Raw genomic sequence first — 70,739 nt, 5'->3', positions numbered from 1 at the left:
CAGACCAGAGCACTTAGGAAGCAGTGCCAAGATCAAATGCAGTGGTTGCCATAGCTACCAGGAGTCCACTAAACAGCTCACCATGAAGAAACTGCCCATCGTAGCCTGTTTTCATCTCAAAGTAAGTTTTCTAGAAGGCAAACTCCAGTGGCTTCTGTGCATGTGCAGAAGAACATTCTGTAATGGCAGTGACTCGGTAATTCTTTAAACTCTGGGGAATCCAGCCGTAGTAAGTTGTGACTCTTTCCCGGTCTTGTGTTGCCCAGAGAGGCTTGTGGTGAACAAAGTAATTACTGTGTAATGAAAACAGGATGTGAGTTGCTCTGGTGGGGTGGGGAGGGGGGGTAAGATCTTACTTCTCCTCCTGCCCAGATTCTTCCCCCATCAACACCAGAGTTTTCTGTTTTTCTTTTACTTCTTAAAAGCAAACAAGACCCTTAGTGTTAGGATCCAATCCAGGGGTGGGTCAGCTTTTTCTGTTAAGGGTCAGACAGTAAATATTTTAGGTTTCACAGCCACACAGAATTTTTGTTTTATAATCTCTGTTTTATTTTATGACGCTTTCAAAAAACAAAAAAACCCCAAACCGTTCCTGGCTTGTGGTCGGATTGGGTGGCCCACGTCTAGTCAGAGGAATGTCTTGTCTGGAGAAGGACCAGCGTGTTCGTCTTTGCTCCCAGAGGTTACGGATGTTCTGTCTTCTCCCGCCCGGCGCCTGCCCGGGCTGGGTGTGAGATTACTCTCTTGTAGGCGTGGGGTCCTCACTTCGAACAGTCCCATCATTTTAAGGCTTCGTTTTGAACCCTATGAATTAGATTTATATGGATTAATATTGTGTTATTGAATCTGTAAGCTCTAGACGTGGCCGAAGGGCAGTTGTAAAAGGACATGAAAAGCCCACTTTTGGGAGAGCACAGAGAAACCCCGTCGGAGGAAACCCTTAGAGCTCCGTCCTCTTTCTTCTCCCGTTTCTGTAGCGATTTGAACACTCGGCCAAACTGAGGAGGAAGATCACCACGTATGTGTCCTTTCCCCTGGAGCTGGACATGACGCCCTTCATGGCGTCCAGGTATGAAAGGGCTTGTTAAGCTGTATCTGTGATTGGGGCGGGGGGGAGGGCCGTGGGGTCTGGGATCGGCTCCAGGGTCCCCGATGAGCCGGTGTAGACGTTGCTATATCCATACATGCTAAAATGGAGTTGTTATCCTGATCTTAACCCAAGACACATTTTAGTTTCCTCGGTGTGCTGCTTCCGCTGTGGGTTTTCCCTGGCAATCCCTGATCAGCTTTCAGACTTGACAGGGTGTCGAGGTGGGGTCACCATGAGAAAGCACAGTCGCTGACAGAACTGATTTTAGATGCAGATAAATATAGTGGACCTGGCAGTTGTAGATTCCATTTCTCTTGTTTTCAAAGCTGGTGTCCAAGACTACTTACAATCTATCCTATTCCTCTTGCTAATATGTCAGACATGTGTTAGTTTCCTAGACCACTGTAACACATTACCACAGACTCGGCACAGAGGTGGCAAGGTGTTGCCACGGCCGCATGTCCTTGGCAGGGCCTGGGGAAGACTAGGTTCCTTGCCTTGAGGTGTGGTCAGTTCGATCTGGGCTGGCTCTGCGCCTCATGGCAGGCGCTCTGGGCAGGCCGTTCGCCAGTCTAAGCGTCCGTCTCCTCGCCTCCACCCAGGGGTGGTCTCCTCTGGAAAGGAGAGCTGCGGAAGGCCTAGAAAGTCTGTCAGAGGTGTGCCTGGTGCCACGTCTTGTGTACAAGGCCCCGGTGGTAGTGGTGCCCATCGTTAGAGCTGCGTCTGCGTGGTGAATTATTTCAAACGATGCTGAGTCTTGCTCTTGTTTGTTACAGCAAAGAGAGCAGGATGAATGGCCAGTACCAGCAGCCAACGGATAGTCTCAATAATGACAATAAGTAAGTGGCACCTTGGGGAATTGCCCTTGGCATCTCTAAGGTGAGCGGGAGATGTGGGACTGCGGTAGGCCTCTTGGGGAGGGCCTCATGATGGCAGAGCTCTTGTTCTTTTGGCCCCTGGCCTGCCGCTTATCTTGATGCCCACCGGCCCCTGTTGAAAATGCTCAAGTCCTGTTAGGAAGGGACTTTTCACACCTGCACCTTAAGCCTCCCTGATGTGGGAGCCTCAGTTGTCCCTCCTGACTTCTGTGCATGCACGAGGGTCGTCCTGGCCCCTGCATTTCTAGAGCGAAGGCCCAGTGTCTGAATTCTGGGCCTCTTGGCCCCTATCTTCTCTGACATTGCAGCAAGGCCTCTGTTTTTTGTTTTTTTGTTTTTTTAACGTTCATTTTATTCTTGAGAGAGAGAGAGCACGCATGAATGGGGGCAGGGGGAGAGAGGGAAACAGAATCTGAAGCAGGCTCCAGGCTCTGAGCTGTCAGCGCAGAGCCCGACTTAGAGCTCAAACCCATGAACCACAAGATCGTGAGCCGAAGATGGACCTTAACTGACTCAGCCCCCCAGGCGCCCCAGAGCTTCTGTTGTTGCCTCCACCACCCTTTTCACTGGGGGTGTGGTAGAAAACACCAAGCAGAGCGTGTTCCAGTTCCCCCAGGACAGACTGCTGTCCTCACTTCCGCTAAATGTGCTTCCTGCAAAGCAGCATGAGAGCTGAGAGGGGCTGGGCACCCCGGCTCTCTTTTCCTCGGGGTCCTAGCTCTCGTTCCTGGGGTGTTACCATTTGGTGTCAGTGGGCTACTCACCATGCAGCCCCCTGACCGCTTCAGACTGACTGGTTTCTGGTGGTCCCGAGGAGCTAACCACGCCCTCTCCTTGCACCCTCTGTCCCTGCGCCCTTGCTCCCAAACTAGGTACTCTCTGTTTGCGGTCGTCAACCACCAAGGGACCTTGGAGAGCGGCCACTACACCAGCTTCATCCGGCAGCACAAGGACCAGTGGTTCAAATGTGATGACGCCATCATCACCAAGGCCAGCATCGAGGACGTGCTGGACAGCGAGGGGTACGTCTGGGTGGCAGCTGACAGCCCAGGCATATAGCCGTTGAGGGACTTTAACCTTTAGTGGCTGAAGTAATGAGGCTTGTTCTGGACAGAGAGCCAGCCTGGGTTATCACTGGCCAGGAGAAGATATACCTCTTGGTCACTGTTGATCGTACCTCAGTTCAGACCACGTGGTGGCAGTCGTTTATTTTACCCACAGCATGAGCTGACGCATCAGTTCTTGGGGAGCCCCCTTCTTTATCCGCTGTCTTCCTCCTGGGCCCATCATCATCCACCCTTTGCTTCGTTAAATCCTTCTTGGTCTCAAGACTGTCGGTGGCGTCCTCGGCCCCAGGGTGGGCTGGGCTGAGGCGCCGTGAACTCATCTGGCCTTTGTATTTACTCGCAGCAGGGTGGCCTCTTAATAGAACCTGTGTAGAATTTGTGTTTAAGATCACAGTTTATGGGGACGAGGAGGCCACCCAAAGGGCGGATTTGGACTAGAAGCTATCGTGGGTCTCACCCAGAGAAGCCGGGCTCAGGAGCTGTGCAGGAGGCAGGACTAGTGGGGCTGATGACTCCTGGAGAGCAGGTGGGAGGGTGGGCTCGGGGGTCAAGCATTAGGTGGGGGCAAGGACCCCCCCACCCTCTTGGGGACTAAGAACCAGAACCCAAGCAAGAAAGCGGTCAGACTGGCAGCGGGTGCCAGGACCGCCATTCGAGGTAGAGGGGGGATGGGTTGGTTTTGTTTACCGTCTCATGAGTTAGGTCGTGACCACGCCCTGTGTCCTTGCCCCTCAGGTACCTGCTGTTCTACCACAAACAGTTCCTGGAATATGAGTAGCCTTGTCTGTGGCTGGACAGGAGAAGCGAAGGCGAGAGCTGGCAGAGCCTCACAGAACGATCCCCGTCCTCCCCGACTTCACGACGCCACCTCCCCACGGAAGGCCCCCCAAGAGCACCGGCTTCCCCCGCGGCCTGGGCCCGTTGCTGGCCCGGGTCGGTGCCCCAGGGTCACGGTGTTGGGACGAGCGCGCGCTGTGCTCGGAGGAGGCCCTGGGGCCAGCGCCCCAGAAGGACTTCAGGCCAGGTGCTCCGCATGGGCGGGGGCAGAGTGGACGCGTCGCTCGCGTGTCTCCTGTGCTCCTTGAGAAAATGTGCGGGGCCAGGGTGGGGGGGTCCATTAAACAGGAACACAGAGGAGCCAAAGACACTGCGTGAGGACAGAGGACTTCGCGAGTACCTTTCTCTTCGTGAGCTTAGTATTAAATATATATAGTGGGGGACCCTTAGCCGCCGCCTTGTCACAGATACAAAGACCCCCCGAGCCTGTGGAACCGAAGACACTAACCGGGGTTTCCAGGCACGTCTGTTCCGCACATAACTTAGCATCAAACTGCATGTGGAAGCGTCAGCCCAGGTGTTCTCTCTCGGTTGTTGCCTTTTTTTTTTTTTTTTAGAAATAGGCATTTTCTTATCCCCCTCCCCCTTTCTCTCTTTTTCCACAGTGGTGACTTTCATAAACGTAATGGTAGTGACGTGAATGAATTACTGAATTACTGAATTTATACTGAAGTTGAGGTTGTTTTCCTTTATTCTCTCGAGAATGAACCTTGCTTCTGAGTTGGTGCCGATTTTGTTGCTTCCCCTCCGCCCTTCCCTCTGGAAGCGTCCGTGTCCTGGTCTTAACCAGTGCACGCAGCAGAGGAGCACCAGGCTGCAGCTAGGAAGTGTCTCTGTCACATTAATCGTTTGAGTAAACGAAGTGTTTTCAGTGGCTTCATCATTTCCCTTCCTCATACTTTCTGTCCCGTTGCTGCTTGGCAGCTCCCGTGTGGGGCGGAAGCGGGGGCGACCCCGGTGGGGCCTGTGTCCTTGCCCGGTGCCTCTACTTTACATCCGCTGTAGTTTGAGTTGTAGCAGGAAAACGGCTTCGAGATGGAGCTGGTAGGGAGAGGGAGAAGCCGTGTGGGGAGATGGAAACACTTTGCCTTGTTCTTTGTAAGACACCTTGCATGCATCTGTCTGTCCAAAGCCAAATTTAGATTGTCCGTTTCTGAGAACTTACCAACCCGGAGATGTGGGGGAGGAAACGCCGCTTTCGTATAGTTTGTGAAACAAGGAGTCCTGGTCCCGGGAGCCTGCTCTGCATCGAACTATGGAATGTTCTTTCCTGGAGAGGAGGAGAAGCCTGTTTCAGACTCAGCACACTTGTTTTGTAAAGAGCCAGGGAGCTAATACTTCAGGCTTTGTGGGCCGAGAGGTCTCTGCCACAGATAATCCATAAAAAGGGAAGTGTGGCTACGTTGCGATGAAAATTTGATGGTTGTCACATAGCACGCAGTTTTCTTCCTGCTGCATACAAACGTACAGACTCTTCTCGGCTGGTAGGACACGCAGAAACCGTCCCGTGGGCCACGTCTCTTCTCATTAGCTGGTCTGTTTAGGAGGTGGTAACAGCCGCGAGCGTTGAGTAGTCACTGCTCAGTGCGGAAGATGCTGGAACACATGAAGCAGCAGCATGTGCTGCAGCCGCATGATGTCCGGCGGGTCCTGAGTGACGCCGTGTTCAAAGCACCTGCTCAGCCCGTTCTCACTTGAGGAGTAAGTGTTCTAGGAGAGCAGGCGCCATCAGAGATACAGATGGTGCGGATTCCCAGAAAGGGCCCCCGTGCCGAGTTGTGGGGGAGGGGCCGTGTTGGGAGGATTTCTCTCGGGGAGCCGCTGCCTGTTAAGGAAGACGAGCTGACGGAGCCGGCAGCAGACTTCTGGGCCACGTGCTTTTTGCGGCCTCCTGGCTTGGCTTTCCTGCATCGCCCTGGGTTCCCTGGCAGGTCCCCTGTGGTCTGGCCAGCCCGCTTGCCACAACTGTCTCTGCTCAAGTTCAGGAGCTTGGCTGCTCCAAGAACAGGAGGATGGGGACCACAGTGAGGCCACATTTACCTTTGTAGACAGTAAATGTTTGTATGCAGATGAATTCTCTCTCCTCCCTTTGGCCCTGGTGAGCTCTGCCTGTGCTGCCCGCAGGACATCCTGCCGCCAGAGTTTTCGTGTGAGTTTACCTTGTTAGGAACAAAATACGCCATGACGGCCCTGGGAATTTTTCTGTTAGCTCCCAGTCCAGCTGTGAAATTCCAGAAAATGGCTTTCTTATCTCCTGGCAACCACCCCTGTATATGTGTTCAGGTCATTACCAAGTGCGTCTGACACTAAGGGATCATTGGGAGACCTTCCTCCCACCCCCCCCTCGCCCCGCACACCCACCAGTGTTTAAAACACTGTATTTCTGAGCTGTTGATCATCATTTCTGTGCTTCACGGTGAGACCGGCTCTCTGTCTTCAGAGCCTGCTGTGCGTTCTGAGCAGTGTCCGGGCCGGGAGGGCAGGCGGGCAGCCCAAGCGGCTGGGCCTCCTCTCTGGCCCTGAGGACCGTCCGAGGCCTCCTTCCTGCGGCAGCGCCCCCGCCCCCGCGACCCGTCACCCTGTGCTGTTGTAGTTTGGCTTGGTGTGTGTGCTCTTCCTGGGTAAAATTGCTGTTCTTTTGACAATTCAAGTGACTGTTTCATTTACTATAACCTTGAAAACGAAAATTGTAAGAAAAAGCTTTCAATGACCGTGCTGTGGATTTTATTACCAAGATGTTTACACCTCCCTCTTACCTGTCATTTTAAGGAACTGTCGACTCTTCTACCTTAATGGCTTGTAGTCTTTCCTATGTCATAATAAAGCTACATTTTCTTCCGAAAACTGGCCAGCTCTCCTCTTACTAACAATGGCAGCCAAAGAGGGCGCGGTCACCGGCCACACTGGGTGGACGCCTGGGCACAGCTCTGGGCGACAAGAACCTTACCAAGGTCAGCGGCCAGACCTCATGCTTGGTTGGGGCCTGTCTAGCGACTGCTCCGGCTATAAGGGAGTCTGTGCACCCCGCATTTTCTTATGTCCTGTGATGGGCTCCCTGCTCCTTGACCCACTGCTTTTGTGGGGACGCAGCCATGGACTGAGGACAGCTGTGGGCCTTCAGGAGCCGCTTGAAACACAGGAATCCCTGCCGGTGTTTGACAGCGGGACCCAGGATGTGGGGGAACGAGACGTGTGCTTTTGCAGTCAGCTCCGAAGATGAGAAAGCAGCACGTACAAGTAAGGAGAAAATGTGCCCGGTTAACGCTGCCCTTGATTCTGTAATTGGTCACAGGACTGTAGGTGACGTGTGACATCCTCCTTCCCCTCCTCCCTCCACACTTCCCTTGTCCTCAGAACCTCCCCCAGCTGGCGGTTACCCAGCTGACCCAGACCTTCGTTGCGTTTAGAGTGTCCGCGTTTAGACATTTGTAGGTTCCTTTACTTCCCGTGCATGGACCTGCCAAGAGACGCCAGAGAATCGCTCTGGGTCCTACGCACTCTTCGAATGAACGGAACCAGCGGTGTGACCCTCAGGGGAAGTTGATCCCCCTTAAGGTCTAAGACCATCAAACTAGCAATGCCCAAACTTTCCAGGCCTGGAATAAAAAGAATAAAAAGATTCTGTGATTGGGTTCTTAAGTAGAAGACTGGAAAGTGCCAACCCCACCTTATCCTCAGACCCTTGGATTCTGGCTGCCAGTGGGGGCGGGAGTCCGCACCAGATAATGGGCTCTGGTTAAAGGCCTAACGGTCATCCTGGAAGGCAGAAGCCCTTCCCCCCGCCACGGCGCGGGCTTCAGTAAGCCCAGCTCCTTCCAGGCGGTGTGTGATGTGTAAGACACCAGCCCATTGCTCGTGAATGTGCTCTGCTGTGAATGGGTTTTGTGACCGGAAGCAGTTGGGGGAACGTTGTGATGGTGGATGGTGGTGCTCAGAATACGAGTTTAGACACTAATCCGAGGAAGACAAATCTCTGCCTCCTCCATGATGCAAGAAGCCCCGTGTAGTCAACCTGCCACCAGGTGGCTAGCTGGTCCCCCCAGAAATGCCATCCTGGGGATTGGGTGCTGGTCAGGCACTCAGCAGTATTACCTTGGTGAGCCCATTCTAGTCCCCACCCCTGTCGTGATGGCCACTTACTTCATGTGTCCACCAAGCAAGCGTGGTGACGGGAAGGACGCTGACTACATCCACCAGGCAGACCATTTTGTCCCCCTGGGCATTAAGAACATCCCTATAGGGATTCTCTGGTGAGCACACATATCTTCACAGCCTGTGCCCGTTGTGGCCTGGTCCCCAACCAGACTTTGTCACTCGTCTTTGAACCCTGTTCCAGATGCTTGGCTTTCAGGCCAAGCTGTTAACTGCGAGGGACCAACCCACGCACCCCAGTCGAAAGGTCCCCAGTAGGGGGTTGGTGTCTGCACAATATCTCTAGGAAAGAAGAGAGACAAGACGGACAAGACAGACAACGTGGATGGTGGTAAAGCCACTCTTTACTTAGATGGCCAGGGTCTTATATACCATGGGTGATTGCATCATTTCTTTACTGGTTACATAGTTCAAGATTTTTGAAGTGAAGACATGCTTTGGAAAGGGTCATTCTTATCAAGGCAGTAGTAAACAACAGGAACAATCAAGTCATGCCAAGAGAGGGATTCCCTAATAATAGTCTGGCTCCAAGCGGAAGATGAGCCTGAAGAATTCTATGAGGAGGTTTACATTCCTTAAGGCCCCTCATGAGTTATGCACAGGCAAGTCGCTTATCCTTTAATAAGCAAATTTTTTGGCCGAGGTTTGTGTTCACTTCCAACACCAGACAAAGATCTAGAAAGCAAAGCAAGGGGAGGGCTGGAGCCACTGACTCACCCAAGTTGATTGAAAGCCTAAAAGTATATGTCTCTCTGCAAAGCAATGAGAAAATCATAGGATGAACAGAAGCCACATGTGCGGCCCAGGAGGCCAACTACTGTTTGAGGGTTATTTTTGCCTACTGGGCCCCAACAGTTAACAACATACCACAGTCAATGTAGATCAGTGCTTTTGGCCCTTTGTCATTCCGGACAAGGTGGGTAACCAGATGTATGGCTCAAAGTTCACTCGGACGACTTTCCTTCATCACTGTCCCTCAAGTGTCCTTCGTCATCTGGCCACAAAAAACACTTAATGTGATGCAGCAGGTGTCCGTTGAAAGTCAGAGCCACCTACTCATGCAGTTTACCTTCTGGACATGCCCAAGCTCACTCTTTCACCTGCCATTTCTGCCAGATGGTGGATGGCTGCTGCGCATGCCCAGCCTTAAGGCCAAGGTCAGATGACCTCCTCTCATTAGAGGAGGCCCAGGCTGTATAGTCAACTCATGTCCTGTGGTTACATGCTCAGTCTGCTGAGTCCAAGAAACAAGCAGAAGCTATTTCTAGAAAGCAGAATCTATGTCTGCAGAAGAGGATATAGGTTGGAGCTGCTCTGAAATCCTGGTGCTCTGTGCCTTCTCTCCTATTGGTTCTTCCTTGCTGGGGTGTCCGGAAAGCATCCTTATTTACCACGGACACTTTAAGTATCATTGGATCTTCTGGATCACAAGATGTAAGTGGTAGTACAACATGTATGACAGCCTGAACCTAGGCCCCACCTGCCATGGGGAGCCGTATGGTGCCTCTGTAGACGGATCGAATTAACACACTTAGATGTGGTGTATGCTGCCTCCAACACCCAACACCTGTCAGCCATTGTAACTCTTTTTGCCCAGTAGGTGGTGCGAGTTGAGGCAATTTTCCTTCACCTTGAAGAAGCTATCTCAATAGGCTTCAGACTGCTGAACCCCCAGAAACTTCATTGAGTTGGGGACCCCTGAGGTTTGGGGAGTGTATTTCTCAGGGTTTAGTTTTTACTACTTACTGCTTATCAGACCCGGCCAGCAAAATGTCATCAATATAGTGGACCAGAGCGATGAATTATGGAACAACAAGGAGGTCAGTGTGACCTCCCTGAGCAGACTTGCCTAGAGCAGAAAGCGGAATTAATGTGGCCCCGAGTGTATACTGTGAAGCTATACTGTTGGTCCTGGCAAGTAAAAGCAGACTGCCTTGGTGGTCCTTACAAATGGGGATGGGAGGAAAATGCATTAATCAGGTCAGCAGATGCATACTTAGTGCCAGGTGCCATGTTGATTTGCTCCAGGAAAGATGTCCCTAGATCTGTGACAGCAGCTGCAATTTGAGAGCACCAGATTAGGTTTATAGAAGTCGGCCTTGGTTCTCTCACGTCTGCAGGGGCCGTGCAGGTGAGTTAAGTGGGACTGTGATAGGTATCATCACTACTGTGTCTTTTAATTCTTTGATGGGGACATTACTCTTTGAAATCCCCCCAGGATTACATATTGCTTCTGGTTTACGATCTTGGGGGTCCCAGGGGCCCTGCGGAGTACACCACAGTCCCCACCCCGCTCAGTGACATCTCTGACTCCTGGGACTTTCAGATGCGTGCATTAGCACAGGCCCAGGGTCCCCTTCCGCAGCAGGCATCATGGCTAGTGTAATCCAGAACAGACCTGCAGCATCAACCTGGACCAGATTGATTCCTCCCTGGCTTTCTCCAGGTCCCCCGCTCTGCGCCCCCCTCCCCCGCCAGCTCTGCCAGTGAGGGAGGTGAGCTCCACCTTTCCCACGGGAAGAAATGTATCCGCCTGAAACCTTACATACTTTATCTCCATGTGGGGGTCATTTACGTTTGAGACAAATACTCTTCATGGCACAAATTTGTTTTTTTGTTTTGTGAAACATTTTAATGTTTATTTTTGAGAGAAAGAGTGCGAGCAGGGGAGGGGCAGAGGGTGAGGAGTGGGGCACACAATCTGAATCAGGCTCGAGGCTCGGAGTGGTCAGCACAGAACTCCACATGAGGCTTGAACCCACAAACCGTGAGATCATGACCTGAGCTAAAGTTGGATGCTTAACCAACTGAGCCACCCAGGCGCCCCTTCATGTCACAAATTTGTGGAGACTAACCTGGACCCAGGAGAGGTTCCTGTGACCCCCTCCATCCTGTCTCGGTCATCGGATCAGCCTGCTTCTGGAAAAACCAGTTTGGTGTAGCAGGATAGCCTTCTCTCAAGGGACAAGAGAACATTCCAGTTGGGGTCCGCGCTCTCTGGCAGTGCCTCCTGGGTTGGCGACTCCCTTGAGCCCCCGGACCCCTTATCCATAAGACAGGAAGAGGCAGAGCTTAAAACAGGTGGTTAGGAATCTCCTTCCGAGCCTGACATTTGATGGGTCTAAAGATTTTTTTCTCCCTGCTTCTGGTGGTGAAACCAATCAGTCATGAATGCATGTAAATGCGAGTCGCTAAGAGAGGAAGAGGAAATGTAAGTACGTTCGTTACCTCTTTGTAGAATGTTCAAATTAGAAATGACTTTAGCAATGATCCTGTTGGGCTCTTAAATTCATTCATTTGGCAACTGTTTGACACCCTGTATGGAGAACGGCTTGGACTGGTCTGGACACAAGGAAGTGAGAGGCCACAGTCCTGCTGTCACAGAGGTTCCAGTCTGGTGGGGGACACATATGTGTCAGGCTGTGTAGAAGAGACAGGCTGGCGGCCCAGAGCGCGACTGCAGTGGGCGAGCTGTTGGTGCAGGCGGTCACACGGCTCTCCTCGGGGCAGAGGCCTGAATGAAGTGAGGCTGAGCTCGGGCTCTCAGAGGTAGAACATTCCAGGTAAAAGGAACAGCATGTCCTCAAAGATGGGGAAACTGAGGCTCACAGGGACACAGCTTAGCGAGCTCGCTTCGGTCCCCTGTTGAATCCTGTTCACACTGGTTGTTTTCCCTCAGTTCTAAAAGCCGAGTCTCGAAGGCTTGGACCAGGCACACTGAGTGACCCCTGCGTCTCTGACCCATGTTGTGGCCTGGTTCTCACGAGGGGCCAGTGGCAAAATTCCTCCTGGTGGCCAGCCAGGATGCTTTCCACGCCAACGCGCTCCCGTGGTTTCTGGGCCCTGTCCGGGGCCTGCTGCTGCGCGCCAGCCTTGTCTGTGGGATAGTCCAGGGATTGAGAGACCGAGCACGGATCCAGCCTCCGCCTGAGCCTGAATCCTGGGCCTGGGTTCCTTCGGGTGAGCCGCCTAAATTATGGGCCTCCCCTATAAAACGGAGACACTAAGAGCATCCTCTCGCAGGATTGTTCTATGGTCAACAACGGCACAGGATCTAGGAAAACTGCTTGGCATGTAGTAAGAATTATGTAAATATTTTTCTAAAGCCCCGAACCCGAGAGCAGAGCTTGGGGCTCTTCGGGATCTACGGTGTGTCTTCCGACAACAGAGGGAGACGCCTAACAAGCCCATGCGCCCTATGTTTTGGGTTTTTCCTTTGAGTATCTATAAATGAGAGCGCGTCACCAAACATTAGGAAGGAGAAGCAAGGGATTTTGCGAGGCAGATGTGGGACTTGTCCTGTTGGAAAGAGACCGCGTGTCAGGCCGGTGGGGGATGTGGCCGTTTTCGGACCAGACCACTTGGTTCTCCACCTGGAACCTGGGAGCCTACAAAGCCTCCGGATGCCCGTCTCTTCTCCCAGCTCTTGATAATCTGACTTAATTGGTCTGAGGTGCGGCCCAGGCATTGGGATTTTTATAGATTTTGCCCCCGCCCCCCGCCCTGCCCCACACCCACCCAGGGATTCTAATGTGCAGCTAAGGCTGAGAGTCGCCGGCCCAGAAGCCCCAGTAAAATATCAGAGGGTCTCTCGCCCTCCTTCCCATGTCTCCTCTGTTCCCGAGTCCTATCTGGGAGATTTTTGAAATTTGGGAAATCAGGGAGAAAGGAAACTGGGGGGGGGAAAGGGCACTTGAGCTGAGGCTTACACGATAAGAGCACCCCCTCCAACCCGAGTGAAGATGCAGGGAAGGGCATTCCTGGGAGAGGGAACGGCAAAGCCCAAGGCCTCAGGGCAGGCCTGAGAAAGGGAAAAATCTCTCTGAGGACGAGGGCAAGTGGGGCTGAAGGCTGGTGGGTGTCATGAGTGTGAGGGGAGCGGGGTTTGAGAGGAGCCCGGGGGCCAGAGCACATGCCGCTGAATGCCCTTGTAAGAGGCTGAGCTTTGATTCTATGTTGAGAACCCACTGGAGGGGCTTAAGCCATGAAAAGACTTTCAAGAGGGAAGTGATATTTTTAAAAGATCGCCCTGGCTTCCGGTGGCACCTAGGAAGTAGAGAGCCAGAGAGAGGACCACTCCTTCCTAAGTGATAGTCAAGCTGGATAACCTCCCACCCCAAATGTCTTCTCTGAGCCCATCTGCGAGCTGCAGCCACAGGGCAGCCAAGTAGCCTGAGGTGTAAGGCAAGCTGGTGCCTCTGAGGACAGCGGGGACGTGACAGGCCGCCACAGGGAAGAAGGCAGAGCCACTATGGGAATGGGCAAGAGAGTCGAGTCCTTGCAGTGGGGTAAAGAGCTGCCGAAGGCTGAGTCTGGGTTAGCACGGGAGTACAGACTTTCTGGAAACTGCAGCACGGGAGTGGACACCCACTCACAGGATCTTGTCCACGGACTTGCGCTGGACCTCATCCAACATTCCAGGCACCGAGCAGGAGACCAGAGGAGCCCCTCCCCGCATGTGAGGTGCAGGCCCGCTGCCCCGCCCAGGCTCTTCTTCCTAACAAACCGAAGCTGAGCAAAGAGCGGCACACTCGGGATCCAGGTGAAAACCCGCTGCGGGGCAGGAAGGAGCGCGCCCTCTCCTGTGGCTGGGTCCCCGAGAGGGGTTCCACTCCGGGGGGCCAGGGGAAGGACCACCGGGATTCTCCCAGCCCAGGAACAGGGCCCGCCTGACAGATGGGACGGGACAGCAGACCGCGCCCGACGCCCCCCAGGTTGGCCAGCACCAAGAAGGCAAAGAACAGAGACAGGCCCTCTTCAGGCGGAGAATGGTCTTCAGGCCATTCTTCAGCTTTCCCCTCTGTCTGGCTTTCCCTCTTGAATGAAAGCACGAAACACAGTCCCAGCAAAAACCCCCTTCTTCCCACCCAGCACAGGTCCAGGAGCGCGGTCGTGAGCCTGGTGGGGCCGTTAGCTTGCGGGTCCTCAGAAACCAGGCGGCGGCGCTGTGCTTGAGCCTTGAGCCCCAGGGGACAGCGGGAGGCGTGGGACGTCCGGAGTCATCACAGAGTGGACACGACGAAAACCAGTGACAGGGAGGAGTGGGCAGCCGGGGAAGGTTTTATTTCTAAAGAGCGGCTCTTGGGGGCCGTGTCCGCAGGTGTGTATGACTTCACTGCAGGTGAGTAGGTGATGGCGACCTACAGTGGAGACGCGGGCGAGGTCAGTGAGGCCCCGCCTCCACCTCTCTCCCTCCGGCTCTTTTCTCCCCTGCTTCCACCTCTCCCCCACCTCCGACCACCTCTCTCGCCCCCACCCCTCTCCCCCACTTCTCCGCCCCTCTCCCCCACTTCTCCGCCCCTCTCCCCCCTCCTCCGCCCCTCTCCCCCCACCACCATCTCTCTTCCCCTTCTCACCTTCCCCCGTTTTATGAAGCCGGGCCCCCCTCCTCGGCAGGAGCGCACAGGACCTCAAGGCCGCCTTCCAGGGCACGTGTGCAGGGGTGTCCAGTGGCGGTCCTGCCAAGGCGCCCCCACCTCCCAGAGCGCGCAGCCCCGGGGGTCCCGGGCTCGCCCACACTCTCCTGGGTGGGCTGCCTGCGCTCTGGGAAGCAGAAGCTGCACGTCTCCACCGGCTCCGGCAATGCGCCCACTGCCCTTCCAGCTTCCATCCAGTGATCTGTCCGAAAGTGAGAGGGTGATGGCGTTGGCCTTGGCCCTGACCCCTCCTCTACTGCCCTGCACCAAGGGGGCACGTGGCCAGGCTGTCGCTTCCCCAGTGGGTAAACTGCCCTGCCCGCTACCGCACGGGCGGCCCCTCTCCAGGCCCCAGCGCCAGCTCGCCTTCTGCCTTGGGGAGTCTGTGCAGGAGCACAGGGGCACCGCCTCCTCTGGGTTTCAGCCCTGTCAGCCCCGCGCCCCTGCCAACCCGATGACCCTCGCCCTACCCCCGCCCTTCCTCAGGTGCCCCATCTCTTATCTGGATGTTGAACCTGATTTCACCAAGTCGGAAACGATGTTCTCCTTTTGGAAGCAGGGCCAGTGCAGGACAGAGGGACCTCCCGCAGCTGGCCCCACATGCGGCAGGAGTGCCAGGGCCTGTTTCTCGCTCACCCTTGGAGGACTTGGCCTGGGTCTGACTAGGGGCCGGCAAGGGCTGGCAGGAGAGCTGGTCCCCTCTCCTCTTCAGGAAGCAGGCGACGGCCAGGAGGAAGCAGCAGATGATGGCGCAGAGGCACAGCCCCAGCGTGCTGTAGACCAGGGCCAGCTGGTCGGCGCTCAGCTTCAGCCCTGGGGGGTGGGGGTTGCAAGACAGCCGTGAGGCCCTGCGATCAGGAGGAGGGGCCTTTCACTGCCCAGGGCCGTGCCCTGACGTGTCCCCTCCTCAGGCTAGCGGCCCCCTTGTCCCACCGCCTTTCTTTTCCCTCAGTAGACGATCCCCCTGCCCCCTTAGAGGGCCAGCCCTCGGCCCCCAACCCCCGGCATGTCGTGGACCCGTCTGGCTCCTGGAGAAGCTGGTTCCTTTCCTCACCTGGAGGCGTGGCTCCTGTGGACCCTTCTCTGGACTTTGGAAGAAATCATGCCCCCTCCACCCCAGGCTGCTGGCAACTTCTTCCAAGACCTCAGAGCTGGACGCCTCTGGAGCTGGCCCTTTTTGCGCCTGCTCTTGGTACGGGATGGAGATTGGGACACTACAGGTGGTGGATGGAGAAATGAACGGACTACAGTCCCGGGAGATGTCTCTGTCCTGCCCCGGGCCGTCCCGGGGAAGCACACTTTGGGAGGGAGCTGGGCGCAGTTGTAATGAATCTGGGCTAGCAAACCAGGGGCGTCCTGGGGAGCTGGGGGGTCACTTTTCTTCTCAGGGCCTTGAGCCTCCCATTTGGATGCCGGAGGAAGACTCGGCCCTGAGCCAAAGCTCTCCCCTCGAAATCTTTCCTGGCTCCTGGAATTGGGGCGCTCTGTAGGCCCCAGGTAGAAAAGGGCGGATGAGCCAGAGTTAATACCCGTGTGTAATGTGCGCATGGCATGGGCCACGCAGTGAGCCCTTTCTATACGCAGGCGCTTCGGGCAGCGCCTCCCGTAATCCGAAGGAGACTGATCACCCCTCCTTTCTATACTGAGATGTAACTCACAAGCCGTCAAATTCACCATCACGAAGTGTGCTGCTCAGTGGGTTTTAGTATATTCACAGAGTCGTGCGACCATTACCACTGAGTGCTCTGAAGACACTTCCATCACCGCGGACTCACTAGCAGTCAGCCCCCAGCCCTGGGCACCACTAAGCTACACTCTGACTCTGGGTGTGTCTCTCCTGGACACTTCGTACAAATGGAATCACACACTGTGTGGCCCGTTGTGTCTGGTTCTCTCACTGAGCATGTTTTCGAGGCTGATCTCATTGTCACGTGTGTTGGGACTTCCCTCCCTTTGGCGGCTCGATAATCGTACAGTCACCCCATTTTGTTTATCCGTCCACCTGCCGATGGTGTGGGTTGTCTCCACCTTTCGCTGTTGCGAATAATGCAGCTGCAAATATTTATGCACAAATGCACGTGTGGATGCACGTTTTTGGTTTTCTTGGGGGTTCACACCAAAGAGTGGAATTTCTGGGTCAGAGGATAACTCTGTGTTTAACTTTTTGAGGAACTGCCAGATGTTTTCCACCGTGACTGCACCGTTTTACACCCCACTTTGCAGGTGACAAAACTGAGATTCAAAGTCGCACTCCCCAGTCACAGCTGCCACTAGGAGCAGGTCCAGGGGCTCCGGGCCAGCGCTCCGGGCTGGCCGCACAGGCGGCGCGAAGGGCACTGCCCTCTTCCTTACACACGGTCCTCAGAGTCACGGTTTTATCCAGTAGCAGTTGGCAAGTGCCACCCTGACATTTACAGAAGGAGAATGGGAGCTCTGGGTGGGTGGTGCTGTCCTTCCTGTCCCTTGCCCAGAGCTCAGAGAAGCCACGGAGGAGGGGGAAGCAGAGACGCCCCCCAGTCCGGTGCACCCTGCGCTGGTGCTGCAGATCTGGAGACTGAGGCCCTATGAGGAAAGAGGAGCCACGGAAGGTCACAAGGCGGAGGGCAGAGCAGGCTGACATCTGCACTTCCCACCCCGCAGGTCTTTCCCCCTGCCTACCTGCTCCTGCTCGCCTCTGGAATACGGCCACCTCCCTCGTATGGCTGGCTCAACAGGGGGGAGGCCGGCAGCCTCCACATCAGGGACGGATACCGGCTACCAGACTGCCAAGTCCAAATGCAGCACCGCGTAGGTTCAAGGAGAAAGTCCAAGCATCCGCATATTTCAGATATTCCCACCACGAATTCTAACACCAGACCTGGCAGCAAGTGTACACAGATGGGCCCCAAAGAACCACCCCCCCATAGCCTGCCCTTCAAATGAGGGCCGAGCTGGGCCCCACTGAAACCTCAGACGGCAGAGGCCATCTGCACCAGCCCTGCTCTGCCCCTTCCGAGGGCCCGCAGCCCCTGCTTCTGCTCTCTTGGGAGCCCTGAGCCACCCCTCCCCTTGAGAAGGCCAGCTGGAGAGGCCACGGGGAGAGGGGGCCGTGAGGAGGAGCAAGGCCTGTCCAGCCCAGCGTCAGGACCCAGCACCTGCCTGTGGACACACAGAGACCCCAAGCAGACACCAGACCTGCCCAGCTGAGCCCGCTAACCCACGGAACCACACCAGATGATCAAGCGGTGATCTGGAGGCCACTAGGTTTTCAGTGCATTTTGGATCCTGCAGTAGACACCCAAACGGTGGCTGCGCTCCTGAGGGGCTGGTCCCATCTGCCCTTCGCCCCCCTGCCCAGACCAGCGATCCGCCATTTCCTGGAGGCCTAGTTCCTGCCAGTGGCCTGCCCCTAGTACGTGCTCTACAGGGTTCCTGGACCAGGACGAGGAGGGCAGGTTGAAAGTACAGGTGTCTCTGGGGTGCGTGAGTGCCTCAGTTGGTTAAGCATCTGACCTCAGCTCAGGTCATAATCTCGTGTTCATGGGTTCAAGTCCTGCATCAGGGCTGTGCTGAGAGCATGGAGCCTGGAGCCCACTTCAGAGTCGGTGTCTCCCTGTCTCTCTGCCCCTCTGCTGCTCATGCTCTGTCTCTCTCAAAAATGAATAAACATAAAAAAAGTACAGGCGTTCCTTCCCATCTATCTCACAAGAGCACCTGGTTGGTGGGGGCTTGAGGGCCATTTGGAACCTTCTACCAACATGGAGAACACACTTTCCCGATTTCTGTGGATTTGCCAGCTTCCCATCTGGGGCCACATCCCACCTACACGGACACAGTGTTCACTGGAGCTTGTCCATGGCAGCAGAAGCCTGGGATGGCCTAAGACGGACCCCAAGATGTCGGCAGGAGAATCGGGAGGTGGGTCCTTGGGACGCAGCAGTGTTGAGAAGCACTGAGGACCTGTGGAGGCCAGCTGTCATTGCCTCTCTGGGAGGGAAGCGGCGGGGTGGGGGGGGGGGGACGGGGGGCGGGACGGGGACTTCTCCCCACACCTTCTTCTTCTCTTAAATGATTTGTGTGTGTCAACTATTCAAAACAGAAAACGGGATCTGGCGGTCCGCATATCCAAAGAACCCTGTAGGGGGCCGACTGGGAGGATGGGGAAGTCACAGGGCCAGCAGCTGCGGGGCTACTAACAGGAAAGCCGTCCCCGCACAGCCCCAGTGGGCCCTGGCACTGGCTCCGGCAGCATTGCGCGCCCAGACTCTCCTGGGGACGGGCGCGGGGCGTGTGCACTCCTCTGCTCTCCTTTGTTTAATCACCAAGATCATTTGGGTCCACGACCTTAGAAGTTGCCTTCTGTCAGCTCTCGGTGACCAGGACCCTGCAGGACGAGAGGCCTTGCCCCTTGCTTCCTTGTCTGCTGATGACCCCCGGAGCAAAGGGGCACAATCAAAAGTTTTTGTGAGAAAAAGGGAGCCATTCTCTGTCCTTGTCTGAAAATCAAGCCCTGGGAATGCAGCCCCTGGAGATGCAGTTCTCAGAACAGCCTCCAGAGGGCACCACTCACAGCTTCTGGCTGCTGGGGAGCTAGGCGGGCCCTGGCCCAGGGACAAGCTGCTTTTTGCTTTTGTTTTGTTTCCTTTAACTGTTTTCAAAGCCATTTCTTATCTAAAAATAGAATTTCCCCCAGACTGCTGCCGTCCCCAGCTCAGACTCTGGCTGGCCAGCTGGTCAGCATTATAACTCGTCTTTTAGGGACAGAGTTAAGGAGCCTTAACATGATAACTTGTCACTTAGAGAGGGAGCAAAGGGGCCTTTGTGGCCCTCGGGGGGCTGGGCAAGAACCCAGGTGCCACTGCCTCAGCTGGATGTACCCAAGGGCAGGAAGACGTGACTTTAAGCCTGGGCCCTGCAGCCATAGCTGCTGGAGGTGCATGTGGCTGTGGACATTTTACTCTGCTTCCTCAGGCCTCAGTTTCCTCCTCTGTAAAATGGGGAATGATATAGTGATCAGCATTGTTTGGCCTCCCTGACGTAACGCAAGTAAACACACACGAGGCGGCTGGGCCTGGGAGGCCCGGCCAGCGCATCACCAGCTGTCCCCATGCCACCCAGGCTCAGCTGCCAGGGCAGTTTGCCTGTAGGGGGTGGGTGGGTTTGGGGTGGCAATTGTATGACACCAGACACACGGGTGTTTTCGCTCCCCCCCCCCCCGAAGACTCTGGTGCACACCGCGTCCACGGGGATGACTGGCCCAACACTCCGGACTCTCCGTCTCTCCCTCCTTCCCTCTGCACATGCTGGTGACACTTGGTCCAGAGTTTGCCTTGAGTAGGCATTTCCTGCAGTGAATGTGAGCCTCACTATTAGGCCAATGGGGGGCCTGCAAATGCCCCCAGATGGCCCCCCTATTTTGTGTGTCTGTGTGTGTGTGTCTCACTTGGCTGACATTTTGGGAGACAAGTTTGGGAAAGAATGGGGGGCACTGTTTCCAGAACACCACGTCTCCCACACACCCCCCCATCAGGGCCTGGGATCCCTGAGTCCCCATTCTTTCTGGGGCCCCCCTTCTGAGAGTGATCCTCCATCCTGCTGGGGGAAGGGCTCCTACGCGGCCACTGCTCGTGGTCAGCCCTCTCCCCCGCCCTGGATCAGGCCCATCCACCTCTCCCCTTGCTCAGTCTGCTCCAACGAAGGAAGCAAGCCTCCTTCCCCCCCGGTCTCCCTCCCGCTACTGCCCGTTTTCCCCAGAGGCCCCTCCGTGCCTTCACGTCTAGGTCACTTGTCCACGCTCTCTTCTCTGGTTTCTGCCCCAGTGTTTTATCAAGAGGGTTTTGGTGAGGACCTCAGCTTTGGCTGTGGGGAGAGTGGCATAAGGGGCCTCTCGCAGTGGGGGAGGTGGTGGGGGAGGCACTGTGTCCCCTGAGGGAACAAACAAAAAGCCAAGCATAAGACCAATACCCCGGCCGCCCGAACCAAAGGAAACCCTGAGCAATTCCTGGGCCGAAAGTGGTGTTTTCCCTGACCCCAAATGCCTCTATGGCTGTGACCCCCAGTGAAAAAACTCCCCACCCTGCTCCCCACCCTGCACACCTGACCTGCAAACGCATGAGTCTTACAGTTGCTGTGTCTCTTCCTTAGATGCCTGTGCTTCCCGTTTGCAAACCAGTGCTCCAGCTCTGACCGTCTTGTGCCTTTTCTCTCGAGGATGGGTGCACCCCACAGCTGGGTGCTCCCCGCCACCCTGGACACTGCTGGCCCCCGGCCCCCGCACGCCCTCCCCCTCCTCTGGCTTCAGCGCCCCCGCCTGTGATGGTCATGGCGGGCCTGAGCCCCAGGCCCGGCATCTGAAGCCGCTCAGTGAATAGAGGGGGCCCTGGAGGGCAGTCTGTACCCCTGTGTCCCCCGCTCTGCCCCTGCGCATTCCCATCTGGTGGAATTAGGTTGAAATGGACTGAAGGGGGGACATTGAAGGCCTGATACATGACCAGGTTGAGCGTGGAAAGGGAGAGGAGGAGGCCTGGCTTCTTGGCCTCATGAACGGTAAGAGAGGGGCTCCCTGCCGTGCCCACCACCATTTCCTCAGGTCAGGGCCTCTCCACCTAGGGACGCCTGAAAATGGCCCTTCAGAGGGTCCTCTGACCTCACTATAGCCAGAACTGGTGGACATTTGCAAACATCTCTGCGGTGTGACCTACTCCTTCCGGAACTTTCCTCCTTGTTTGCTTTTGTGGACATACAGTCCTCTGGGTTCTGCTCTGACCTCCCCAACTGCTCCTTTGCAGTGTGTCTGGGGGGAGACTCTGACCCCTCAGAGGCAGAACCCCCTCCCATGAGGGCTTCCTTCTCAGTCCTTTTCTCATCACACATCCTGGGTCCCCAGGGACTCTTTTCCCTTCTTGGGACCAAAACTGCCACCCCGCAATCCAAGTTCTCCCATGAGATGCTCCCCAGCCCACCGCCCCATCTTGCCATTCAATGCATGCAGGCTCATTCTGAGGTTGCAATTTGTGCAATGCTTTGGCGATATTTTGATTTAATGTTTAATTTGATTTAATACTTTGAGATACTGTATTGATAGTATCTAAATGTCATTGGTTTCTTTGTAACCCTATGTGCTTTGTTTAATGTACTTTTTAAAAATTTTTATTTTTGAGAGAAAGAGCGAGCAAGCAGAGGTGAGGCAGAGAGAGGGAGACAGAATCAGAAGCAGGCTCCGGGCTCTGAGCTGTCAGCATGGAGCCCGACACGGGGCTCAAACCCATAGAACCATGAGATCATGACCTAAGCTGAATTCAGAGGCCTAAATGATTGAGCCCCCCAGGCGCCCCTGCACTTTTTTTTAATGTTTATTTTTTTTATTTTGAGAGAGAGAAAGCCCACGCAAGTGGGGGAAGGGGCAGAGAGAGAATCCCAAGCAGGCTCCGTGCTGTCAGTGCAGAGTCTGATGCGGGGCCCAGTCTCACAAACTGGGAGATTGTGACCTGAGCCGAAATCAAGAGTGGACGCTTAACCGACTGAGCCACCCAGGAGCCCCTGTTTGATGCACTTTAAAATTAGTCCCAGAAGGGCTCCCCTGGTGCCCGGTCATCCCAGAGGCTGAGCGGCCTGCTGGGCTCCAGGCCTCCATGGCTGCCCAGCCGATCCCTTGCCAAGACACCGCCCCTCAAGGACCATTCAGGTCCTTGTCGTCTGCAACCTCCGTTGTTGCTAGAAACGGGCTCTCATGGCCCCTGCTGCCTTTGCCTGTGTCCACCCCTCAGGACTCCCTGCCGCCCAGCCCCCGCCTCTCCCACGACTTCCCTGCCCCCCGGAGCAAGTCAGTCTCCCGAGCCTGGCAGATGGGGCCTCTGTCATCTGGCACCTGATCCCTCTCAGGGCGCTGTCCGCCCGCTAGCAGGCCCCACTGTCCCGGCTTCAGCTCTCCACCCCTCCTCTGCCCCTCCTCTGGCCCAAAGCTCCTCTCAGCCCCTCACGCCACTTGACTCCTCACACTTGCACATGCTGTTCCCCTGCCTGGAACCCCCTCCCTCTCCCTGTCTCTTAGGCCCATGGTTTCTTTTTAAATGAGCAGCTACTGCAGGCGTTGCGGGAACTCACTGGCCCTAATGAGCATTCTCCTGTACTCTTCACAGCAGCCCCACGAAGATGTATGATCCCATTCCCACAGAACCAGGGCTCAGAGAGGGGAAGTAACTTGCTCAAGGTCGCACAGTGAAGGATGGAACCAGGGTCTGCCTCCAAGCATCCCCCCGGAAGAGGAGACTGCCTTGCCCCCCGTTGCACCCCTGGCTGAGTTATGTTGCCACCATGGGATTAATTTACCATTTGCATAAGTCTTGTTCATTGTCCAACTCTCCCATTAGACTATGACTTCTGTGGGGTCAGAGACAGGATTTGTCCTGCCCTTGACACCTCGTGCACAGTATTGTGTCACATGAAGGAAAGACAATCTGGGAGCGATGCATGAGAGACCTCGAGTAGGGCTGAGGTGGGGCCTGGCAGGGGTGGCAGTGGGGTGGGTGGAGCCCACAGTGGGACGGGATCACATGGCTCCAGCACTGGCTGCAGCCGGAGGCAGCCCGGTCACGTGGCATCCTGTAGTCACGCCCTCAAACAGGTTCCACAGCTGGTCCTCCCGATTTACAACCCGAGCCACGCCCAGTTCCTGCCCCCCAGCGCACCCAGGTGTCAGGACAGCGCAGAACGGACCGGACCCCCAGGCCTCTGGAGAGACTCAGGCCTGGGGCAGGGCACAAGACAGTCATTAACTCACTGAGTCCCAGGGCCAGCTCGTGGTGCTCCCTGGCTGCGGTATGCGTGGGGCCGCTAATGCTGCCGCCTCAGGTATGACCCATCATGCTGGCCCCACTAGCCCCCCTCAGGACCTCACATACCCACATCCACACATCCTGGGGGGGTCTGTCCCTGGAGCCGAAATGAGGTGCCCAGATTCTACCCAGTGCCCTGTAGGGATGGAGCTCCTGACGGGTCATCACAGACAGGAATAGCTAATCATGTTCCCTAGGCAACAGGTTACCCTCAGGAAGTGATCATCCCATGAATTCCTCTCTGGGACTTTTGCTCTAGCAGAGTGGATAAACTTTGGAACCTGAATCCCAGCTCAGCATTGCTCATGCATTCATCACTCAATTCTCAGCAAGTCACCCTAAATTCTGAGACTTTCTTTTTCCATCTGCAAAATGGGTGGGATTGGTCTGAAGGGGACTCTACTGCATCAGAAGTGGGAAAGTTCTGGGTCTGGCTGGAAGAATCCAAGTACATCACCAACTGCAGGCTAGACACACAGGTCACCAGACACTGGAGGAAAGGGGTGCCCCCCAGCCCCACTTCATGGTTCCGTACATCACTCCCTCTGTATCCATGTCCTCTGCACGTGAATCCACAGTTCTCAAGAGAGGCCATGCTAGACTAAAACCAGCCGTAAACTCAGCATGGTCACAGACTTTGTCTCTCCTCCACCAAAAAGTGGCATCTGTTCCCATCCGTGAATTGGACTGGCTTTGCAACTTGAGTAACAGGAAGGCAGCAGTCAGCGATGGTACAATGTGAGTCCCCAGCCTGGGCAACCAGAGGCCTGGTGTATTTCTACCTCTTACACCCCTGCCGTCATCATGAGAAGGACCCGCCTTGCCAGCCTGCTGTCCCCAGGAACAGGAAGAGAGACCCGTGGAGCAGACCCACGACTATCCAAGCCAGCCGGACACAGCTGACCCCAGCCAAAATCCAGATACAGAAGAATAATAAAGCACTGAGTTTTGGGACTGTTTGTTACACAGCAACAGCTCACTGACATGAGAACAGAAAGGAATAAAAGACAACAGTCTAACCAAGTAGAACATGGTGTTGGGCAACCTCCATTATCAAGACACACATCACCTAGCCTTGGCACCAGGCTCTGGCGTCACAGAAATGGTATCATTGTGAGGAAAGTCACAGCACAGGAAAGAAACCAATCAGGGCCCCAGGGGCTTCAGGCCTGTTGTTCTCCCCTCACAGACCAGCAGTGTAACTATGTCAAGTATTTATGGATCCACATGGCATCCCCTCCCGTCCTTTCTGACATCACGAGCGAGGTGGGGGGGGGGCGGGGGAAGGGTAAACCAAGAGGTATTTTCTGGGAGGATAATTAGACACTTTCAGTGCTTGGCACAGAGTAGATGCCCCTTTCAAGGGACCCCTCTGACCAAATCCAGGTGGCCAGCCCCCACCCTTAGCTGTGTTGTGACATTTCTGTCCCTCTCGTTCTTAGGACGTCCCCATTGTGTCCACCGGCATCGGACCTTGCTCACAGGGTTGGCTCTGCCGGTTACCTGCTGCCGGTGTTTTAAGGACTCATTTAGCCTCAACTATAAGGCTCTCCAATGCTCAGGTCTTTTTCTTTCCCCCTCCTGCCTCCTCCTGGCCCACAGACTTCTAGAGATTTTGCCTAATTTTTTTTTTCTATCCTGTGATGGCCCACCCCCGCCCCACACTTCTGGCCATTTGCCTGGATCTGTGCTTCCTGCTTTGCAGCCCTGCCCTATTTAGGCTTGGCGCCCGCCCTTCTGCCCACTCTGCCCCTCAGGCTCCTCGCAGGCCGACCCCGGGGGGCTTACCTGGAACGGCCTCCGAGCCCCTGTGCTCTGTTCCCTGGTACCTTCCCAGGTCGTCTGGCCTGACTTCGGCTTCCCCGGCCCCCGGGGTCCCGAGCTCCAGCGGAAGGTTCGAGTGGGTCCGCGACTTGTTCTCACAGAAGTACGTGCACTGCTTGGGGTGCCGGCCGCAGATGGAGGCGCAGCTGATGCAGTCCCGCAGCAGCCGGTCGTAGTACCTGCCTTGCTCCTTGTGGCAGCTGAGGGACTCTGGGGACACAGAGGGGCGATGCTCCTGGGTGACAGACGCCTGCGGGACCTGTGAATCTGGCCTCCGGGGGCATGATGGTTTAAAAAAACCACGGGCACCTGGGTGGCTCAGTCAGCTGTGTCAGATCCCGGCTCAGGCCCCGATCTCAGGGTCCGTGGGTTCGAGCCCCGTGTCCGGCTCTGTGCTGACCGCTCAGAGCCTGGGGCCTGCTTTGCATTCTGTGTCCCACTCTCTCTCTGCCCCTCCCCCACTCACACCTTGTCTCTCTCTCTCTCTCTCTCTCTCTCTCTCTCTCTCTCTCTCTCTCAAAAATAAACATTGGAGCACCTGGGTGCCTCACTCAGTTGAGTGTCTGGCTTTGGCTCAGGTCATGATCTCTCGGTTCGTGGGTTCAAGCCACGTGCAGGGCTCTGTGCTAGCTCAGAGCCTGGAGCCTGCTTCGGATTCTGTGTCTCCTTCTCTCTCTGCCCCACCCCTGCTCATGCTGTCTCTCTCTCTCTCTCTCAAAAATAAATAAGACATTAAAAAAAATCATTGCTTTAAAAAAATAAACATTAAAAAATTTAATTATAAACATTAAGAAATTATAATACAAAAATTTTACAAAATCATAATTCAATTCCCCAAAATCAATTCCAGAGTAATGCAAGTCCTTTCCAAGTATGTAAGCAGAAAGCTACACATTGTCCATTAAGTACTGTTTTAGCTGCAATATATACTTTTGATATGTAGTATTTTCCAGTATCTACTTTACATTGTTCTTACTTTTCATTATTTCATCTTCTTTGGCTTATAGATTATTTAAAAGTGCATTTCTTGGGGCACCTGGGTGGCTCAGTCGGTTAAGCATCCGACTTTTGATTTCAGCTCTGGTCATGGTTCATGAGGTCCAGCCCCATGTCGGGCTCTGCAGTGACACTGAGGAGCCTGCTTGGGATTCTTTCTTTGTCTCTTTCTCTCTCTCTCTCGCTCACTCTTGCTCTCGCTCTCTGCCCCTCCCCCGCTCCCACACAGATGCACCTGCTCTTTCTCTTTCTCGAAGTAAATAAATAAAACTAAAAAAAACACAACTTAAAAAGTGCATTTCTTAGTTTCTAAACATACAAGAATTTTCTAGTTATCTTTTATAATTGAAATCTGGGTTATTACATCATCACATACGTTGTGAACTTGCATTTTCCCAACTTTGTAAAGGAGAAACATTTCATATTAACATGAGGATTGAAGAGGAGGCCAGAAACTACCCTGGCAAGTTGAGGGAGGGGCTGGAAGGAAGACGGAAAAGCTCAAACTAGTAGTGTTTCTTCTGTCTTAATGAATGAAAATTGTAAGAGCTTCAACAGCCATCAGTGCAGAGGCCACGCAAACTAAAGCCCAATCACGCTTGCTGTAAGAGAGCAATTTTTTTTAAAATGCTTATTTATTTTGAGGGGGGTGGGAGACAGGGAGAGAAAATGGAGGCGGGGAAGAGACGGGCTAGGGGACAGAAGATCTGAAGCAGGGTCCAGGCCAACAGCAGGAAGCCTGATGTGGGGCTCAAAGTCACGAAACATGAGATCATGACCTGAGCTGAAGTCAGATGCTTAACCAACTGAGCCCCCAGGCGCCCCTAAGAGAGTAACTTTGAGTGTGTAACACAAATCTACACTTTTTCAGGGCAAGTTTTTCTTGTCTTTAAAATAAAATTCTACTTATGTGAAAATGGGACTCACAGGAGGTTTTAGAGCACATTCCAGAGGCAGTGCTGGATAGAGGGTAGGGACACAGACTTCAAGGTCAAACAGATTTGAGAGCATCCATGGCTCTACCGTTGAAGGTTGTAGGGTCTTAGCCTCTCCATGCCTCGAGTCTCCTCATTTCCAACCCAGAGGTAATAATAAGATTCACTTCTTGAAGTTGCTGTGAGGGATTGAAGTCGCCAGCGTGGTGTCTGACACATAACAAATGCTGGCTGAGTGGAAGGTTCAAACAGGACATTCGCTCGTGCCTCTTCGCAGCCCAAACACACCGGATCTTACGTCCTTGACTAAGGAAAGGACAGGACCAGGAAGATGGTGGATCTGGGATCTCAGGAAGACTCGGATGGGACCGGTGACCTCCCGCTGCCCTGGCTCTGCCCCGGGGTCCCACTGGGCCGCATAGGACCACTGGCACCGCCACTCAGGAGACAGAGTTGACAGGAGGGCCGTGGTATTCCCAGAGGCTTAGGTGTGACCCCCTCCCCTCCTCAGGGGCCCCATGTGGCTGCTGCAGGTGGCGTCTGGGCTCCCACCAACCCCCACTGCCCGACCTCATACACTTCCCCTGTGGGCCTTGATATTTCCTATTGTGCTTTTCTACCTCCGTGCCTTTGCGCACACTGGTCCTTCCTCCCGGGGTGCCCCGCGCCCCTCCCCCCCCATCTGACTGTGGCGCCTACAGACCCAACAACCTAGCTCAGGCGACACTTGTTCCAAGAATCCTGCCCAACTGTAGTGTTTTATGGTACCTTACTCTTCTCCCCTGAACTGCAGTTATTTCTCCCATCAAATGATAGCCCCTGAAGGATCATCTGTTTTCAAAGGGCTAGAGAGTTCCATGAATATTTGTGGAATGACACAGTGAATATTCTCCCTCATAATGGTCGAAGGGTCAACCATTAGAGGTTCACGCTTATCACTTTGGAGTCACGTTCAAATCCTAATTTCCCACTGTTACTGTGTGACCTTGGGCAAGTCACTCAGCCTCTCTGAGCTCCACTCAATCAGTATTTATGAATCACTTACTATTTTCAGTCATGGTGCCAAGCTTAAAAGGAGTTCACAGACTGATTTATTTTTTTTAATGTTTATTTCTTTTTGAGAGAGACAGAATGTGAGCAGGGGAGGGGCAGAGAGAGAGAGGAAGACAGAATCTGAAGTGAGCTTCAGGCTCTGAGCTGTCAGCACAGAGCCTGATGTGGGGCTCAAACCCACAAACTGCGAGATCATGACCTGAGCCGAAGTCAGCCTGAGCCACCCAGGAGCCCCTCACAGACTAATGGTTGAGGCAGACATAAAACAAATATGCACAAAAGAACGTAACGCAAATCATGATAGGTTCCATCAAGGAAAAGAACAAGTTATGAAAAAGCATAGCAAGCAGGGGCGCCTGGGTGGCTCATGGATTAAGCGTCCTGCTTCCACTCAGGTCATGATTTCATGGCTCTTGGGCTTGAACCCATGTCAGCATGTCGGGCTCTGTGCTGACAGCTCAGAGCCTGGAGCCTGATTCGGATTCTGTGTCTCCCTCTTTCTCTCTGCCCCTCCCTGGCTCGCACTCTGTGTCTCTCTCTTTCAAAAATAAATAAACATAAAAAAAAAAAAAAGAATAGCAAGCAGAATTTCTTTTTCAAGACAACCAGAGAAAATTGGATATAGTCTGAGTGCAGATGATGCTAGGGAATTATTGGTGGGAGTGACAAGATATTGAGGTGATATTTTGAAGGCCCTTATGTGTTGGGGATTCATGATCTAGTATTTACAGGTAAAGTTATAGGAGTTCTTGGATTTGCTTTAAAATACACAAGCAAAGGGGCACCTGGGTGGCTCAGACGGTTAAGCAGCCAATTTCAGCTCAGGTCATGATCTCACAGTTCATGGGTTCGAGCCCCGCGTCAGGCTCTGTGCTGATCATTTGCTCGGAGCCTGGAGCCTGCTTCAGATTCTGTGTCTCCCTCTCTCTCTGACCGTCTCACGCTTCGTGTGTGTCTCTCTCAAAAATAAATAAAAGTTAAAAATTTTTTTAAATACACAGACAAAAAAGATGGTGGGGGAATAAAAAGGCAGAACTATAAAGCGCATGATGGGTAGGTAAGGATTTATTATGCTATCCTGTGTGATAATTCCTATAATAAAAAGTTTCAAAAGCAAGTCAGAACAGAAAATGACAGAGGAGGATTTAATTTCTCTTGGGCAATCAGATAAGACCTCTGACATTTGGCCCGAGACCTGAAGGTTGAGTAGGAGGGAGACGAGTGAAGAGTGACAGGGAAAGGCATTCCAAGCAGTGGATACAACATGTGCAAAGGCCCTGAGGCAGGAAGAAACAGCATGTTCAAGAAGGTGCAAGGAGACCAGTGTGGCTAGAGCAGAAAGATCAAGGGGGTGAGGGGTACCACAATGTACATCTCCTTCCAGCACCTCCTCTTCAGGCACCCACGTGAAACGGGCCAGAGGGATGTCTAGGGGGCGGGGAAAGAAGGGGTGATCCACCCCGTGGGGCTCAGGCCCAGAACTCACTGCAGAATGCTGCACAGGTACGTGGAATCTGATGGCTGCAGATGAGTTTGCAGGAGAGGCAGATGTTCAGTAGGGGATCCCAGTACTGCTCTTCGGGGCACTGACCCATGGCCACCCCCGTCCGCAGGCCCTGTGGAGCTGAGAGGCAGGGAGCATGAAGGCGGCTGGCACCCTGCTGGAGGTCAGAACGCAGACAGCCTCTCCCACTCACTTTCCTGCTCTGTCCCAGCAAGCGCAGGGGGAGCCAAAGCAACTTCCAACCCCAGCTGTGCTCACTGGGGGCCCGGGGGCGGGCCATCTCGTGTCCCCAAGCCTCCGTTTCCCCATTTGTGAAATGGCAGTTCTGGGGCCCCGTCTCTTGCATCAACTGTGCCCTCCTCATCCCTGTTCTTTGCCCTCTTTAACATGCCCTTCCTACCACAGTGCCTTTTCACCTGCTTGTCCCTTTGCATAAAATGCCTTCTTCCTTCTCTGCTGGTTATTTTTTCCTGATCCTTTAGGTCACTGTTTCAATTTCATTTCCTCAGAAAAGCCCAATTCTTTCTCTTCCCAGATTAAGACTCACCTCTTCTGCACACTGTTACTTGTCACTGTTTTCACTTCACCTTTATAAGTGTGACTATTTGATCCTGTCTCCCCCAGGAGCTGGGAGCATCATGCAGGCAAGGACTCTAATTTTTTTGTTCACTGCTGGGGCTCAGAACCTCAGTAGTGCCTGGGACATATTGGGTGCTCATTAAGTGACTAAAATGAAAAACACATCTAGCTTGCCTACAGCAAGCATTCAATAAATGCCAATTTCCTTCCCCTTTTCTTTTTTACTGAGGTACAAGACACACGACGTGATGTGTGTGAAGTGCACAGATCTTAGGTACCCAGCTTGATGCCTTTCTCATATGTATACACTGGCGTCACTGCAAAGTGTAGACATTGCTTGCACTCGGAGGATTGTCTTGGGTCCCCTCCCGCCCAGTGCTTCACTTCCAGAGGTGACTCTACTCTGACTGTTATCCCTGTGGGTCGTTAGTAGTGTCCGCTCCTGAACTTCTGTGTCTGGTGCTTGGCCTCCCAACATATCTGAGGCGCCTCTCTGTTGAGGTTCTATCAGTCGCTTGCTTTCTATTGCTCAGTCTTCTATGGTATGAGTGCATCTCCTTTCCTGTCATTTTCTGCCTGATTTCCTGGCTTCTCCAAAACTTCTCCTTTTAAACATTTTGCAAGGCGTTTGTTTACCCTTTAATGAAAGTAAGCTGAGGATACAGCTGTGGCTCCCGGTTTAACACGGTACCGTAAACACGCGGGCTTAGTTCTTTCCCTCTTGACCCCCTACTATAAGGACAGAAAATGATGTTTACCCTCAAAGAGAGAGTGGAAGACTGCAGGCGGGGACCCATGTGGGCGACATTTTGGAATATGGAAGGCACGTGGACTGGGGTGACGGACTTCAGGTAAAGATCTCTTTTCTTTCATGCCCACAGGGAGAAGGAAGCTGTCTTGAACCACAAAACCCCAGAAAGTCTCTGCAATTGGAGGTACCAAGTATCTTTGACAATGGGAGATGGGAAGGCAAATCAATGAAAGAAAAGACTGGTTGGAAATTTATAGAAAGAGAGCCTGACCCCGCCGGATTCCACCTCCAGGCAGGTAACAGCCTCTCACCAACCTGAGGAGACTCGGTGTCTTCTCAGCCACAGCTGAGGGTGGCCATCGGGTCCACTCTCCCCAAAACACTACTTAAGGAGTAGTGTGGCCAGGGTTTTAAAAACTGTCTCCTTCCCTATCAGCAGCTGGCAGGAAATCAGCAGACTCTGCTCTGGGAAAACTGACCCACAGGAAAAGACCTAGAAGCACCAACTGGGAGACTCTCTCAAGAAAATGCCCAGGTTTGCCCCTGAGCCTCGGAGCAAAGCTGCTACACTCACAACCCCATCCGTTTACCCAGAACTTCCAACAGCTGTTTCTGCCTCAATCTCAGTTGTGAACCAAAAGCTACAGGTCACCTGATATTGGAGCACCACGTCTCCATGAAAGAGAACTCAGACGGAGCAAGCAGAAGGGACATGCGCGGAGCCAAGAGAGACAAGGCAAGGAACAGAAGAAAATTAAAAGGCGACAATTGCAACCATTGATACTGATATTGATAGGAAGATAGACGGATTTTTACATTCGTGAAAAAGAATGGAGTGTTGTCTTTAAAAAATGCATAGAACAAATGAGAATTATTAGAAATTAAAAATATAATAGCCAGAATATAAACATCAGTAGAAGGGGTTGCAAGATGTAATTGAAGACATTTCCTAGAAAATAGGGAGAGAAAAGATATGAAAATTATAGAACTATTTCAAGAAGTCCTGAGGTTGACTAATGAGAGTTCCAGAAAAAACATATTTCAAGGACTTAGCTTCTGAATTCAAAGAACCAGTCAGGTATCTGGCACAATAAATTCTCACAAGCCATGACCCATCATCATAAAATGTCGGAGGACCAGAGATTAAGAGCAGGTTCTAAAGCCTCCTTGAGAACAAGCAGGTTACCCTGAGCGTTCTGTTAGGGTCAGTGGGCATCTTGAATCAAAACCGGGCTGTGAGAACAGCGTCCGGTGGAGTGGAAGCCCCAGGAATCTGCTCTCCCTCCTAAGAGATGTTGAGCTGGCAGCAACCATCTGAAGTAATTGCTTTGGAACTTATCCAGGGAAGAACTGGATGAAGACACTGGTAAATTTTTGGAACTCTGGTGTATTTCAACGTATTCCATGGTGGTGGCCGCCATTCCTCGGTCTCCAACCCCATGTAGGCAGCAGTGTGGGCAGCTGTCCATAATGCTGGTGCAACTGGCTGGAACCTGGGTGGGCAAGAAAGACCTCGTGCTCCAAATACTGGGGTGGTAGCCTCTGATTGCTGTTTGCTGCTGTTGATCTATGAGGGGCTAGCACAGAGGTTGGTGACCATTGTTTCAACCCCCAAGAGCTGAAGTAGCTTCCAGGGGATTTAAGGAGACAGTGCTTCCCTCTTCCCACTCTTGGAAGCCAGACATTTAAGGAAATCTTTGTCAGGTCACTGGCTGACTGCAGAGATAAAGGAACAGGAACTTCAGTGCCCACACACAGTAAATACATACTGTGCAAAAATAGTTTGGAAAACCCACGAAGGGACTCCGGCCATTAACAAACAAGATACAGCAATCCCTGAGTATTGGGAGAATTAGAATTGCTACAACATAATACTCAAAATATCCAGTTCTCAGAAAACGTATGAAACATACAGAGAAATGAGAAGATACAGCCCATTCACAGAAAAAAGCATTTGACAGAAATTTGCCAATCAAGAAATACATATCCAGCAATACTATCCTTCAAGAATGAAAGAGAAATTAAGACATTTCCAGATAAACAAAAGCTGAGGGAAGTCATTCCCAGTTCATTAGGCCTGCCCTCCAAGGAATGCTAAAGGGAGTCCTTTGTGACAAAATGAAAGTACTCTAGACATCGACACAGCCATGAGAACACATACGGGACACTGGTAAAGGTAACTACATAGGTAAATATAAAAGTGAGTATTATTATACTTCTTGTGTGGTTTGTAACTCCTCTTTTTTTCCTATATGATTTAGTGGACCAATGCAGAAAACAATGATTATAAACCTAGGTTAATGGGCATGAAATTTATAAAGAGGTAATCTGTGACAATCACAATATAAATGGGAAGGGATAGAGATACAGCAAGAGAATGTTTGCATATTATCAAAACTAAGCTAGTATTCAAATTAAGTTGTTATCAGTTTAAGATGTTAATTATAATCCCCAAGGTAACCACTAAGGAAGTAACTTTTCAAAGTACAAAAAAGGAGGGGAGTCTGGGTGGCTCAGTGGGTGAAGCGTCTAACTCTTGATTTCACTGTTTGTGAGATGGAGCCCTGCGTCGGGCTCTTCACTGACAGCATGGAGCCTGCTTGGGATTCGCTCCCCAACCACCACCCCACTATCCCTGAACAAATAAATAAATAAACATTTAAAAAAGGAAAGAAAAAGTGAGTCAAAATGTTATATTAATAGGTTTTAAAAAATTGAAATCATTCAACGTATCTTTTCTGATCAAAATAGAATGAAACTAAGAATCAATGACAGAAAAAAAACTGGAAAATTCACAGACATGTGGAAATTCAACAACATACTCTTAAACAACTGCTGTTGCAACGTGGAAATCACAAGGAAAATTAGAAAGTACCTTGAGATAAGTGAAAATTAAAACACAAGTTACCAAAAGTTATGGGATACCTAAAAAGTAATGCTAAGAGGGAAACTTATAACTGTCTGTATGCACTAAAAAGAAGAGGTTCTCAGACCATAACCTAACTGTACACCATGAGGAACTAGAAAAAGAAGAGTGAATTAAACCCAAAGATGGCAGAGGGAAAGAAATAATAAAGATTAGAATGGAGATAAATAAAATAGAGACTAGAGAAACTGTCCTAGAGAAAATCAACAAAACCAAAAGTTGGTTCTTGGAATAGATTAACAAAATTGACAAACCTTTAGCTAGACTGACTAAGAAAAACAGAAGAGATTCAAATGACTAAAGTCAGAAATGAAAGTGGGACATGAAATGATGCTCAGCATCACTCATCATCAGGGAAATGCAAATCAAAACCACGGTGAGATATTACCTCGCACCTGTCAGAATGACTAAAATCAACAACACAAGGAACGAGAAATGTTGGTGAGGATGTGGAGGAAAAGGAACCCTTGGCGCTGTTGGCGGGAATGTATTTGGTGCAGCCAGGGTGGAAAGCAGTAGGGAGGTTCCTCAAAAAATTAAAAATAGAGCTACCTTGCAGTCCAGGAATCACACTGCTGGGTATTTGCCAAAAGAATATAAAATGCTAAAATACAAAATACGAATTCTAAGAGATACACGTGCCCTTGGGTTTTTTTTTTTTTAATTTAAATTCAAGTTGGTTTGCCTATGTGTAGTCTTGGCTTCAGGAGTAGAACCTAGTGATTCATCTCCTACATATGACACCAGTGCTCATCCCAACCAGTGCCCTTCTTAATGCCCGTCACTCCTTAACCCAACCCCCACCCACCTCCCCTCCAGCAGCCCTCAGTTTGTTCTCTGTGTTTAAGAGTCCTTTATGGTTTGCCTCCCTCTCTGTTTTTATCTTATTTTTCCTTCCCTTCCCCTATATCATCTGACTTTCTCATATTTCACATAAGAGTGAAATCATATGATATCTGTCTTTCTTTGACTGACTTACTTCACTTAGCATAACACCTCCTACTTCTATCCATGTTGTTGCAAATGGCAACATTTCATTCTTTTTCATCACTGACTAGTATTCATTGTATATATAAACCACATCGTCTTTATCCATTCATCGGCTGACGGACCTTTGGGCTCTTTCTGTAATTTGGCTACTGTTGATAACACTGCTATACACATCAGGGTGCACGCGCCCCTTCGAATCAGCATTTTTGTGTTCTTTGGATAAATATCTTAGTAATGCAATTGCTGGGTCATAAGGTAGTTCTATTTTTATTTTTTTGAGGAAACTCCACACTGTTCTGCAGAGTGGCTGCACCAGTTTGCATTCCCCCCAATAGCATGCACCCCAAGTTTATTGGAGCATTATTATAATAGCCAAACTACAGAAACAGCCAAAATGTCCATCGACTGATGAATGGATCAAGAAGAGGTGGTATAGGGGCGCTTGGGTGGCTCAGTCAGTTAGGTGACCGACTTTGGCTTGGGTCACGATCTCATAGTTCATGGGTTCCAGTCACGTCGGGAATGTGGGCTGACAGCTCAGAGCCTGGAGCCTGCTTCAGATTGTGTCTCCTTTTCTCTCTGCCCCTCCCCTGCTCACTCTGTGTCTCTCTCTGTCTCTCAAAAATGAATAAACATTTTTAAAAAAAAGTTTTTAAAAAAAGAAGAAGCAGTATGTATCTACAATGAAATATTATCCAGGCATAAAAAAAGAATGAAATCTTGCCATTTGCAACAACATGATGGAGCTAGAGAGTATAATTCTAAGCAAAATAAGTCAGAGAAAGAAAAACACCATATGATTCCACTCATATGTGGAATTTAAGAAGCAAAACAAACAAAGGGGGGAAAAGAGAGAGAAGGGCAAACCAAGAAATAAACTCTTGGGGCACTTGGGTGGCTCAGTCAGTTGAACATCCAACTTTGACTCAGGTGGTGAGCTCATGGTTCGTGAATTCAAGCCCCACATTGGACTCACATGGAGCTGCTTTGGATCCTCCGTCTCCCTCTCTTTACTCCTCCCCTGCTCACGCTCTGTGTCTTTCTCGAAAATAAATAAATATTTTAAAAAAAGAAGAAGAAGCAAACTCTTAACTACAGAGAACAAACTGATGGTTCCCAGAGAAGAGGAAGGTGGTGGGGGGGGGGAGGCGAATAGGGGATAAGGACTAGAGTGTACACTTATCATGATAAAAATAAAATAAAATGGAAAAAAGAGATTAAAAAAGAAATGAAAGTGGGGACATTACTACAGATTTTACTGATGATCAGAATACTATGAACAATTATACATCAAACAAATTGGGTAATCTAGATAAATAGACAAATTTCTAGAAATGTACAATCTATAATAGAACTGACAGGGAAGAAGGAATATCCGAACAGACCTCTATATATAAACCAGTAAGGAGACTGAATCAGTAATCAGAATCCTCTCAGTGAAAAGCCCATAACCAGGTGGTGTCAGTGGGGAGCTTTACCACGCACTTAAGGAAGGATTAACATTAATACTTCTCAGACTCTTCTAAAAAACTGAAGAGGAGGGAATACTTCCTAACTCATCCTATGAGTTAGCTTTACACTGATATAAAGCCCAATAAAGACAACAAAAGGAAAGAAGATTACAGACCAATATGCTTTATGAATATGGATGTAAAAACTCCCAACAGAATATTAGCAAATAAATCCCAACAGCATATTGAAAGCACTCTACACCACAGCCAAGTAGGATTTATTCCTGGAATGCAATAATGGCTCAATACATGCAAATCAATCAATGCAACACACCACATTAAAACTATACGTTCACCTCAGTGGATGCAGAGAAAGCATTTGGCAAAATTCAACATCTTTCCATGATTTAAAAATAAAACACCCAGTAAAGTAGAAATAGAAGAGAATTTAGTCGATATAATCAAAGCCATGTATGAAAAAACTCACAGTTGACATCCTACGCAATGACGGAAGATCGAGAGCTTCTCTCCTAAGATCAGAACAAGGCCAGAATGCCCATGCTTATGATCTAAATTGAACACAGTACTGAAAGTTCTAGCCAGAGAAATTAGGCAAGAAAAAGAAATAAGGTATCCAAATTGGAAAGGAGAAAGAAAAATTATCTCTGTTCACAGACGACATGATCTTATATGTCAAGTCCCTAAGTTACACACACACACACACACACACACACACACACACACACACCTATTAGAGCTTATATTAAGTTGTAGGATACAAAACCAATACACAAATATATATATTTGCAACCAACAATCCTAAAAGGAAATTAAGAAAACAACTCCATTTACAATGGCATAAAAGAAGAATAAAATACTTGGGAATAAATTTAATCATGGTGGCACAAAAAATATACCCTGAAAAACTACAAAACACTGCTGAAATTAAAGAAGCCTAAATAAAAGACATCCTATGTTCATGGACTAGAAGACTTAATATTGTTCAACTGGCAATAGTAACAAAAGTGATCTACAGATTCAATACAGTCCTTCACAAAATCCCAATGACTTTTTTACACAAATACAAGAATTCATCCTAAAGCTTCACATGGAACTGCAAGGGGCCTTGAATAGGCCAAAACAGTTCTGAAGAATAAAAACAGTTGGAAGCTGAACACTTCCTGATTTTAAAACTTACTGCAAAGTTAACAGTTAAACAGTGTGACACTGAAATAAAGATAGACACGCAGACCAGTAGAATGGAATAGAACCCAGAAATAAACTCTCATATAGTCAATTGATTTTCAACAGGGGTCTGAAATATTTAATGGGGACAGGACAGCCTTCAATACTTGATGCTGAGAAAACTGGACAACCACATACAAGTGAAAGAAGTTGAGCCCTTACCTTATGATATATACAAAAATTACCTTCAAATGTATCAAAGACCTAAACTTAAGCCTAAGACTATAAAACTTTTATATGGAAACAGAGCAAAACCTTCATACGTTCAATCTGGCAATACCACTTTTGATATAACACATAGATATACTGGGTTTCATCAAGATTTTAAACTTCTCCGCATCAAAAGAGTGAAAAAAAAAACAGTTCACAGAATGGGGGCAAATATTTGCAAATAATATCTCTGATAAGGGATTAATATGCAGAAGGTATAAAGAACTCCTGAGGGGCTCCTGGGTGGCTCAGTTGGTTAAGCGTCCGGCTTTGGCTCAGGTCATGATCTCAAGGTTTGTGGGTTCAGGCCCCGCATCAGGCTCTGTGCTGACCGCTAGTTCAGAGACTGGAGCCTGCTTTAGATTCTGTGTCTCCCTCTCTCTCCGCCCCTCCCTGCTCATGCTGTCTCCCCTTGCCTCTCAAAAATAAAAAACATTAAAAAAAAATCTTCTATTAAAAAAAATTTCCTTAGACTCAACAGCAAAAACTGAAACAACTCAAATCAAAACTGGGCAAAAGACTTGATTTGACATTTCCCCAAAGATGGCATCCAAACGGCCAACAAGCATATAAAAATACTCAACATCACGAGTCAGTAGAGAGATTCGAATCTAAACTAGAGTGAGACACCACTTCATGCTCATTAGAATAGCTCTTACTTAAAAAGGAAAAATAACAAGTCTCGGCAAGAATGTGGAGAAAGTGGGACCCTCATGTATTGATTGCGGGAATGCAAAATGCTGCAACTGCTCTAGAAAACAACTTGGCAGTTCCTCACAAAGCTAAATATAGAACTCCCACCTGACCGAGCAATTGCACTCCTAGGTGTCTGTCCAAAGGAACCGAAAGCAGCAATCCATACAGATACTTGAACACTAACGTTCACAGCACCGTTATTCACAATAGACCAGAAGTGGAAACCCCGAGTGTTCATCAACAATGAAGGGATAAATAAACAGTGCTATATATACTGGAATATCACTCAGTTATTAAAATGAATAAAGTCCTGACACATGCAGCAACACGGATGGACCTTGAGGACCTTATGCTACGTCAAATAGGCCTGATGTATGATCCGCTTACACGAGGCACCTAGAATCGGCAGATTCATAGAGGCAGAAAGTAGACCAGAGGTTACCAGGGCCTGAGGGGAGGGGAGAGGCTGAGGTGATGAGAAATTTTGGATCTAGATAGTGGTGATGGTTGCAAAACATTGTGCATGTACTTAATGCCGCTGAATTGTACACTTAAAAATGACTATAATGGTAAATTTCATTATATATATATTTAACCACAAGAAAGCCAACAAGAAGGAAGAAGAAAGTGAGACAATGCTCTGAATTTATGATAGAAAACTGTTTGCAGTCTAGAACACTACTTGTTATTTATCAAACATGAGGTCGAAAAGGGCATTAGGAGGTGTACAAAATCTCAAAGCTTGTATCTTCCGTCCACGCACCATTTCTTGGCAGACTACTGGGGGACACGCTCCATGCAATAGAAGGAGTAAACAAAGCGGTGCGGAGTCAAGGAGGAACACAGGACCCAACTCAGCAAAGAGGAGCAGGTAGGGATTCTCAGCACGATGCTGAAGGAGGTCTAGGAGAGAGCTGCCTGCAGGCCTAGAGGGAGCCCCATCCAGCTGAAATCCGACAAAAGAGGGAAGGGATGTCTCTGAGTCGCTGATGAACATTGAAACAATAGACAAGCCAGTACGTTTGACCAGTTGACAGGCTGGGTTTGTCTCGGAGCTGAGGGTAAATCACAGGTGTGGGCAGAGAAAACTCAGGAACTATCAACCCCAGGGAAATCACAGCACCCGGATGGCTCAGCTGGGAACAAACTTCACCTCATCATAAACCTGTGAGCAACTGTCAGTGAATAACTCAGAGACTCCGAATTATGTCTCCTATACAATAGTTTACTCATCTGTGTTAGTGGAGACAGTCCCTGGACCACTGTCAGGGAACAAGCCGATACCAGGACTTACAAGAGAGAGGAAGAAGAAAAGGGAGAACAAAGCTACAGAAGGCTTTATATCTGGGGGCAAGCTGATTAGCTGGCAGTCCACCCTGAGCACCTGGCTTGACTAGAGGGAGCCAGAAGAATTTCCATCGTTGAGGGCATCCCTGGAAATCTTGAGGGTGTCAGAGTGGGCACTGTGCCAGGCCGCCTGGGAGTGTGACCTGCTAGTCCTGCCACATCTGCCACAGGGTCAGCCCCATCGCCGGCCCCGGAATTGCTCAGTCTCCACGGATCTAACTAAACACGGTGCTCTGGGAGACTGGGTGGAGGGGGCTGGCGGGGACACAGAGGGAAAGATTTGAGTTCTCGTCTTAGAAAGCAGGAAATTAACGCACAATGTCTAAAATCGAAAAGTCAAGATCTAGCAGTGTGTGCATATTATATTCTGAGCATTCAGGTGGCAATGGCTGAGAACCATTCCTAGCTGTGTGACCTTGGGCAGAACTTAGTGTCCTTGAAAGCCAGTGTCCTTATCTGTAAAATGAGGATGTTATTGCTTACTTCAAAAGGCCATTGTGAGCATTACATGCATGGCAAGTGCTTTGCCTGGTATGGTGCTGTGCAATTAGGAAAAGGTTAACCCCCTGAGCTATTGCCCTTATTAATATTGCCACTCCTTGCAAAATGGAATATTGTACTGGCCAAGCCTGGACAGTCAAGGGAAAATTAAAAGGGCCAGTTCCTGCCACAAGGGCCCAAGACAACCTTGTGTCTTTCTGTATGGTAGGAAGAGGGTCCTGTCCTTAGGAGAAAAGAGGGTCCTGTCCTTAGAGAAAAAGCCTCAGCTTCTCCTTCTTGCTGTTTGGAATTTTGCCAAGAAAATCTGTCGATGTGACTTGAAAAGAAGGGACCATAAAAGCTTCAAGACAGGAGGAATTTCAGGGCGCCTGGGTGGCTCAGTCGGCTAAGCCTCTGACTTCGGCTCAGGTCAGATCTCACATTCGTGGGTTCGAGCCCCGCGTCGGGCTCTGTGCTGGCAGCCAGCTCAGAGCCTGGAGCCTGCTTCCGGTTCTGTGTCTCCTTCTCTCTCTGCCCCTCCCCCTCTCATGCTCTGTCTCTCTCTGTGTCAAAAATAAATAAAACATTAAAAAAAATTAAAAAGACAGGAGGAATTTCTCATCCAATCTTTGAGTAAACACATGAGCTGGGGGGTTTGTACTAGGCTGTCAATGGGGGGTGGGGCCAGGAGGAGATTCCAACATGAAGACATGGGGGTGTGCCCGACACCGGGGGCACACCACATGGGAGAACTGACAATGATCACGTACAAGCCTGCTTTTATTTCCATGAAGAAGGAAGAGGAGGGAGGGAGGAGGAGAGGAGACAAAAAAGGAAATGAGAAGGTGGCTTTTCACTTCAGTCCGTTGAACGGGATTTCTTACCAGGCTCTTATGAAATATTGAAAACAGCTCTGAGACCAGCCCCTGCCAGCCCCACCTGCACCCAAAACTACCTTTCAGGGCTTCTCAGAGGGGTGAGCCAGCCATCCCCCTGCTGGACCTAAGTCAGAACTAAACTAAGTCCTGAGAGCACTAGTCAAGTCACTTTCTCAGTTTTGTGCTTATAGGGAATTTTTTAAAGTAGGTTTCACACCAAGCACAGAGCCCAACATGGAGCCTGAACTCATGACCCTGAGATTAAGACCCTGAAATCAAGACCTGAGGTGAGATCCAGAGTCTGACACTTAACTGACTGAGCCACCCAGGGGCCCCTCCCAGGTCTGCTATGTAAAAAGGGGACTGCCACTTCTCCCCATTGTAATTTACCTCCTGTTAGCTCATTTTGAAAATCGATTTGTCACAGTTCAGTGACAGAACGTGTGAGAGAGCAAAGGGGTCTGGGGTGGGGAAAGCGCAGTTACGCCTCACATCATCCCCACATCCCCTTTGGAAAGGGGGCGGGACCTCAGTTTTCATTATCTGCAAAATGGGCGGTATAGGCTTTCCCCTGCAGAGAAGCTTCTCTCCAGGACATGTACAGAGACACGGCTGCCAGGTGGTGGTTATTAGTCTGATATAAGCGGTATAGAATATACTGGATTAATTCTAGTCACAATTACAATCATTTTATAGAAATATAAAACCATATAAACATTTATAATGATAGAAAACTATCATGATTATTAATAATACCAATAATATCGTCAAATTAGCACTCCGGGCCTGGGAACTGCTCCCACAACCTCTACTTGTGGCTTAAGCATCATAATTTTCTAAAGCACTTGTCCCCATGGCTGCCTTGTCCCCTTGCCTCTCCTCTGAGCTGTCTTACATGTGCCTTCCCAGATGACCGTGTGGCCTGAGCACGTCTTCCTGGTGGCGGTTCTTGTTTTGTAATTTGACGTTTGGGAGTAGCCATTCTGCCTCCTTGCACTGTCTTCTTCCCCTCTGTATCCGGTGCCGTCAGTAATACCAGGACGTGGTAGGTCCCTGATAAATGCTCATAAGCGATCTGTACATCGTTGGCCCCAGTAAAGACTTTTAGGATGAAAAGCAGTCTCCATCTTTGCACTGTGTTACAGACGGCTGGACTGAGACAATATTTAAGGTTTATTCTGCTCCGTTTCTTCCCTGCATTTCCTTCATTCAAGAAAGACTCAGGGTAAAGATATCTCAGTGGAGGGAGAGAAGAAAGCAAAACTCTTGGCTTTTGCTTTCAAAATTTAGGGGAGAATATTCTTGGTGGAGACAAACTAACTGGGCCAGAGGGGAGCCTGGGTGGCTCAGTCAGTTAGATGTCCGACTTCGGCTCAGGTCATGATCTCGTGGTTTGTGAGTTCGAGCCCCACGTCGGGCTCTGTGCTGACAGCTCGGAGCCTGGAGCCTGCTTCAGATCCTGTGTCTCCCTCTCTCTCTGCCCCCTCCTCACTAGCACTCTGTCTCTCTCTCTCTCTCTCTCTCAAAACAAAACAAAACAAAACATTAAAACAACCATAAACCAGCACAGGAAATAATTTCCCCTGTATTAGAAAAAAAAACAGCCCAAAGATTTAAATGTGAAAAACAATAAGATTATAAGAAGATCTAAAGAAAATATTACCTCATATTTCTTTGTAACCTTGGAATATGAAAGGTTTTTCTAACTATGACTCCATATCCAAAATCTGTAAAATGAGTGATAAAATAGACTACACAGAACAAGCAAACAAAAAATTGCCAAACATGGCCAAAAACACCTTAAGGAAAATCCAAAGGCAAATGAAAAATGGAAACAAAAATTTTCCAGCTCTTATCTATAAACAGAAAGGAAAAGGCCAGCTACCCAATAGAAAATTAGGCAAACACAATGAATAGACAGTTCAGAGATGGGGGAAAACATCATAAAGATGTGTGGTCTCATTCCAAAGAGACAAATAAATTCAAACTAGGCTGATACTCTCTTCCCTCTAATAGACTTAAAAATCTAGAAGCTTAAAAACACCTTCTACTGGAAGGGCCATCGGGAACCTGACACTCTCGGTCACTATGGAAAGAGAGGAAATAGGGGTAAGCCTCGTGGAGGGCAATTTGGCAGCATTTGCCAAAATTACTGATGTATTTGCCACTGATATGTTGATTAAACTCTGGGATTTATCCCAAAGTGTGAAATAATAAATCCATTGCAACGATGTTTATAACATTAGAAGATTGGGAAAAATCCAACTGTTCACCAATAAGGGAGTGAGTGAGTAGATTATAATATGGTTATATACTGGACTGTACATCTATGAAAAATGAGGAAGTTCTTTATATATTGCTATGAAAGAACTCCAAGATATATTATGTGGAAAAACAAAAAAATAAACAGGGTACATAACAACATGGTTCTTAGGGCCCTTTTCCTTCTTTCTTTCTTTCTTTCTTTCTTTCTTTCTTTCTTTCTTTCTTTCTTTCTTTCTTTCTTCCCTTCCTTCCTTCCTTCCTTCTTTTTGCAAAAAGGGGGAAGTTCAAATCTATAAGGTTGGCATGTACATAAAGAAACACAATAAAGAAATTTAAGAAACAAAAAATGGTGTTTTAAATGCAATTTTTAGGAATAAATTTAACAAAAATGTGCAAAACTTGTACACTGGAAACTGCAAAACGTTGTTGAAAGAAAATTTAAACGCCCTAAATAAATGGAGAGACATCCCATGTTCATGGATTGAAAGACTTAATATGGTGAAGATGGCAATATTCCCCAAATTATTCTACAGATTTGATGAAATCCTAATAAAAATCCCAGCTGGCCTTTCTGCAGAATTTGACAAGCTGATCCTAAAATCATATGGAAATACAAAAGACCCAGAAGAGCCAAAACTATACTGAAACTATACTATAGCTAGAAGACTCACACTTTTCAATTTCAAAATCTAACTACAAAGCAAGAGTAAAGAAGACAGTCTGCTAATGCATAAAGATTAGCATAGACAATGGGGTAGAATTAAGAGACCACAAATAAAACCTAACATTTATGGTCAGTTGATAAGGGTACCGAGAAACTGAATGGGAGAAAAGATAATCTTTTCAACACATAGTGCTGAGAATACAGGATGGCCATGTGTCAGAGAATGAATTTGGACCCCTACCTCACACCACAGGCAAAAATGAACTCCCGGTGGATCGTAGATCTAAATGTAAGAGCAAAGAATAGAGACAGAGAGTAGACTCGTGGTCGTCTAAGGCTGGGGGTGGGGAGGGGATGAAGGGTGGGAGTGATGAAAATGTTCTAAAATTAGATTATAGTGACGATTGCACAGGTCAGTAAATATAATAAATAACATTGACCTGTACACTTTTAATGGGTTAACTTTAAGGGATGGAAATTCTATGTCGGTAAGACTATATATTTATTCCAGGGGAGGCTGGAACTGGAAAGATAGAGGGCAGGGAGGGAAGGAAGGCTTCATATTATATACTTTTTTATATGGTCTAGCCACTATCTACTCAAAGAGCCGATTTTTTAAAAAGTTTATTTATTTATTTGAGGGGAGGTGGTAAGGGCAGAGAGAGAGAATCCTAAGCAGGCTCTGAGCAAAGCTGAGCGTGCAGAGCCCCACGCAGGGCACAAACTCACAAACTGCGAGATCATGACCTGAGTCAAAATCAAGAGTCAGCTGCTTAACCAACTGCATCACTCAGGTGCCCCTCAAAAAGCAAATTTACAACACAATCAAACAAAATTAAAAAGAGACTTCTGACCCTTCCCTCATTTGGGGACAGAAGGGGGAGGCTGCTAATCCGCTGTGAAGCGATGGCTGGGTTAGACTGGGCAGGACAGCCCTAGCGAGCTTCCAAGACTCATTCATGGCTAGACGCCACCAAGCTGTGGAGTTTGACGGGGACACAGCACCCGGTGGGCAGATGGTAGACAACAGCTGACCAGAGGGTGCCGTGCCTGCTCCCCACTCATTCTTGCCACCTGGCTTCTCCCAGAGCCATCATCCAGGCCCAACGAGGGGCAGGAAAATCCCAGGACTGACACAGGCTGGACAGAATAGAAGCCTTAGAAAGAAGTTCTGCAGGCCTTCTCAGAACCTTTGCTTGTGACCCCTCAAGGGGGGTTCTGGCAGGTCCAAAGCTCTTTTGAGGTTTTGAGGGACATCTGGTGGGGCAGAGGCTCTTCTTCATTGTGCAGCTGGGGAAACAGAGCCTGGAGAGGGGAAGGGCCTGTCCAAGGTCACACGAGGAGGCCGTGAACACAGGGAGCCTGAACCCCTGAGTGCCGGCCGGGACTGATTCTGCCGCCCAGGCAGCCTCGCTCAGCACCCGGTCAGGTTCTGACCCCTTCCCAGCTTGTGGCCCTGGGGGCCCCGGCACTTTCACCCTGTGTCAATGTGGGTGTCCTCTCTTGGTCTACCTGTCTCAGAAATTTTGTACATTTGAGCCCTTCTCTGGGGACATGTCTGGGGACATGGTTGCTGGATGAAAAAAGAAATCAGACAGAAGCTATGCGCCTTGCCTGAGGTGTGGGAGGCAGAGCAGCAGCGAGTGGTGTGCGAGCCCAGGCTGTGCCCCCCTGACCCTGACAGCCCCTCAGATCTGGCCTTGGCTCCCATCTGCACAGTGATGGGCTTGGACCCGTCTGCTCCACCAACCTGTGCTTCCCGCTTAGTGACTGTGAGGGAACCTTTAAAGTCCTGATAAAATGTCTACAGGGTATGCAATAAATAAACAGCAGGGGGAACAAATGAGACCAGATGGAAATTGCTCTAGATGAAAGCATAAAATCAAAGGTGTAATGTGGTCTGTGTTCAGATCCTAATTTGAACAAATCGACTAGAAAAGACACTGATCAGACAACTGAGAAATCTCAACACTGATCGGCTGCTTGGTACCAGTACTAGGGGATCATTCTTTTCAGAACTGGTCATACCACGACAGTTAGTCCTTTGGGTTTTGAGTTTGGAAAGAGTTTTTAAGAGATCGATGCTGAGGTATCTACAGATCAAACAATGCAATGTTTATTGCTAGCTTTAAAATGACCCAGTGGGGCTGGAGGAGGAAAATGGCGGCGTGGACAAGGTAAGGCCGGCCGAATGTTGATCATCATTAAAGCCAGGGGATGTATGTAGAAGGTTCGCTAAACTCTGCTTTCCACGTTGGCATAAATGTCAGCCTCAAAGTAAAATACTTTCTAAACATCCTGGTCAACCTGACTTAGGTCCTCCAGCCAACTGGGCATTGGGGTGTCTCAGTCTGAATTCCTGCCTGTGCGCTGACCTCCGGCCTCCCAGCTCCTCTCCTGGAATGCAAGCTGCGAACCCCCGGAGCCCCCAGACTTGGGGCGGCCCCCAGACTGCCTGAACCTGTCCATCTGCTGTGGGCTCTGTTCCCACCAAACTCCATCAAACCCACACGGGGCGCCCCTGGCCAAGCCCTCCTTGCCCCCCTCACCCCCACCCGGCCACCTCCCCGGTTACTCACACCACTCCTGGCCCGCCCGGGTCCGGCCACCTCGCCTGCTCCGGCCCAAGCCACTCATTACTCAGGACGTTTATTATTAGCCTTAGATTTGATTAGTGCCTGAGCTGCACTTCCTGGGTCTTCCCCCCAACCTGTAGGATGTAAATCAGCGGCACCCCCTCCCGCCCCTGCACCTGCGTGTTAGGAGCTGAAGTGGGTGGCCTGGGCGTGCTTCAGGAGTCCCCAGCGGCACTGCCTGCGGAGCCCCCACCGCATGCTGCCCACCAGGGCCCGCAGAGCAGGGGGGGCTGGTCTGGCCTTGAGATGAGGTATAAACTGGTATGACCCCGATCTGGCCCTGACCCCCCACTCGGTTTCCCACCCGTGGCACACTCCTCAGGCTGCACCCAGAATGAACCCGCTCTCCAGCCTCAGGCCCTTCCCTCTTCCTTGACAACCATTTCCTATTTCATTGCTGGATCATCTCTTGTTCTGTCTTCAGGCTCAACTGAGACACCAACTCCTCCGGGAAGCCATCCCTGGTTTCTCTGTGCTCCCTAAGCCCTATCCTTATCTCTGTCAAAGCACCCAACAGGCTGACCCTAGAGCAGGACTGTCCGGGTTTGAATCTTGGTGTGGCCACTTTACCAGCAGGAAGCCTTTGAGACAATTTACTTAACTTCTCTGTGCCTCCATTTTCTCTTCTCATAAGTGGGTATAATACCAGTACCTGGCTCACAGGTTGTTGGCAGAATGAAAGGGGCTAGCACAGTTAAAGTCTTCGGGCAAGTTCTCGGCACATAGTTCTCAAGAAACAATGTCAGCACCATAGCCCTCATCACATTATTGTAACCTGATTTCCAAGGCTTCCCAACTCCCCTGAAGCCTCCGGATTAAGACTGGAGTGAGACAGACTTAGTAGACAGCGGCGTGTAGGAAGGAAGTCTGAGGGATGGGAAGGGATCAGGTAGGTAGAGGAGAAGCGGAAGGGCATCCTGGGAAGCAGTGAAGACAGGAGTGAGGGCAGAAAGCAGGAAAGCAAAAGGCTGATTTGGATGAAGGAGGATACAGTAGCAGAGGAAATGAAAATGGTTCGTAAGCCTAAAAACGCTCAGTCTCAATCACCAGAGAAACACAACTTCAACAACGAAAAAGGAATTTTCATCCATCAGGTTGGCAAAATCTTAAACTTTGATGTGACCGAGAGCTGGAGGTGACCTAGGAAAACGTGGTCTCATGCCCTGCTGGAGGGAGGGAGTTGGTACTCCCATTTTGGAGGGCAATCTGCCAGGACCAATGAATGTGTACAGCGTACACCCAACCCACAGCCCAGAACTCCTCTCCATGTGCCTCAGGTGCACAGGGATGTTCGCGGAAGCCTAGCTAATAATAAGGAGCATCTGGGAACAACATAAATGTCCAAGCAACAGAGCATGGCCAGATAAAATGAGGTTCACAGGTCATAACTAGGGGTATTATGCAGTGGAGATGCTGCATAGATCTGGGGGAGATAGATCTGTACGCAGTGAAGGTCAAGACAAATCACTGAGTGGAAAATAAAAGAGTTTGTGGCATGATACCTGCAACAGGGTATCTCTTAGTAAAACGGAATCATGAATTGCATTCTCCGTGGCCCCATCCATAGTGTGCATGATGCCCATGGTTGGCTCTGGGTAGGACAAGAGGGGACCAGGTTTGTGGGTGATAGTGACAGGGGACTTTAGTCCTATCTGAAATGTCTTAATTTTTCCTCAGAGAAGATACTTATGTATTACTTGTGTCAGTGAAAAGTAACTAAGCCACAGCTAGGCTGGCGGGTGGGTTTGTGAGCCACAGGCAATCACAGACACTGTTGCCTGGGACTTTCTGCCTCTGAAAGCCCAGAGTCAGTGTTGGATGCTCCCAGAGCTGGGGCTCTCACCACCTCACAAAGCAGCGGGCTCCCAGGGGGTGCCATCTCTGAGCTATTGAGCAGGCCTTCCAGAAACAGCCCCGCTGAGCTGATCGCTGTTCTGGGCAGCCACACACAGTGCCTTGCTCAGTGAGAGCGCACTTGGAGTTGTAAAGCAGGCATAGGCTAGGCATGAAATAAAACTCCAATCCAATCCAATCTGATTTTTACGGTGGCCAAGAATGGAGCGGTAGGGTCGCCTCAGGTCTCACTGCTGCTCAGAGCTTAACGCTGTCGCCCAAACACCTTTTACAGGTCACGGATTTTTCTTGCTTTCTATTTTCTTTCATTAAGAAGTGTAATTTACATGAAGCGAAATGCATGAACTTTGAGTGTGCAGGTCCGTGAGTGTTTACATATATGCGTGCCCGGGCAATGCTACCCAGGTCAAGACTTGGGACATTTGGAGACCCCCAGAAGGCTCCCCCCACCATCCTGACTTCTGTCCCCATAGATTCATTTTCCCTAACCACTGAACTTTGTATGAACAGGTGCATAGGGAAGGGATTGTCCACTCCTGTTTTCGGGCTTCTTCAGGTTGATGTTAGATTTTGTTAACCCAGACAGAGCAAAGTTATGGCACATTTTTAAAAAATTTTTTTAAATGTTTTTATTTATTTTTGATACAGAGAGAGAGAGAGAGAGAGAGAGAGCATGAGAGGGGGAGGGGCAGAGAGAGAAGGAGACACAGAACTGGAAGCAGGCTGCAGGCTCTGAGCTAGCTGTCAGCACAGAGCCTGACGCGGGACTCGAACCCACGATTGTGAGATCTGACCTGAGCCGAAGTCGGAGGCTTAGCTGACAAGCCACCCAGGCGCCCCAACTATGGCACATTTTAGAAGGAGTTGTTCAGACTCTGTGGGCCTCATTTCCTCCTGATCAAATGGATGAACACGAAGCCGAACGGCACAGACCCAAGCCCTTGTGACCCCTCCCCGCCAGTGCCACACAATTGCCAACAATTATTCATTATTGCTGCCTCTGAGCTCGGATTTCACGACCCATGAAAATAGATTCCCCTCCTCCGGGAGCTCTCTCAGAACAGGTGTGGGAGGTTTCTGAACCTCATTCTGAAACCCGCCCTCTTGAGCTGTCTCCCAGGGGAGTACTTACGATTCTAATTTTAAGCTCCACACTTAAGGGAACAGAAGAGTTCTGGAACCCAGGGTAAAGAACCCTCGGATGCCTCCAGGTTGGGGAGCTGATTCATTCAAATATTTTAAACAGTTAAAATGAGTACATGGTCAAGAAGCCTTCACATGATGTGAAAAAGAGCATAGTGGCAAAAAAGAAACTTCTCTTATGTCTAGATACTCTAGCCGGCCCTTTCCCTGCTCAAAGGCAGCCACTGTGACCAGATCTGGTCCACACAGGCTTCTGGCAAAGCCCTGGCATTTACACGCACGTACGTGTCAGTAAACGATAGACTTTGCCTCAGTCCTCCAGCTCGACACACATTTTCTTACACAATTGTTGGTTTCTACAGATTAAATGCACCGTAAACATGTGAGCTTTTTCACTTAATATATCCTATCAATCAATTCTTACCTTTTTAACAAGCTTTTCAAATGCTCATTGGGAATAGTAACAATGGTGGGCATTTATGTGGCACTTACCGTGTTGCAGGCGCTATTCTAAATCCGTTACATACACGTTCATTAAGCACATATTTTGTCTTGGTGTCTCATCGAATGGACTGAGTTCCCTAAGTGGGAATTCCCTCCTTGGGCAGAGGAAATGCTGTCGCGTTGACCGATCTTTTCCAAGGAGACTGCTCCACATGACGCGAGTGTGTTGGTGATGTTTTGGCCCTGAGAACAATTGCCCAAGCTCGGCGTCTGGTCTCTCTGGTGTCTCGTCCACGGCCTGGTGTCTGCCAACCCCCCACCCCGGTCCCTCTGAGGCCATACTCTTGAACCTTCTCTGAGAGAGTCCCAGAGGTAAGACAAAAGCAAGAGTGTCCCAAAAGGGACATTTCTTAGAGATTCAGTGAAAGCCCTGATTTTCATGATTGCCATTTACATATACAACTCAGATGTGAATTTCCTGTGTTGCTAATGTACCCATTCCCTCGATTTGTGCTTATTTCTGAGAAATGTTAAATAGCTTTAGAAAACCCGCTTCAAAGAAGCAGTTTCTATAGTAAGTGCCCCAAACTTTGGTTAAAAGACCTAGTTTCCCTTTCCATTTAAAAAAATTTTCCCTCAAAAGTTTTTATTGTGAAAAGTTCTAAACTCAGAGGAGAGGGAAAAGTAACGTAGAATAAATACACACAGACCATCCTGCAAGGCTTAACCGCTGTGCACATCGGTGTCTACCTACTGTCTACCTTCCGTGGGGACACCTGAAAGCCTAGCAGACCGTGACATGCAGTTCTTGACATTTCAGTGGACATCTCCCAGGATGGGGACGTGCTCTTCCATAGACTTGTCATACCCACACCTAAGAAAATCAATAATAATTCAAAACATCTTCCAATATCTAGTCCATATTTAGATTCCTACTGTCCCACAAAGCTTTCTTGGCTGCCTCATTTTTTTTTTTTCAAAAGAAACCTCTACAGTGCTATTTGCTTATTTGTTTATTTTATTTTATTTTTAAGTTTATTCACTTATTATTTCCAAGAGAGAGCACAAGTGGGAGAGGAGCAGAGAGAGGAAGATACAGAATCCAAAGCAGGCTCCAGACTCTGAGCTGTCAGCACAGAGCCTGATCCGGGGCTCGAACGCACAGAACAAGAGATCATGACCTGAGCTTAAGTCGGACGCTTAACCAACTGAGCCATCCAGGCACCCTTATTTGTTTTTTAATGTTTTATTTATTTTTGAGAGAGAGACAGAGTACGAGCAGGGGAGGGACAGAGAGAGAGGGAGACACAGAATTCGAAGCAGGCTCCAGGCTCCCAGCTGTCAGCACAGAGCCCGACGTGGGGCTCAGACCCATGACCCGTGAGATCATAACCTGAGCTGAAGTCGGACGCTTAACTGAGCCACTCAGCTGTCCCCTGGCAGCCTCTTTTTAACCAAAATCCAGCCAAGGGTCAATTATGGCAATTGACTGTTATGTCTTTTTATAGTCAATTTTGGGGTCCTGATTAGCCCCCTCCCTTTTGCTCTTTTTTCTTTCTTCTTTTTTAAATCTTCTTTTCCTTTCGTCTGTCCATCTGACATGGACCCCGCCTCTGTCTCAGAATGTCCACATGTGAATCTCTGATTGCTTCCTCCGCTGCGGTCTAATACGTTCCTCTATCTTGTGTGAGAGTCTGGAAGCGGAATGCTAGGTGTGCACACTCTCTCAGGTTTGGGTTTCCCGTTTTGGGGGAGAGGACTTCCCAGGGGACAGGGTGTTCTTCCTAATGAATCTCATCAAGTGGTGTGTGGTGTCAACTGTCCCCCATGTGCTTATGCCAAATTGGATCACCTGTGAAGGTGGTGACACCAAATGCCCCTATGTAAAGGCACCCTGTCCCCTCCACAAGCAGTGTCACCTGCGGGTGGTACTTTGGCACCTTCCACATCCTGGTCCCCAACCAGCACTCACAGCTGGTGGTCGTCTGAAACAAGCGTAGTTTGGTGGCTTTCTAAACCCATCATTCCTTCTATGTTTTTTAACCAGTGCTTTCTCTGACAGACTTTCTTCTCATTTCTCGTGTTGAAAAAAACACAGACTATAACCATGAATAAGATAACAAAACCCATATTTTTACGACCTACAGTTACATGTGAACAGGTTGGCATATGACCTTCTAAATTCTCTTTAAAGAAAGGAAACATCACAGCTCTGAAATCTGCCCCCCGCCCGGCCCCCACCCCCTCCTCACCAGATAGAACTGTCCTAAGTATGGCTCCATCTTCCAGGCTTATTTTAATACCTTCACAAGAATGTGTTCATCTATGACTGATACAGGGTATATCGCTATGTATGGTATTCTGTGTATGTCATTACGCATCTCCTACTTTCTACCCAACACCGTTGAGATCGACTCATATCAATTCATAGAGAGAGCTAGTTCATTCCGCCCCTCCTCTGTTGAGTATTTCGGTTGTTTCCGATTCCTTGCTGTATGAGCAGTGCCACCCTGGGCAGACCATGCGTGCCTCTTTGTGCAAACATGGAAGTCTCTCTAGTGGGGGTGTTCTCAGACAGGACCTCTGAATCGTGGGGTGCGCACTTCCCCGATTTTAGTAGATGCTGCCAAACTGGCCACATGGATTCATTTTCACTGGCAGGGTATGACATAGGGGGGCATCAGACTCTTTCATCTGGTAGCAGCTGTTTTGGTCTCTAATAGGTAATTTGCATTTCTGGATTACTAGCAAGGCAGTGCACTGATGTTTATTGGCCACTGGGCCATCTGAAGGCTTACAGTCTCTCACTGGGAAGGAAGGAATGTGACAATAAGAGGCATGTGGGAGGGGCGGATGCACTGTTATTCACTCTCGTAGAGAAGTCTGGTGTCTCTGAAGCCCGCCCTTGGCCAGTGGGGTTCTATCTTAGCTAACAGGTGGATATCATGGAGGTGATGTACTTATTCTCAATTCGTAATGTCCCTGTATTTGTATTAATAATATTCATCACCAATTACTGGGTTACCATGCACAAAGCAGTAGATTTATTTAATCTATTTTAATCTATTTATAGATTTTATTTAATCCTCTCAGAAACATATTTATTATTATTCCTGTTTTACTGAAGAGGAGACTGAGGGTCAGAGAGGTACAGTGATTTCCTAAGGTCATAGAATTGGTAAGTGATCTGCCTGCAATGTCCAAACCTTTCCCATCTGGACGGCACACCTCTCCATACTATTCCCACATGCCTAAATGGTTCCCGGAGAAAATAAAAGATGACTTCTTACCGAAAGAAGAAGTCAGGTTCTGGTTGCCTGCCCCTCCCCTTGGCTATGAGCAAATAAACTTTTTGTTAACCAAAAAATGCAGCCTTGCAAGTAGCTCCCAGCCCACTGACCCAGGTTTCTGGATCAGGAGATAAACAGAAGGCAGCTTAAAGCACTTCTTGCCTCTCTGCGGCTCAGGAAGGAGAGGTGAGTCAGTGATCTCTTAATCTTTTACAGTTTTTGGATCAGTTGGAGCCAGAGTGGGTGGGGAATGGAGCTACGAAATTCAAAACTGGGGAAACTTAATATCATAAGTTTGGGAGCAAGAAGATCTCTCCGCCTCTCCCTCCCAGCCCTCTCTTGTACACGTGATGTTGGGCAGAGATATTTACAGACCTTTCCATTGTCATCTGGACTCTAGAAGAGAAGTAGTTCATAGACGTCAGCTCCAGCCTGCCCATTTTATAGATGGAAAGGCTGAGGCATTGAAATCTCTAGGCTCTGGGCTAGTATGTGAGTTGTCCTCAGAGCCCAGCAAAATATTCCACATATAATATACATCTCACAAATATTTGTTGAGTGAATAAATGAATGGATGAGAAGGTTGGAAATTAAAGACGAACAAAGCCCTCAAGATTTCGGTTCCTTTGGGTTCTGCTGGGTGGTGACCAATTCAAGGAAGGAAAATCAGTGAACCGGGTCCTTCGTGAGAAGACGAGGCCGGGCCCTGCGGTGAGGCAGCAGTGACTCAGCGAGCACAGTCCACTGATTCACAGACGTCCGGGGGAGAGGCTAGGAGAACAAAGGCAGGAACGGGGCCTGCACGAAGCCCACACTAAACAGCCCTGCTGCCCCTCTGCTCTCCTTTCCCACCTCCCTCCCCTGCTCACTCTAGGAGTCCAGCCAGACGCATTCCCACCTCAGGGCCTTTGCCCCTGCCGTTCTCCCAGCTGGAATGCCCAGCCATGGCCAGAGTTCTCAACCCAATCACGTGCTACCACTTTTATTCGGCTTATTTCCTTCTGAGCACTCACATCGGCTTAGAACGAGTGCGTTCATGTGCTTCCTGGCAGGTCGTCTGCTCCCCACCGGAGCGGAAGCTTCAGCAGCCTTTCAGCGGCTTCATCTTGACATCACCATGTCCCTGAGATGTGGAGCTGTGGCTGGCATGGGAAAGGCCCCAACAGACAGCTGCTGCATGAAAGAGGGGGAGGAGGGGGCTCGCTGCTGATTTCTGCCCAGAGGCCTCTGGCGTCCCTTATTGTACACAGTAGATCAACTGGTAAAGGGGCTTGGGCCCCGCAATGAAGGCAATGGTGTGTGTGTTGAGGGGAGGCATCAGGAGAATAATAAGTGACCACAGTTAGTTGAACTATTACTACTATGTGCCAGGCACAAGCTTTATTTTACATTGCTTCGTCCTCAAAATAAGGCAGATGCCACCAAGACCTCCATGTTACAGATAAGGGAGTTGACGCTTAGAGAGACTGAGCATTTTTCCCAAGGCCGGGAATGCGGTAGAGCTGAGGTTTTCTCCCACAGCATCTGACCCCGGGCCCGTGGCCTTCCCAGTGGGTGCGGGAAGCTGTGGTTGTTCCAGATGTTCATGAGCTCCGAATAGGAGCCTGAGCTCCTGCCTGATCCGGATGCTCTTCTGCTGGTGACTCCTGACCCTCTCAGAGAGGACAGGTGGGACCAAAAGCAGATGTGCACTCACTCGGGCCACAAGCATTAATTGGGCACCTACTGTGTGCAAGGGGACTGGGGCCATGGCAGTGTGAAAGTCAAAGTTCCTGCAGGGAAGCTCACGGTGGCTGCACAGTGAACTTGGCATGTGAGTGTAATAGAGAGAAGGCCTGCAGGGGTGGATGTGAGACCGAGAAGAGAAATGTTTGCCGAACAAAGGAGTCATTGAGATAACATGTTGGGCTCCCTCAGTACCTGGCACAGAGAGAGTCCTCCAGATATATCTGAATTGAATTGAATTGAATTAAATCGAATCAGATCAATGCCCAGGAAAAACAAAAAAACAGACACAGTTTCTGGTACAGCCTGTCTCACAGGAGAATTCCCTCCAGGAAGAAAGAGGGTGAGTGTTAATCTCCTAGTGGCTAGCAAACCAAAACAGTAAACGCAGATGGAACAAGGCAGATTAGCAAGCATCAGGTTGCAGAAGCAGAATTTAAAAGTTTGGGGTGAAGGAGAAAAAAATGCTTAAGACCTTTTGTGTTGCAGGATTTAAATGTGATCTCCTGCTGCTATTAAAGGCTAATGTATTTTTCTCCTTTTTCATGATGAAGTGGGAAGTTGGCCCCCCGTACAGGTGGCTAAAGCACCTCTCGGGCCCCTCAGCCACATGGCTGGGCTGGCCTCGTTGTTTCAGCCCTGGATCTGAAGTGGCTGAGGACGCAGGGACCCCAGGCTACAAATGGTGACATCCTGCTTCCAGCTGCCTGCCCTGAACGTCAACCAGACACTTCAACTTGGATGTCTGTGACAGCAGTAGCTAATAAAGCTTTGAGGTGAGTACAGGTATGACCCCACACTGGAGATGAGATAATGAGGCCTGGAGACAGCAAATCACCTACTCAACATAACATACCCCAAGCCACTCCCTCTCCCGCTCCTACACATTTCAGTAAATGACACCGCCATTTACTGAATTACTCAAACCAGAAATCTGGGGATGGCCCTCGATTTTTTCCTTTCCTCGCTCCCATGTTTTTTCCATCACCAGGTTGTCTATTCTGACTCAAAAATACACAACCTCTTCCCCAGACTGTTTCCGTCCTGTCCTCACTGCCACCACTCTCGTCCCCACATCGCCTTCTGCTGAGCCACTGACAGATCTGCCACCATCCGTTCTTCTCCGGCAGCTGCAAATGAACTTTTCAAAACGTAAATCAGGTATTATATCAGGCTCTCCTTGAAAATTCTCTAATTTTTCCCTTCTCTGTCTACTTCTAAGATTTTTCTTCTTGTCTTAGATTCCCAGTGATATTATTGGGCTGTACTTAGGTGTGGTTTTCTTTGTGTTTATCCTGCTAAGAGTTCATTGGCCTTCTCAAATCCATGGCTGGATGTCTTTTCATTTATTTGAAGATTTTCTTAGCCATTATCTCTTAAACTATAGCCACTGTCCAGTATTTTCTCTTTCCTCTTCTTCTGGGACTCCAATTATGCATGTGTTACATCTTTTGTACCATGTCCTATATTTCATATTTCTCTTTTTCTCTTTCTTCTCTTCAGTCTGGATATATTCCTGTGACCTACCTTCCAGTTCTTTACATTTCCCTTCAGCTGTATCTAATCAGCTATTAAGCTTATTTTTTGCATCCTTAATTTCACTTACCCAATTTTTCAGGTCCACAATTTCCACTTGATTACCTTTTCTTCCTCCTTCCTCCCTTTCCTTTCTTTCCTTCTCCTTTGGTTGATTTTCTTCTAGTCTTTAAAAAATAATAGATTTTATGTTTTAAAGCAAGTGTAGGTCACAACAAAATTGAGCAGACAGTACAGAAAGTTCATTCCACTTCCTATACACACATCGCTTCCTCACCATCAACATCTCACATCAAAGCGATGCCTTTGTTACAATCGTGAATTTACACAGAAACATCATCATCACTCAAAGCCCAGAGTTTACTTTGGGGATCACTCTTGGTGATGTGTATTCTATGGGATTTGAAAAATGAATAATGGCATGTATGCACAATAGTATCATACAGATTGTTTTACTGCCCGGAAGTCTTCTGGGCTCTGCCTATCCATGCCTTCCACCACCATAACTCCTGTCAACCCCCAATCCTTGTACTGTCACCATAGTTTTCCCTTTCCCAGAATGTCATATGGCTGGGTCATATAGTCCATAGCCTTTTCAGATTGGCTTCCTCCAGTTATTAATATGCATTTAAGGTTCTTTCATATCTTTTCATGGCTTAATAACCCATTTCTTTTTAGTGTTCAATAGTATTCCATTATCTGGATGTACTACAGTTTATTTATCCATTCACCTCTGAAGGTTGCTTCCAAGATTTGGCGATTGTGAGTAAAGTTGCTATAAGCATCCATGTGTAGGTTTTTAGTGTTCTTATAAGTTTCCATTCACTTGGGTAAATACCAAGTGGTAAGAGTGTGTTTCATTTATGATTCCCTTTTATAGAGTCCTTGTCTGTGCTGAGCTGTCAGCACTGTGCCCAACGCGGGGCTCAAACTCACGATTGTGAGATTGTGACCTGAGATGAAGTTGGATGCTTAACTGACTGAGCCACCCAGGTGCCCCTTCACTGAACATTTAATTACAGTTATTTCAAAATCCATGTTATAACTCCAATATCTAGATCCTCTGGGGTCTCTTTTTATTGTGTGTGTGTGTGTGTGTGTGTGTGTGTGTGTGTGTGTGTGTGCGCGCACACACATGTGCACTTTCCCCTAATTTGGGGTTATGTCTTGTATTCCTGTGGGCCTGGACATTGAGTATGAAAAATTATAGGTAACTTGATGTCATCGTCCTTCTTACTTTTGCTTTGGGCAGGAGAGAAGCTGGGATCACCTGAGCTGGGATTCAATTCCTGTGAGGGCTTGATTATCTCTTTCTCATCTTTATTCTTAACACACAGCCCTTACGGCTCCCAACCCAAACCTTTGGATGTTTAATAAACATTCCCTCCCTGGCAGGTTCTAAACTCTAAGCTCCATGAGTCCGAAAAAAAGCTCTGCTCAACTTCTCAACCTCTCAGATGTTGCTTTCAAGTCAGTAACCTCCTTAAGGGGAGCAGTGGTATGGGAGACCTGCCTCACCTCTCTAGGCATCCATCTCTCCCAGATCTTGGCCCCATAAACTCCATAATTTCTCACTGCCTTGATAGTTATCTGATACCTTCAAATAGACATGTTTTCCTTTTTAATTTTGTCCAGCTTTTCTAGTATTCTCAGTGGGAAGATTGGCCTGAAATAATCTAGTTTATTACTAGTCTGAAGTAGTAGTCTGAAATTACTAGTCTGAAGTAATCTAGTTGACCATTGCTGGAAGCTCCCCCATTATGTTGAGAGAAAAGTAAAAACTTCCTGTTCTGCCCACCAGACAATGCCTTTTGACACCACCTGGCCTTCTGGTTCCTGTTATATGACTTTCTCCTTTGCTCACTATACTGTAATGATATATTAGGCTCTTGTTCTGTAACTCAACTATGCCAAGCTCCTTTGTGCCCCAGGACCTTTGCACATGCGCTCCTCATTTTCCTTATCCCCCAGGTCTCTATTTAAATGTAACTTCCTTTGAGGAGGCTTTCCTGGCCTTGCATTCTGATACCTTCGAACTGTATATTCACACTTCTCTCCACCTGGCCTCTCATATCTTCCCTGTTCTTCCCTTCACACCCCTTATCATAATCTTAAATTATGATTTGTTATTGCTCATTTATTATCCATCTTTTCACTAGCTGGAAGTCCTGTGACGGCCAGAGCTGTCTTAGTTTGCACTCCCCATGAGCAGACCCTAAGAGGAAGATTAAGTACAAGTTGTTTGTTCAGGAATAGCAGGTAAGGGGTAGGGAAGGATGCAAGGAAGGAAAAGCAGCCAGGAAAGTATGTTACTATGCCAGCTGCCTTGGTGGGCCCCTGGGGCTCAATCTCACAGGCCAACTCTGAAAAATGGTGAAAACTTATGCCTGGGGAATGGAGGTGGGCAGGGTATCTTTACACCAAGTCCTACCAGTCTTATCGGTCGAGGGATGTCCCCGGGACATATTAATTCCCTGGCACTTCGGCCTTTCTCCACAGCAAGCATAGCAGCCCCTGGAATTAGAGCTATGGACCCTGGCAGCTGGCAGTTGGGGTGCAGTGAGGCAGCGAGGCTGGAGGGGGTTCACCAGGGCCCCGATAGGGTCATGTGGTTTATTCCCAGGCCCTAACACAGAGCCTGGCACATGGTAGGAAGTCCATAAACACTTATTTAATGAGTGAACTTATAGAACACTGACCAGGATTAGGATTTAGTTCTCTGAATGGGCTCACTTTGTTATTAAAGACAGAGTCTGTTGTTGGCCAGGCCCTGTAGAGAGTGGGAAGGGTCTTTCCAGAACAGAAATGTGATCAGAGGAGGGGCCCGAGCAGTCTGGAGCCTGTCCCTCGTGAGGAACAAGACTCCTCTGAAGAGAAGGTTCTGGCACAGTCCTGGCACACCATGGGTGCCACGCTGGGGGTCATCCTGTGTAGACTCCATGGGGTATGAGGGACCCGGGAAGAGAGCACCCAGTGCAACTTTGAGGAGAACTCCTCCAGTCAGCACCATCCAAAGGCTGCCTCGGCTGAGGAGTGAGCTCCCCATCACTGCTACTTTGCAGGAAATCACAGTCTCTGACCTCCGAGTGTCCACTGCCTGGTTGAGGGGACATTGCTCTGCACAGACTAAGGTCTAAGTACAGCAACTCAAGAGCAAAGGACTAAAGCCAACTCCCAGTTAGGAGAGCTCACACTGGGGTGTCTGAGGCAGGAGGGGGCCATTCCTTTTGCTATTTCTGTATAACCTTCATGGCTGCTGTGTTTCCAAGGACTCTGCTCTGCCTGGTGTTTGGGGCCTTCTTGTACGAGAGGCCCTTGTTGGCCTGCAGGGCACCCAAGACCTGGACTGAGATCCTGGGAAGCCCAGGAAGAGACCGAAAGGAAGGTGGGGTTGTTTCTAAGAACCAAGTCTCGATCTCTGACGTCTCTGCCCCCGCACCTCCCCGCTGTGATGGTTAATTTTACGTGTGGCTCAGCAGAGCCACAGTACTGGGTATTTGGTTAAATACTAATCTAGATATCGCTGTGAAAGTATTTCTGGATGAGATCAACAGCGAAATCCGTGGACTTTGAGTAAAGCAGATGACCCGCCATGATGTGGGTGGGCCTCATCCGCTCAGTTGAAGGCCGCAGGCACGAAAGTCCGAGTTTCCCTGAGGAAGAAGGAATTCTGGCACAGCACCATCTGGCGCTCTCCCTGGGTCTGCAGCCCGCCAGCCTGTCCTCGGATCTTAGACGTGCTGGCCCACAATGGCATGAGCTGATTCCTTACAACACATCTCTCTTTGTGTACCTGCCTCCCCCTCGTTCTCGTCTTCTGGGGGCCTCTGACACACACTTGGCCAGTGCTCAGCGTGTAATAACAGTGACAGCACACTAATCCACACCTGCAGCCAGGCTTCTCCTCTGGCCTCCAGCCTCGGGTCCCCGTCGGCCTCCGTGCCTCCTCATCACTTCTGAGCAGGCCTCCCAGACTTACTGCAGACCTGCCTCTGTGGTCCACCCCGCCTCGCCATCCCCTGCCCCGGTAATGGTTGCTCCCAACTTCTGGCTGCCCAAGCCCCACACATCGGAATCAACCTGGACTTCTTCCTCTTTCTCTTTCTCTGCATCTCACCCCTTCCAATCAATCCAGCGGCAAGCCTGGTTGGCTCTGCTTTCAAAATACAGCCGCAACCATCTGCCCTCATCTTACCAGTGGCATGCCTGCCTCAAGCCGGTCAGCTCTCCCCCGGATCACGTTGGCTGAACTCCTCCCGTGTCCTGGTCTCCCCACTTGCCGCTCTACACCCCACCCCTAGCTGCTTCCAGCCTGGGAGCCGCCAGGGGGCTTCCTGTGAACCCTGTCAGATCATGTCCCTCTGCTATGGGAACCCCGGATGAGGGAAGCATGGGCAGCTCCAGGCCCAGGCTCCCAGCCAGGTAAGCCTCTGAGGCCCCACAGCCTGAACAAACTACCCCTGCCCTAGATTATTTGTAACTTAAATTTCTGAAAAGTCATTAAGGTATGATTTGTACATTGTAAGTGCGCAGCCTCCCGAGCCAGGAACGGAACATGCCCAGCCCTTCCCAGGCTCTGCCCTCCCCAAGGGTAACCATGGTGCTGCCTAGTTCCCAGCCTGAGGCCCGCCCGGTGCCGGACTGTTCCCGGTGCTGGAACAGTAAGTGCCTGCATTTTGGAATGATCTTAGCGTTACAGGAAAATTGAAAACATACCACGGAGTTCTCGTCTACCCTCCGTCCAGCCCTCCCTAACCCTGACATTTCCCAGGCGTGACCATCTGTCGGAACTAGGACCTCAGCACTGGCGCACGGCTGCATGATGCAGTTAGCTGTTAGCTCGTGGTATTCGCAGAACAAGAGTGACACTGCCAGCTGCCGCCTTTGTGAGGTTTCACCCATTTATACCGACTCCCCTGTATCTGTTCCAGAGCCCCGTCCAGCCCCCCTCCCAACGCACGCCGTCTCCTCAGTCTCCTCCAACCTGTGACCGGCTCTCGGTCTTGCCCGGTCTTTCACTACCCGCCCGGCTTTGAGGGGCCCCACGGTGGCCCCGACAGGAAGGGCTTCAGAGCCCGGCCGGGCACACGCTGACAGAAAGCAGGGCTGCATGGCCCCACACCTGGCCCCATCACACCGGCCCCGGGGGGCCTCCCAGCACCTGTGGGGAACCTGGGCCTGTGTTTCCTGCCATCAGTCCCCGGGGGCCCTGCCTGGTCCCCCTCACAGTCGAGGAGCCCAGAGAGCTGTTGTTTGTGGGGCACACCTGTCGGTAGTGACCGCGTCGGAAACTGCAACTGGGAAGTTCAAGACCTATCCATTGATTTATTTTATTTGTTTTAATCTTCTTTTTAAATTTATGTTTGTCATTCCAGTTAGTTAACATACAATGTTAATATTAGTCTCAGGGGAACGGTGTAGTGACTCAACACATCAGCCTGTGCTCATCACGACAAGTGTCCACCTTAATCCCGTGGCCTATTTAACATCCCCCCTCCCCCGCGAGCCCCCGCCACGCTACCCTCCACCCGGTAACCATCAGTTTGTTCCCTATTATTAGTAGTCTATTTCTTGGTTTGTCTCTCTCCTCTGGTTTTTTTTTTCCTTTGCTTGTGTGTTTTGCTTCTTAAATTCCACATAGTAGTGACATCGTATGGTATCTGTCTTTCTCTGACTTATTTCACTTAGCACCATACTCTCTAGCTCCATCCATGACTTGTTAAGATAAATAGCATATTGTTACGAGAAAGTCACTATGCATTGAAAGGAAATTAGCGAGAAGAGCAGCGCTTGAACATTTTCACGAACCTCTTTCAAGTCTGGCTTAAGACAAAGCACCTAGAGGCCCTGGTCCCCGCGCCCACAGGCAGCCTGTGGCTGTGCCGCTCTGGTGCAAGGATCAAAGAAACCCGCCTCCCACGGGTCTGTGACTGGCAAGGTGGGACCTGGCACATCCTCAAGCAAGACCTTGGGGTCCCGCCAGGGTCACCAGAGTGCACTGTGCACTGTGCACTGTGCACTGTGAACTTTCTCGGGGGCCTGGACCGGGCAGCTGAGGTGGGGAGGGCCTGCAGGCCCGAGTTTGTCCACAGCCCTCCTGGAGAGACTCAGAGCCCCCCAGAGTAGTTGTGCCTGATCTTGAACTTCATGTAAGTGGAACCATGTAGCACCTATTCTTCTAGCTCTTGTTACTGGACATTATGTCTGAGGTTCATTCGTGTTGCACGTGACTGTACTCATTCCCAGTCATTGCTGTATAGTATTCCGTTGGATGACGGTCGCCACAGTTATTTCATCCTGTCTGCTGTGGATGGACCTTAGGGAAGTTTGGAGTTTGGAGTTGTTGCCTACAGCACTGCTGTCTTTTTGACCTGTCTTCTGGTAGATGTGACACGTTTTTGCTGGGCACGGCCCCAGGGGTGAGATTGCTGGCTCATGGGAGGTGCATTTGTAGCCTTAGCAAATTCTGCCAAGTCACGTGGCTACTTTCCAAAGTGCGTGACCCTCTGATGTCCCACCAGCTGTGCCGGAGGGTTCCAGCAGCAGCTGGCACTGTGTCGGGCTGCATTCTGCCACCCAGTAGCTGTGACACCTCAGGCAAACCACATACCTTCTCTGTGCCTCAGTTTTCTCATGGAACCTGAGGTGGAATAATGGTGGTCCCTACCTCGCTGGCCCGTGTGAGGCCTGGGTGAGAGGAAGCCTGCTAAGCTCTGCACCCAGCCTGGTCTACCAGGCGCGACCCGGCTGCCTTCCTCAGAATTACGGGAGAGGATGGCGTCGTGGCCCAGCGGGAAGGCCTGGGGGGCCCGAGGTGCCAGTTCTTATCTGGCCATGGAGGATAAGCCCTGGATGATTGTTTCCAGAGACTGCCTACCTCTGGGATCGGGATGGCTTAAACCCCGTGGAGCTCAAGCTCCCCCACCACGAGGACGTCCCCAGAGGCAGGGGAGGGGCTGTGTGTGTGTGTGAGACTTACACTCCATCTTCCCAGCCGCCCCTAACCCACGGCACCACCCTGTGTCACAGCCACCTCCCACAGCTGTGTCACAGCCACTACCACACTTGTCACAGCCACCACCACCCTGTCACAGCCACCACCACACCTGTGTCACAACCACCACCACACCTGTCACAGCCACCACCACACTGTGTCACAGCCACCACCACACCTGTGTCACAGCCACCATCAACACCTGTCACAACCACCACACCTGTGTCACGGTCACCACCATACCTGTCATAGTCACCACCACACCTGTGTCACAGCCGCCACCACCCGTGTCACAGCTGCCACCACCTGTGTCACAGCCACCACCACCATCTGTCACAACCACCACACCTGTGTCACAGTCACCACCACACCTGTCATAGTCACCACCACATCTGTGTCACAGCTGCCACCACCCATGTCACAGCCACCACTACCTGTGTCACAGCCACCACCACACCCATGTCACAGCCACCACCACCCGTGTCACAGCCACCACCCACACTCGTGTCACAGCCACCACCACATCTGTGTCACAGCCACCACCACACCTGTCACAGTCACCACCACACCTGTCACAGCCACCACCACACCCATGTCACAGCTGCCACCACTGTGTCACAGCTGCCACCACCTGTGTCATAGCCACCACCACACCTGTGTCACAACCACCACCACACCCATGTCATAGCCACCACCACACCTGTCACAGCCATCACCACACCTGTCACAGCCACCTCCACACCTGTGTCATAGCCACCCCCAACACTTGTGTCACAGCCACCTCCATACCTGTGTCACAGCCACCTCCACACCCGTGTCACAGCCACCTCCACACCCGTGTCACAGCCACCACCACACCTGTCACAGCCACCACCACACCTGTCACAGCCACCTGGCCCACCCAGACAGCACCTCTCTGCCCACACACTCCTTTCAGTGCCTTCATCCCACGTTAGCACCTCCACATGCCACCCCCAACCCCAGCTCAGAGACCTTGCACGTGCTGTTCCTTCTGCTGGAAATACTCTCCCTTCCCCTCCTCCACCTGCTGTCTCTGCCTTTGTGCCTGAGTTCTAATGGCCCCTCTTGTGAAAGTGTCTCCTGGCCACCATCAGTAGGCTGCACCCTGCTCACCCAACCCACCCCCAGCCCATGTCACATGGGTGATTCGTCTTTCTCATGGGTTATAAGGGCTTCCTGTATCAGCCACTGATCCACGGTCATCTGTCTCCTCGGTGGGGGGGGCGGGGAGGGCAAGGATGTGGTCCGGGTCATCACCGTGTCCCAGGTGGAGGAGGCAGGTGCTCACTGAACAGTCGGTCAGTGGCTGCCTACACTCACAAACAAGAGGACAGCCAGGAGATGAGAGGACAGGTGACCGAGACGGGACCGTCACTACAGGAGCTGGTGCTTCCTGGGTGTGCCCGTCGCTGAGCGGGGCGCTGGCCCGGAGATCTGGAGCCTGTGGGCACCATCCTCTGTCTGCAGAAATCAAGGAGGCCCGGGCAGGGCAGCCCCATGGCTAGCCACTGGCAGAGCCAGAACCGAAGCCCGCTCAGTCTGTCCCCCTGCACCACATGGGGTCACCAGCTTGGACTCCACTTTTCCCTCCGCACCCATTCCCATCCGGCCCACCAGCACGTGTGCGGGCGTCACCTTCAAAATGACCCTCAGATGACCCCTTCTCACCTCCTCCCTGATCCCTACCTGCTTTGGGCCACGTTAGTCACTCACCTGCACTAGCCTGGTGGCCTCCTCACTGGCCTCCCTCTGCCCATGCCATGCCCACAGATCGGAATGATCTGTGAAGCCCAAGAGGAGCTTAGTGGTCCTCTCTCAGAGCTCCCAGCTTTCTCCGAGCAACAGCCTGAATCTTCCCCACAGCCTCAGCTCACTGAGCCCGGGTCTTCTCCCGCTCTGAGCTGTCTGCTGCCCTCCCCCGCCATACCCCCCCATACAGGGGACTTCTCTGGGCCTCCAGCATGTCAGTCATGGGCCTGCCTCAGGGCCTTTGCACTTGTGGTTCCCTATGCCTGGAACCCTCTTTGTCCAGATAGCTACTTGGGTAAGACATCACTTCTTACCAATCTGGCCTTGTCAATGAGGACAGCCCTGCCCATCTCTGGAATGATACCCGGTACATAGTACATGCAGGGAAGAAGAGAGGGAGGGAAGCAGAGAAGAAAGGGAGGGAGAAGGAATGAAGGAAGGAATACCACACAGCCATTTTTATTCCAGTGAAATCAGGTTCCATCTGCAACCCAGAGGGTGCAGAAGAAAAGATTATAAAAGGCCAACACGAATCACGAAGGTGGGTAGGAGAGAGAGGGATGCACGCCTGGAGACCCCACACGTGTATAGGATCCTCTCTGCCCCCCCAACCGTGCCTTCCCTCCCCCACCTCACAGCCTTGCCCAGCCACCCTGGGCTCTGGACCGTGCCAGCCTGGGGGTGGCTCGGGAAGGGGGGCAGACATCCCACGGGCCTCAAAGCTCACCTCCTCTCTGCTCCATGGAGGCAGCCCTGCCATCCCCTGAGGAGGGAATCCAGGCACTCGTTGCTAGTTCTGTTTATGTCCCAAGCTCAGTGTGTGACCTCACACCTGGCACTCAACGTCCTGAGCCTCAGTTTCTCCCTCCGCCCTAATCAGGGAGAGTGGATGCCATCCTTTAACACGCAGCCCACTCTGTTGTGAGCGTCTATAAATAGCACAGGCAGAGAGCTGCTCTGCTGGGACACCTGCCACCCCAGAGCCATCCCGACCTTCTAGGCTCAGTTTTACTCGAGACTGTAACCGCTGCACCTGGGCCCGTGGCACCGCAGACCAGGGGCAAGGTCACCTGGCACCCCCTCCTTCCTCCACTCTTTCCTCTCAGGAGGGACTGGGGTTTCACACAGAGCAGCCGAGGCCCATAAATAGCAGCTGGCCACTCCCAGGCCAGCCCCCCCAGACCCCAGAAAGGAAGTGAGAGAAAGGCGGGCACTTTGGTTCTTTCTGCAGAAAAGAGCTGCTTCTGCAGTGACCTGCCAGGCGCTCCCCAGGGCCCTGAGCCACCCTGGCCCCCCGACCTGCCACCCACCCGCCCCCCACCAGTTCTTGGCAAGGTGGGACTCCGGCTACGCTGTCGCTGACCCTGATGGATGAAGGCACAAATACAAAGTCACAGCTCACGAGGAATGGGGCTGAGGCTGGGCGCACGACTCTGCCCTACGTCATTCTATGAATTGCAGTTTGTTCAGTAGGGATGTGCAGACAAACCTGTCGGGGACATCGCCCTGTAAAGACAGCCCAGGCACAGTCCCCTCGGGAGACTCCAGGAGGGGGTAACTCTAGGTAAATTCCTTTGTGAGGTGCATACTCTCATAGGTCAAGATAATCACCCTCTCCTTCCTCACGTGAAGCCAGAGTTAAGGGGATCGCAGGGTCTGAGAATAAGCTGACCCAGCCAGTCCCCTCTCTGGGGGCTTTGGAGGAGCTTCTGCACGCAGGCGCCAAGACAGACATTGGCAGCAGCACTAGGTGGAATGAAGGACAGAGGCGAAGACGCTCAGGGTGTTGTTTTCCTCAGACCTGCCCACACCTTTCCAGAGAGTCCCTCCGTTCAGTTCCTTCTCGCTTTGAGTGGTTGGTCTGTTTCCCGCCCAGACCCTGCCTGATACATGAGCAGGGAAAGGGATGACTCAAATGGGAAGCCGCTTTTGGTGGAGCACGGTGCTGCGGGCGGAGGCAGAAAGCCGGGTCCACGCGCATCCCAGGCATGGGCCTGTCAAGGACACAGTGATGAGTGGAGACAGGCCGGCTACACTGTGGCTCCAGTGGTGTGGACTTTTTCTCATGTTTATTTTTGAGAGAGAGAGAGAGAGAGTGCGCACAACTGGGGAACGGGTGAGAGAATAGAGAGAGAGAGGGGGAGACACAGAAAGAATCTGAAGCAGGCTCCCAGCTTCAAGCTGTTAGCACAGAGCCTGACACGGGGCTCAAGCTCATGAACCGTGAGATCATGACCTGAGCAAAAGTTGAATGCTCAACTGACTGAGCCATCCATGCGCCCCGCCATTGGTGTGGATTGTAAACACAGACCTAGACACAACTCACGTACACGTACACGTACACACAGGTGTAAGATATCAAAAATGGCCTGGAACACACAAACTAAACTCACGAACTCCTTCTGGGGAGGGGGCGGCCCTGGTGGACCCGGTCAAAGGGGACCGAAACCACATGTGCGGTGCTTTGTGGCTTAAAAAAGGGAAACATAGAGCAAACTTGACCAGTCGTAAACGAGGCCCATGTGGTGTTGTTAAATTATTTCCTGTGCTGTGCTGAATATTCAGATCTTGTATGTACTTGTTCAACTGCTGCATTTCTGCACGTAGTTTGCTGAGCCCTCCTACATCCCAGGTTTTGGGGATACAGCATGGATAAACCAGACAAAGTGCCCCCGTGTCTTTGGCGACTGTGGGAGACACACACAAGACCTAAGATAGATAAGTAAAATGTATAGCCTGATGAGGGCCACGAGGAAGAATGAATCAGGGGAAGAAGACTGGGGTTCCGGCCGTGGGGACGGGAATGTTGAGTAAGTCAGTGGACTAGTTTCCTATGGCTGCCAAGGTAAAGAGCGCCACTAAGTCGGTGACTTAAAACAACGCACATCTCTTCCCTCATTTGTTCACTCCCCCACTTACAATTTTGAAGTTCAGAAGTCCAAAACCAGTCTCGCTGGGCTAACGTCAAGGCGAGGGCAGGCTGGCTCCTTCTGGAACCTTCAGGGGAAAATCCGCATGTGACCACACTCAGCTTCCAGAGCTATGCTCCTGGCGTCCTTGGCTCATGGCCCCTTCCTCCATCTTCTTTCCTTTTTAATGTTTATTTATTTTTGAGAGAGATACAGACAGAGTGGGAGCAGGGGAGGGTCAGAGAGAGAGAGACAGACAGAATCCAAAACAGGCTCCAGGCTCTAAGCTGTCAGCACAGAGCCTGACATGGGGCTCAAACCCCGTAAACTGTGGTATCATGACCTGAGCCAAAGTTGGACATTTAACAGACTGAGCCACCTAGGTGTCCCCCTTCCCATCTTCAAAGGCATGCCAGGTTCTTCTATGTCAGACCTCCCTCGGCCTCCCTCTCATTGGGCTCTGGAGGTTACACTGAGGGTCCCCCACCCCCACCCGCCAGATAATCCAGGATCCTCTCCCCGGCTCAAGATCCTGACTTCAGCCATACCTTCCAAGTTCCTTTGTCAGATGAGGGAACATTCGCAGGGACCAGGAATTAGGACCTGGATGTCTTTTAGTGTCCCATTGTTACAAAGTGACATTTAAACAAAGCCCTGGGGATGTCTGGGTGGCTCAGTTGGTTGAGTGTTGGACTTTGGCTCAGGTCCCGATCCCGCTTTTCATGGGTTCTGGCCCCGCACTGGGCTCTCTGCTGTCAGCATGAGCCTGCTTTGGGTCCTCTGTCCCCCCTCTCTCTCTGCCCCCTCCCGCTTGTGCTCTCTCTCACTCTCTCAAAAATAAATAAACATTAAAAAAAATTAACAACATTTAAAATAAATAAAGTACCTGAAGAAGGAGGAAAAGAGAGCTGTGTGGTTCTCTCTGGGAGAGTATTCCAGGCAAAGGACACGGACCAGCTAGTCTGAGGAAGCGTGGCTGGAGTGGAGGGGGAGGAGGAGGAGGTGAGGCGGCTCAGGGAACAGCATGGAGGGTCTGGTCATTGTGCAGAAGTGGTTTGTGTCCGGAGTGAGCGGGGAGCCATGGGAAGGACTGAGGGCCTGGCTCTTCCATCTCTAACACCCTGGCCCCAGGGTTCTGGAGAACACATCCCTTCTAGGACACACTTGCTCCTTTTCCTTGCTGAGTAATGCTCCTCTGTGTGGACACGTCCATCCGCCTGTTGATGGGCATCTCGGTTGTTTCCGGTCTTTGCCAATCCCACAGACCTGATATACACCCTTAGCATTCATGTGCACATTCGTATGGGCGTATTTCACTTGGGTAAGCATCTAGGAGTTGCTGAATCTGTATTGTATGTGTTTGAAATTTCAAAAACTACCAAATTAATATCAAAAATGGTCCTACAGTCTATACTGTGACCAGTGGGGAATGAGAGTTTCAGTAGCTTTTGCATGCTCATCAACACCGGGTGTTGGTCAATCTTTTTAATGTTAGCCATTCTAATAGGTGTACATGGTATCTCATTATAGTTTTCTATACTTTTTATTTCTGTAATGACTAATGATGTTGAGCATCTTCTCATGTGCTTACTGACCATCCATAAACCTTGGAAGTGTCTGTTCACATCTTTTGCACATTTTTTTTTGATGTTGGTTATTTTTTGTTTTTTGATTTTTGTTTTTTGAGAGAGAGAGAAAGTGTGCCTGTGCATACGTGGAGTATGGACTGGGAGGGGAGAGAGAGAGAGAGAGATAGAGAGAGACAGACAGAGAGAGAGAGAGAAAGAGAGAGAGGGGGAGGGAGGGAGGGAGGGAGGGAGAGAGAGAGAGAGAGAGAGAGAGAGAGAGATCTCAAGCAGGCTCCCTGCCCAGCTCAGAGCCCAACACCAGGCTCGATCCCATGACCCTGGGATCATGACCTGAGCTGAAATCAAGAGTCAGATGCTTAACCAACTGAACAATCCAGGTGCCCCTTCCCCCTTTTTAAAAATTGAGGGGTTTTTTTTCTTGTTGGGTTTTGGAGTCCTTCATATGTGCTGATACTTATCTTTTATCACATAAACGACTTGTAAATATTTTCTCCCAGGCTGTGTCTTGTATTTTCATTCTCTTAGAAGCATCTATGGAAGATCAGAAAAGTTTAATTTGAATGAAGTCAATTGATCCATTTTTTTTCTTTTATGGATTATGCTTTTGGTATCATATCTAAGAAATCTTTACCTAACCAAGGTTTTCTCATACATTTTCTTTTAGAAGTTGTATACTTTTGGGTTTACACTTAAGCTTATGATATATTTTGGGTTAGTTTATATACATGGTATATTAATATCAACTATTCTACTCTGTTGATCCCTGTTCCATTGTCAGCCTCTACATCAACACCACACAGCT

General features: G+C 50.3%; 2 protein-coding genes across 3 annotated transcripts in view; one reads left to right on the top strand and one right to left on the bottom strand.

Moving 5' to 3' along the window:
- The window catches only part of USP22 (ubiquitin specific peptidase 22), a 39,877-nt gene extending 33,161 nt beyond the window's left edge, over nucleotides 1-6,716 (top strand). For both annotated transcript variants that reach the window (XM_029927679.1, XM_029927680.1), the window contains 5 exons: nucleotides 1-121; nucleotides 978-1,069; nucleotides 1,867-1,929; nucleotides 2,841-2,990; nucleotides 3,771-6,716. The exon at nucleotides 1-121 is cut by the window's left edge and continues 6 nt beyond it. In XM_029927679.1, the coding sequence (XP_029783539.1) occupies nucleotides 1-121; nucleotides 978-1,069; nucleotides 1,867-1,929; nucleotides 2,841-2,990; nucleotides 3,771-3,813 (469 nt within the window). In that variant the 3' untranslated portion in view covers nucleotides 3,814-6,716. The remainder of the gene's footprint in view (nucleotides 122-977; nucleotides 1,070-1,866; nucleotides 1,930-2,840; nucleotides 2,991-3,770) is intronic.
- A 5,827-nt stretch (nucleotides 6,717-12,543) lies between these two features.
- TNFRSF13B (TNF receptor superfamily member 13B) lies at nucleotides 12,544-46,699 on the bottom strand. The gene is made up of 6 exons (XM_029927941.1): nucleotides 46,627-46,699; nucleotides 29,548-29,685; nucleotides 25,042-25,287; nucleotides 15,077-15,253; nucleotides 14,381-14,642; nucleotides 12,544-14,164 (listed from the first exon to the last, which is right to left on the bottom strand). The coding sequence occupies exons 1-5, from the start codon at nucleotides 46,682-46,684 to the stop codon at nucleotides 14,392-14,394; spliced, it is 870 nt and encodes a 289-aa protein (XP_029783801.1). The 5' UTR covers nucleotides 46,685-46,699; the 3' UTR covers nucleotides 12,544-14,164; nucleotides 14,381-14,391.
- Between the last annotated feature and the right edge of the window lie 24,040 nt (nucleotides 46,700-70,739).

The sequence above is a fragment of the Suricata suricatta genome, chromosome 17 (genome assembly GCF_006229205.1).
Source record: "Suricata suricatta isolate VVHF042 chromosome 17, meerkat_22Aug2017_6uvM2_HiC, whole genome shotgun sequence".
NCBI lineage: Eukaryota > Metazoa > Chordata > Mammalia > Carnivora > Herpestidae > Suricata > Suricata suricatta.
This window is presented reverse-complemented; position numbering and strand designations above follow the sequence as displayed.

Excerpts from the sequence above, each read along its gene's own strand:
- TNFRSF13B (XM_029927941.1), bottom strand. The coding sequence starts at position 46,684 with ATGAGTGGCTTGGGCCGGAGCAGGCGAGGTGGCCGGACCCGGGCGGGC. Across the intron at positions 25,288-29,547 it reads TACCTGTGCAGCATTCTGCA|AGTCCCTCAGCTGCCACAAG; the intron begins GTGAGTTCTGGG and ends CTGTGTCCCCAG. Across the intron at positions 14,643-15,076 it reads CCAGGCCAAGTCCTCCAAGG|ATCACTGGATGGAAGCTGGA; the intron begins GTGAGCGAGAAA and ends ACTTTCGGACAG.